Source organism: Chenopodium quinoa, unplaced genomic scaffold, assembly GCF_001683475.1.
Source record: "Chenopodium quinoa cultivar QQ74 unplaced genomic scaffold, ASM168347v1, whole genome shotgun sequence".
In the NCBI taxonomy this organism is placed as follows: domain Eukaryota; kingdom Viridiplantae; phylum Streptophyta; class Magnoliopsida; order Caryophyllales; family Amaranthaceae; genus Chenopodium; species Chenopodium quinoa.
This window is the reverse complement of record NW_018745286.1, coordinates 6,326,826-6,398,914: the sequence shown is the minus strand read 5'-3', so window position 1 is coordinate 6,398,914 and position 72,089 is coordinate 6,326,826. Positions and strand designations below refer to the sequence as shown.

Below are 72,089 nucleotides of genomic sequence, written 5' to 3'. Positions count from 1 at the left end.
CGCAAGGGGACTCGCAGCCCATCAACTCTCAGCATCACCTGCAAGATAAGCCGGAAAAAGTGTTGAGAAATTATAAAGGTTATTACTCTTCCGGTAAATGCAGAACATTGCACAAGCATAGGTCATCCGGTTAAAATTACCTCAGCTAGAAGGGAGTTGATGCGGTCGAGGTTCACTTGGTGCACAACCAGCACCGCCGTCTTCTCAGAACGGGTCAGAGTCTTGATCATTCTCTAAGCATACTGATTGTAATTGGGCCGGCTGGAGGTTTCATCTGCAATTATAGAGTTATCTGTAATATGCTGGGCATACGCTCCGCCTATATTTAGGCGGCATCCAGAAGAATCCCCGGATTGGCTTGCTTGGGTTTTCACTTTCAGAGGCCCAAGCGGCCAGGGGGGATCAAAGGCAGAGGTTTTACCTTTTTCGGGCTGTGGGGTCAAAGCCCCCCCGGCCGCATTTGAGTCTGTACCTGTCTAGGTACGAGCAGCCGGCCTCAATTCCTCCACTACCATTTCGAAGTGAAGAATGACTTGCAGGCTCTTTCCTGCAGTAGTAGGCCTGTCCTTGTTAGGCGTTTTCTTGGTAGCAGCAGCAGCAGCAGCCGGGGCGGGAGCCGCCAGCCTTGGTGTTTTAGAAGCCGGCTGAGGAATGTTTCCAGTCGGTCTTTTGTGCATACTCGCTAAAGAGCGAGGCATGACTTGGCTCCCAGCCTGAAATCAGTCAAACACATTGCATCCGGTTAAATATCATCTACCTCCAAGTATATCGCATCCGGCAAATAAAGAAAATAAATATGGCTAAGTAAAGATAGACTACCCCGGCATTTTTGGCGGCCAGCACCGCTTTCTTTTCTTCAATCTGTTTCTTCCTTAGAAGAAGAGCATAAGTAGCGGGTGTCTTCTTTGGAGGCACCATTTCTTTGGCAACTTCTGCAAAAAGACAAAGAGCAAAGGTTAGAGTTCTGATAGACATACACAAGCGTCAGATACCGGGTGACTCAGTAACCTACCCTTAGTAAACATTGTACTAAGATTACAGAGAGATAGGAAGGCCTCATCCTTAAACCATTCCGGATGGGGAACCCAGAATTGGGGAACAATAATTTCGCTCCCATCATCCAACCGGGAGGTCATCTTAAGAAAAAGACCTTTCTCCATTATCTGATCCCATGCCTCAGCCGGAACTTTTGGGAGAGCGCATTTTTTCCCGAGTAAAGTCGGGTACTTATTATATCTGCGCAGCCGGCGGTTTAGTTGTGGAGTTGGGAAGAAACAACGTAAAATTTGCTCTTCCAATTGCTCCACTTGGACGGCTTGTCCAGGGTCATCATATATTCCGGATGTAGGGTTTCGTAGTGACCCGACACTACGCGGAAGGAAACCCACCAAGACTCGACCCTTAATTAAAGCAATTAACAAGCATAATAAACTTAATTTAACAAGATTAAGAACAAGAATTATACCTTTGACGCGTGCTTCGCTCCCAAAGAGCTTTTACTTCAAAATCTCGAAAAGACGAGATCTACGACGGATCGTACCCTCGACCCGACCCGAGCGTCCTAAGTCTTGAAGGTTAGTCAAGACCCGGACAAAATAACTATGAGTTTTACGAATCAAAGGTTTACTATTTCTTAGAGTTGCCTTTTTAATTCCACTCAAGGTTGTTCATTTCCCAATACCCAAGCTTGGTATTTATAGGGAAATGAACCCTTGAACTTCATTCCCCAACCAATGTGGGAGAATGAATAATTTTGCTAATTAATTTATTTCAAAAATAAATTAATAAATAAATCCAATCACAATGCAACAAGTGTCAAAGGGAGAGAGAAGGTTAGGTGATGACCATGGAGGGGTGGGGGGGACCATTGCCTTGCTCCCCAAGGCTTTCCCAAAGCCTTGGTCCCCACCCTCACAAACCTCCTCACTTAAAAGGGGTGCTGGGCTGCTGCCAATTAGCACGCCAGCTAGCATGTGCCAGCCAGCCCAGCCAGCTATCACCTGCCTGCCCAGAAGCCTCGCATGCTTAGTAATAGGCTGTGCTAGGCACTGGTGCGTGCTAGCGCTGGTGCTTCCCCTGGCATCCCACGCACCACACGCATCCATGCTTCACCCTTCGCACATGCTCGCACACCCAGCATGCGTGCTGATAGCGAGCCACGCATGATGGCCCCTTTCCCTCGCACACCACGCACACACCTTCGCAGCATCTCTCGCACACGCACTAACCACGCACCATGCGCACTAGTCATGCACAGCGTGCATTGGCCCTCGCACCACACGCATGCCCACGCATCACACAGCAGCCTTGGTGCGTGGTGATGCTGGGCTGCTGTGCGTGGCCTAGCACTATGCTGGCGCCTAGGCCCTCGCATATGCATGGTGCGATGCTTGGTGCTGCCATGCGAAGGCTAGCACACAAGCCAGCACAAGCCAGCACACATGCAGCGCCAATTCTAGGCAGGCACCCATGCTAGCACTTGGTGCCTGCGATGGTGCTGCCATGCTAGGCACGCACGCAGCACTCAGTGCCTACGATGGTGTGCTTGGTGCCTGCGATTGGTTTCTAGGTGCGCCTGGTGCGCCTATTGCTTGCGATAGGCTGCCAGGCCACGTCTAGGCTGCGATAGTGCCTAGCACACCATGGTGCGCCTAGGCTTGCGTTGAGCTAGCCTAGCCTAGCTACGGCTACGCTCATACTTGATTGGAAGCGGCCTCCACCTAGGCATTCCGATCACTTGACCTTACTGAAGAATTAGCTCTGTAATAATTCTGAACCCTCTATCGGAAGAATACACTTGTTGGAAGGACACCATTCCTTTCAATCTCCCACTTGTCCTTCCGGACAAGTGTGCATACAGTGTATAGCTCATTTCCTATGTCACTTAATGTTTCTTCGTGAACTATAAGGTAAGATTCTTTGTCATCCGTATTACGTTCAGAAGTGTTTCTCGATCTCCGAGTTCGACTGTCAATAAGCAGATGATTTCTAAAATCCATCTGAGCACGGCCAGTCTCGCTCTTCGAGCGGCCTTGTAAACAAGAAAACATTTTTCCCTATTGTTAGTAGGGGGACAATCCCAGTCTTGTATTGTAAGTTCTTCTTACTAAGAGGACATAGTCTCCTGAGTTTTCCCGTTATGATCCCCAGTTACGGCAGACGTTTGGAAACATCAATGAGTCTAGTACTCAAACAAGAAAACTTCACAATACTCATGGTAAGAGGAAACAAGTTCCGATAGTCATAATGAGAAATTTACTTATGACAAAAATTTAAATTTTCTTAAAGTACTCTCATAGGTCTTATCCAGTACAGTTCCAAACTGTAATTGTGCAAATGATTTATGACTGTCACGTCCTCGCAACACAAGAAACGGTGCTGTAAATCATACTACACACTAATCTATGGCGGTCATCAATCGTCCATCTGTTAGATGACCTCGATTAGGGACAATTTTCGATTTAATATTCAATGTTCACTTAACAGGTGTTTCTTTATCCAAGACATGGTCTTGATACCCTGTTTTGAATATTTTCGTAAATTGAATTGACTCATTATTTAATTCTAAACCACAATTAAATAGTAATGGAGTGAATGATAATTTTGCACATAAATTAATTACTCCATTACTGAATGGTTTTAATACAGTGTCTTACATTAAATATCCTATTTAATTAAAACACATGTACAGGGAATTTCAAACCCAGTCTCCAACATACTTGATTCCCATCGCCTCACTGTGCTTGTTGTGTTTCACTTGAGGCAGCGGTTTAGTCAAAGGATCGGCAACATTATCATCCGTGCCAATCTTACAAATTCTGATTTCACCTTCGGATTTCCATTCCCTTATCATGTGAAATCGCCTTTGCACGTGTTTGACCTTCTGGTGCTCTCTTCTAGCCTGAGCGATAGCTCTATTGTTATCACAATAGAGATCTATCGGCCCCTTGATTGAGGGTACAACACCAAGTTCGCTAATGAACTTGCGAATCCAAACAGCTTCCTTGGCAGCTTCTAAAGCGGCCAAGTACTCGGTTTCAGTTGTAGAGTCTACAGTGGTGCTCTGCTTGGCACTCTTCCAGCTAAACGCTCCTCCATTCAGACAGAACATGTACCCCGACTGTGACTTGAAGTCGTCTCTGTCAGTCTGGAAGCTAGCGTCGGTGTAACCTTCAACAACCAGTTCTCTGTGGCCTCCATACACCAGGAATTTATCCTTGTTCCTTTTCAGGTACTTAAGGATGTTCTTGGCCGCAATCCGATGCGCCTCTCCTGGGTTCGATTGGTATCGACTCGTTGCACTCAGGGCATACGATACATCTGGCCTTGTACATATCATGGCATACATGATCGATCCGATTAGCGAAGCATATGGGATCTGATTCATTCTTTCTCGCTCAACAGGTATCTGTGGACACTGTTTCTTGCTGAGAGTTACGCCATGGGACATGGGCAAATGCCCTCTTTTGGCATTCTCCATGTTGAATCGAGCCAGTACCTTATCAATGTAAGTACTCTAGCTTAATCCAATCATCCTCTTAGATCTATCCCTGTAGATCTTGATGCCTAATATGTACTGTGCCTCTCCTAAGTCCTTCATTGAAAAGCACTTTCCCAACCAGCTCTTTACGGACTCCAACAATTTTGTGCTGTTTCCAATGAGAAGTATGTCATCGCGTACAGGACTAGGAATGCAATATCACTCCCACTGACCTTCTTGTATACACAAGATTCATCTGGATTCTTGAAAAAACCAAACTTGCTAATGGCTTCATCAAATCGCAGATTCCAACTTCTGCTGGCTTGCTTTAGTCCATAAATGGACTTCTTCAGCTTGCAAACCTTTCCAACGTAGCCTGGATCGACAAAACCTTCTGGCTGTGTCATATACACAGTTTCTTCCAAAATTCCATTAAGGAAGACGGTTTTGACATTCATTTGCCATATTTCATAATCGTAATATGCAGCAATCGCTAGGATGATCCGGAAGGATTTTAGCATTGCAACTGGTGAAAAAGTTTCATCATAGTCAATCCCATGACTTGTCTATAACCTTTTGCCACCAGTATAGCTTTGTATATTGATACATTTCCATCCTTGTCTGTCTTCACTTTGAAGATCCATTTGCAACCAATGGGTGTATAACCCTCGGGCAAATTCACCAAGTCCCAGACTTGATTTTCAGACATGGAGTCCATCTTGGATTTCATGGCCTCTTGCCATTTTGCAGATTCGGGGCTCGTCATAGCTTGCTTGTATGTCGCCGGCTCATCACCATCCATGACTAGGATGTCTTGATCATCGGTTAAGACGATACCGAGGTATCTGTCTGGTTGAGATCTTTGTCGTTGCGACCTACGTAGGGTAATCGGTTGAGCATTTACATTGTCTGTTTGATTCTGACCAATCTTCTTAGATGCTTCCAAAGTATCTAGATTGTCAGTTTTGTCAGGTTGACATTGTTGCTCGTCCTCTCGAACATCGTCGAGTTCGACTTTCCTCCCACTTGTCATTTTGGAAAGGTGATCCTTCTCCAAAAAGACACCATCACGAGCAACAAATACTTTGTTCTCGGATTTATTGTAGAAGTAATATCCTTTGGTTTCTTTTGGATATCCCACAAAGAAACACTTATCCGATATGGGGTGAAGTTTGTCTGAAATTAATCGCTTGACATATGCTTCGCATCCCCAAATCTTGAGAAAAGACAACCTAGGAGGTTTCTTAGTCCATAATTCATATGGAGTCTTTTCAACAGCTTTTGACGGAGCTCTATTCAGTGTTAGTGCTGCAGTTTGTAGCGCATGTCCCCAGAAAGAGATAGGGAGTTCACTAAGACCCATCATTGATCGAACCATGTCTAACAAGGTTCGATTCCTCCGTTCGGACACTCCGTTCCGTTGAGGAGTTCCGGGAGGTGTCAACTCTGAAAGAATGTCATTTTCTTTCAAGTGATCGTCGAATTCATGGCTCAAATATTCGCCACCTCGATCCAATCGAAGTGCTTTAATTTTCATGCCAAGCTGATTTTCAACTTCTTTCTGAAATTCTTTGAATTTCTCAAAGGATTCAGATTTATTCGACATTAAGTAGATATAGCCATATCTACTATAATCGTCGGTGAAAGTGATGAAATATCGGTAACCTTGTCTTGCAGGTGTGCTCATTGGTCCACATACATCCGTGTGTATTAGACCTAATAAGTCACTTGCCCTTTCTCCCAACTTGGAGAATGGTTGTTTTATCATCTTGCCTAATAAGCATCCTTCGCAATTTTCAAATGACTCTAAGTCGAATGAGTCAAGAACACCTTCTTGAAGAAGTTTCTTGATGCGTTTGATGTTAATATGGCCAAGACGACAATGCCACAAGTAGGTTTGATTTGACTCGATGGTCTTAGCCCTTTTGGCAGTATTCTCGATGTTATACACCTGTTTGTCTAGTGAAAGCACATAAAGACCATTTTCTGAATGTGCCTTACCATATAAAACATTATCAAAATAAATAAAACAACTATTGTTTTTGATTCGAAATTCGAATCCTTTGGCGTCCAACGCCGATATTGAAATAATGTTTTTGGTCACTCTAGGAACATGATAACAATTTTCAAGTTCTAGAACAAGCCCTGAGGGCAAAGACAAACTGAGAGTTCCAACGGAGACGGCAGACATCCTTGCTCCATTGCCGACCCGAAGCTGGACCTCTCCCTTCTCTAGCCTCCTACTTATCCTTAGTCCCTGAGCATTGGAACAAAGGTGTGAGCCACATCCGGTATCTAATACCCATGATGTTTTGCTAGCGAAGTTTAAGTTTATAACGAAAATACCTGATGAAGAAGCAACGTTGCCGTTCTTCTTATCTTCCTTCAATTTGAGGCAGTCCCGTTTCCAATGTCCCTTCTTCTTGCAGTAGAAACATTCGGAATCAGATTTAGAAAAAGCTTCCTTCTTGTCCTTGCTGCCCTTGGCAGATTTTGACTTAGGCGGGAATTTCTTCTTTTTCCCTTTAAAGCTCTTCTTTTTGCCCGGACGTTTGAATGGCTTGCCCTTCCTCACCATGATCATGTTATGCTTGCCCTCATCCTTAAGGGTTTGCTCGGCTTGCTTCAACATACCATGAAGCTCGGTGAGGGTTTTCTCCATACTATGCATATTATAGTTCATCTTGAACTGATCATAGCCTTTGTGAAGGGAGTGGAGAATAATGTCAATTGCCATTTCGGTTGAATACCCAGCATCAAGCCTTTCCATGTTTTCAAATAATCCAATCATTTTGAGAACATGCGGGCTGACTGGCTCTCCTTTCTTGAGCTTGCTCTCAAGGATCTGCCTGTGGGTTTCGAACCTTTCAGTTCGGGCCTGCTCTTGGAACATATTTTGAAGCTTAGAAATGATATCAAAAGCTGTCTCCTTTTCAAAGAAAGTCTTTTGAAGGTCCGGAGACATGGTGGCCAACATGTATTTTTGTAAATCTAAATACAGTCTGCGAACCGTTAAGTATTTTTGTACTATTAGATTAATCTTAGTCGTTCTAGCTAGCTTCTTTTATTTCATTTTGGCCAAGATATCTCAGGACGGCGTTTTCGACGAAGACAAACTTCAAAGCAACAACAACAAAAACCCCAAATCAATCCAAATCAAATCAAGCAACAAATTAATCCCAACAAACCGTGGAAAATTACAAATGGTTCAAAATTGAACCATTGAATAACACAATCAGGGGGATAACCAAGTTTAAGCCTTTTGCCGAGAAGAGAAAACTCGAAATCGATACCGCCCAAATGGCAGTAGGAAGTAGCAAGAATACCAATAGAATGCATATCAGGTCGAATACCCAAAAATTCAAGGTGCCTGGAAAGAGAGATAATGGTGGAGTGAAAATGAAGGCGTTTCAATTTGGAAATGGCAGTCAAGAGCTGATTGCAAATGATAACATAAGGAAGAGGACGCAAATAAGTCAATTGATGGAAGAGAGATTGTGGAAGTTTAAGATCGGAAAACCCTAAATTGCATTGTTTAACAGAATTAAGAAATTGAAGACGATCATGAATAATAGGAATGGAGAAGAAATGTCTGGAATGTAAAAGGGAGAAAGAAAGAAGGGAAATACCTTGAATGCCATGAAAGAAAGGAAAAGAGCTTAAAATTGGAGCTGTGAATGTCGTCTTCATCACAAATGGGTTCAAAATTGAACCATTGAATAAACAAACTTTTGCAATTTTGTGTGATTGTTTTGTAAAATAAGTATGTAATTGATTTGAATTAGCTAGTTTGAAGCAGAAAATTTTTTGATTCAATGAAGAAGGTAGGAGAGAGAAAAAATCCGGGAGAGAGAGTGAGAAATCCAGATAACGAAACGCAATCCGTATTTGCTATCCTAGTCGGGCCCCACTAGTTGCCATTTTAAAAGAACCTGTTTTGAAAACAATCTTCCATTCACCCATTCACTATTTGTGAATGGCCCATGCAATTTTACGAAATACATAATTAAACACGCAAAACTAGTAACTAACTTAGGTGGTTAATCCAATTAACGCGCCTAATTAAAACTAGTCAAAGTTGTTTAATCCATTATTTCTAAACGCAAAAAGCTAACGCACTTAATTAAGCTCCCACTAAATTCCGCATCCGTACTTAATTAATCCGATTAATTAAGTCGGCATAACCAATAATTTGTCAAAATTTCGCAAAATCGAAAATCGAGGTTTTTAGCCTCGTTAAAATAATTACTTAAAATTATTAAAATGTCAAAATTTTCGCAAAATCATAGCTCAAGCTTAAGAAACAAGGCCTCATCCTATGATGCATGGCGCACCATGGCTGCTAGGCAGTGTGTGCTGGCTGGTTAGGGCTTGCTGCCTCGCTGCCCAGCAGCAGCACAAGCTCGTTAGCAGCTCATGTTTCACACGCGACAGCAGCATTGAATGGTTGGGCTGGAGCTTGGTGCTAGCATGATGCGCCCAGCACAGCACACTACGCTGGCCAGCACCACGCATGCTTGCACGCATGCTGGCGCCTGGCAGCAAGTGGGTGCTGGCTCGTGCTTGCTTCCACGCTGCCCAGCAGCGCCTCTAAGCATCCAGCAGCCAAGGCCACTGCCCAAAACCCAGCCATAGAATCCCTCGCCACACAGTCACGAACCAAACGGTGCACCGCCATATGCGCACCACAGGCAGGCTACATGTGGGCTGCTAGGCAGCCCGGCTAGCCTTGGTGACGCTTGCGGTTTTGCATCGATTTGCGTGCATTTTACTCGGAAATTTTAATTCTGATTTGTGTGTGACAATAATCAATTCTAAATTTCATTTTAGAATTAATTTGAGGGAAAATAAAATAAAATAAAATTTATTTTATTGGTGCATAAGCCTAAATTTATCCAAAATTTCAATTTTGAACAAAATTAGGTTTAACTTTATGCTTAAAATAAAATGAGCTATGTCCAAAATTAATCTTGCCAATATGCAAATTAATAATGGATTTGACAAATGGGAGTTGGAAAAATAAATTAACCATCCAATGATAAAATTTTCCAACTTGCATACTTGTGTAAAATACCAAGATTACATCTTCCAATATGAAGATTAATCAAATTCTAATCACAAGTAATTCAACTTGATGGATATTAATCAACCAACCATGAAAAAATCCAAACTTTGTTCAACATGGAATTTAGGGTTAGGGTTCCAATCATTTAAACCTTTAAAGATTAGAACTTTAACATTATTTGGGAACTTAAAAAACAAAATCACAACAAGTTTTCACACTTTATTGCAATTTATTTGCGAAATTTGTGAAAAACAAGTTTATGTGAAAAATTGGTATATCAACTTAAGCACTAATAAAAACTCCATTATTATGCTCAAGGATATTTTAAAACCAGTAGATTAGTGATGCAAATGTGCATTTAATCTAACCTTGTAATGCTTGCATTAATCAAGGCTTAAAAAGAATTAAAATGTTCGTTGAAATACGAAAAACCCCAGAAAAAATGGGTTTCTGGTTCGAATTTGGCTATTGGACATATCTAAAGGGGTTGAATCTGTTCCAAAATGTCGATTCCACCCAAAAATCACTATTTTTGAGCCAAAATCTGGGTTCGAAAGCCAAATCGAAAATAAAATCGAGTTTTAAAATTAATTAAAACGAGCATCTAATCTAACTAGAAGAAAATAAACCAGAAAATTAAATTCTTTCAAAACACCTTAATTAAGAAATAATTGCAAAAATTAAAAGGAGCGTGGCTCCGATACCGCTGTAGGGTTTCGTAGTGACCCGACACTACGAAGAAGGAAACCCACCAAGACCCGCCCCTTAATTAAAGCAATTAACAAGCATAATAAACTTAATCAAACAAGATTAAGAACAAGAATTATACCTTTGACGCGTGCTTCGCTCCTAAAGAGCTCTACTTCAAAATCCCGAATAGACGAGATCTCCGACGGATCGTACCCTCGACCCGACCCGAGCGTCCTAAGTCTTGAAGGTTAGTCAAGACCCGGACAAAATAACTATGAGTTTTACGAATCAAAGGTTTACTATTTCTTAGAGTTGCCTTTTTAATTACACTCAAGGTTGTTCATTTCCCAATACCCAAGCTTGGTATTTATAGGGAAATGAACCCTTGAACTTCATTCCCCAACCAATGTGGAGAATGAATAATTTTGCTAATTAATTTATTTCTAAAATAAATTAATAAATAAATCCAATCACAATGCAACAAGTGTCAAAGGGAGAGAGAAGGTTAGGTGAGGACAATGGAGGGGTGGGGGGACCATTGCCTTGCTCCCCAAGGCTTTCCCAAAGCCTTGGTCCCTACCCTCACAAACCGCCTCACTTAAAAGGGGTGCTGGGCTGCTGCCAACTAGCACGCCAGCTAGCACCTGCCTGCCCAGCAGCCTCGCATGCTTGGTGCTAGGTTGTGCTAGGCACTGGTGCTGCCCAGTGCTAGGCGCTGGTGCGTGCTTGCGCTGGTGCTGCTCCTGGCATCCCACGCACCACACGCATCCATGCTTCACCCTTCGCACATGCTCGCACACCCAGCATGCGTGCGGCTAGCGAGCCACGCATGCTGGCCCCTTTCCCTCGCACACCACGCACACACCTTCGCAACATCTCTCGCATACGCACTAGCCACGCACCATGCGCACTAGTCATGCACAGCGTGCATTGGCCCTCGCACCACACGCATGCCCACGCATCACACAGCAGCCTTGGTGCGTGGTGATGCTGGGCTGCTGTGCATGACCTAGCAATATGCTGGCGTCCAGGCCCTCGCATATGCATGGTGCGATGCTTGGTGCTGCCATGCAAAGGCTAGCACACAAGCCAGCACACATGCAGCACCAATGCTAGGCAGGCACCCATGCTAACACTTGGTGCCTGCGATGGTGCTGCCATGCCAGGCACGCACGCACGCAGCACCTTGTGCTTGCGATGGTGCGCCTGGTGCCTACGATGGGTTGCTAGGTGCGCCTGGTGCCTGCGATGGGTTGCTAGGTGCGCCTGGTGCGCCTATTGCTTGCGATAGGCTGCCAAGCCGCGCCTAGGCTGCGATAGTGCCTAGCACACCATGGTGCGCCTAGCACACACATGGTGCGCCTAGGCTTGCGATGCGCTAGCCTAGCTACGGCTACGCTCATACTTGATTGGAAGCGGCCTCCACCTAGGCATTCCGATCACTTGACCTTACTGAATAATTAGCTCTGTAATAATTCTGAACCCTCTATCGGAAGAATACACTTGTTGGAAGGACACCATTCCTTTCACCGGAGGGGTCGTTAAAGTATACCATGCATTCCATCCACACGGCGCCCGGCTGAGATAATGCATATGAGCAAATGCTTCCCAGCTGGGCTTAACCTCCTGCAACTCGCAGGCGGCAATGTATCCCAAAATGTTGACCCATGAGTTAGGGGTCAACTGCCATACACCCAAGTCGTATCCCCTTAGTATGGCTTTTATGCAGTGATGAAGGGGGAATTGGAGGCCGGCTTTAAATGCCGCCTCATAACAGCCGAAATAGTTGTCGGCATGCTCAATGTTGTCTTCCCAGACAACAGTTGCATTTACAGGAGGCACTACTACTTCCCAGTGCTTCCCTATCGGCTTCTTCTTCAAAAAAGCAGGGAGTGTTGCGTTAAAAGTAACCACATCCCCGGCGGACATAGTCTTGTCGGTAGGATCACCTGCAGCCGGCCACTTATAGGCTTCCTCGTCAATAGGGGCAGCCGCTTCAGGAGACTCCTCATCAGAGTCGGACCCCTCATCATCTGATCCTTCGCCGGATTTCTCGGCATTAGAACCAGAGCTACCTAAAATACTATCACCCGATGTGCTAGGTACACTCGGGGAATCTTGTGGAAGATCCTCATTGGGAACTGTATCAGACGGTTCCTCAGTCTGCTCTTCGTTTAAAGGGTCAGCCGGATCAACGGCTGCATCATCGGACTTGTAATCAGGGTCTACTGTTGTCCATCTAGTCCGGGCCATTCTGTCCTGCACATGAACAGAAACGGTCGGATTCGAAGTAGGTGAAGGTTGTCCCAAGCACCCCCAGACGGCAGTCCCAGTCCTAGACTTAGCCGTCCTTGGTGACCGGCTGACCACTGTCATAGGCTGTGTCGTGTTTATATTGGTGGAGTCCACATCCTAATTCTATATGCACAACCGGAAATTAAAGGGAAAAGATTTACAAAGGGTACAGACGGTACCTTAGAATGTGAAGCTTGTTGGATACAACCGTCAAAGCTGAAAGTGGCTTGAAGTCACCACAGGCGGATGTGTTTGAAGCTAAAAGACAAATACAAATTAGCCGGTTTTTCATAAACTCATTCAAAGATACCACAGACGGAATCACCCGCCTGTGGTAGTTTAGATGGCTGACTAAACAATGTACGAAGTTCATCCCAAGATACCCTAGACGGTATTCAGTGGGTGGGTTCAGAAATACCCCAGACGGTCTATGACCGGATAAGGGTCAGTTTAGAAAGCTAACTAGACAATGTATGAAATTCATCCCAAGATACCCCAGACGGTATTCAGTGGGTGGGTTAAAAAAGACCCCACGCGGTGCAACACCGGATGGGGTGTTATGATTCAAGATAGGAAATTGCTCTAAAATACCCCACGCGGTGTAAAACCGGATGGGGGGTCATGAAAGAAGACAGCAAGTTGCTCCCAAATACCCCACGCGGTGTAAAACCGGAAGGGGGGTTATGAACAAAGATAGCAAAATTACTTGCAACAGCCCCAGGCGGTGCATAACCGGCTGAGGGTTATGAAAAACACTTCCAAAAAAAAAAAGAAAGAAAGAGAGAAGAGAAAAGTTAAAAGGTATCCCAACTAGTTCTTTACCGGTTGAGTCTGTTTTCTAAAACAGCAATAAGCAGGGCCCTAGGCGGTGTTTCACCGGATGGGGGTGCATTGAATGCATGGTATTTAAAGGTTGAAGTCCCCTCAAACGGAGCTATGCCGGCTGAGGGAGTAAATTCACTACTGGGAAATGGGTTAAAGACCCCCCAGGCGGCATGCAACCCGGATAAGAAATCATTCAAGATCCTTAAAATCAGAAGTAAAAAGTAAAGAGAGAGGGGCAACCGGTACCTTTTTGAAATTGAGCAGAATATACTAAACCGGTAACCGGATGAGATTGATCTACAAATACCGGATGCAAGAATTCTTGAGGAAATTAAGCAGCCGGTGTCAGAGCTCTCAAAGAAAAAATTTTGTAAAGTGTGGAGGAGAGAGGTGATGTCTCCCATTTATAGGAGAGGGGCAGAAGGCGAATCAACACCTTCTGCCCTAAAAATTGAAAAACTCAAAAGGAGGGAAGCAGGCGAACCGTCACTTCCCATCCTTCTGACGCCTGTCACAGGTGACACGTGGCTATGCCACGTGTCAAGCTTGCAACGGTCAGCAAGGGTCCAATCCCTTTGCGACACGTGTCATTGTACCCTAATTGAGGTACAGCTCTCCCCTACTATGAATAGTAAGGGCAAACCTCATTTATGGGGATCGACAATATTTCTAACAACCAACCAAACACAAAACCCATTGCAAAACGCTTTTCAATCGAGAAGAATTTATTGCTCATATTACCTCTTTTAAGAAAGATTCTAACTTAATCTTCGGAGGCAGAACTCCCAACCCCCAGTCGGAATCTCCGTTATTTGTGCAGGTACAGGCGAAGGAAGGAGCATACTAGGAAATTGTAACTCTCCCGTAGGACACATAAAAAACCCCCAAACAGTGTTCCCAAGAGCAACCAGGAGAATATGCTGCCAGCATTTGTACTCAAACTGCAAGACTGTAGGATGGAGTGGGACATCATTTCATAAGTTGTTTTTGATTGCTGCAAATGCATACAATGAGTATGTGTTTGGAAAAGCAATGTGTAAGATAAAAGAGTATGATGCAACAGCATTTGATTATCTGACAAAGGTTGAAGAGCAATGGAGTGTGCACATGTTTGACAGAGCAGTTTGTTAAGATCATAACACAACAAACTTTGTTGAGTCATTCAATGCAATTACCAAGTCCAACAGAGATATGCATGTGTTGACATTACTGGAAGGTAAACTATTTTGCCTAATTTGTTGAATTCAATGCATACAATGTTGTGAAATTAATTTTGCTATGTATGTGTACTTGGTGTTGTATTGTTTTTTTTTTTTTTGGGAATAAATCAGCTGTCAGGAATTGGTGCATGAAAAGGATGGGTTCCAGGTTCGATAAAGCAATTGATATGGAACCTAATGAGCTGACAGAGTATGCTAAAGGGGTGTTGGAGACAAGGACTGATGAGTCTAGGTTCTGCCATGTGACAGCAGCTGGTGGTGGAGAATTTGAAGTCAGGGATGGCCATGTCAAGTTCCCTGTCACACTTGGGAATATGAGCTGTGGGTGTGGGAAATGGCAAGGCTCAGGGATACCATGCAAGCATGGTCTTAGGGTCCTTTACAACCAAATACTTGAACCCAGGGATTTTGTGTCACCATACTTCAAGGGGGCTGCTTATAAACTGACTTATGCAGACCACATCCACCCCATGGCTGATCCAACCCTCTGGCCATCACTTGATGTGCCTGAAATTGCACCACCCCATGGTAAAAGAAGTGTAGGCAAACCAGCTAAGCAGAGAAGAAGAGCCCCTTATGAAGCAAAGAAAGGAAAGAGGCACAAGAACAACAAATGCAGTCTTTGCAAAGAAGTGGGACACAATGCCTTAACCTGTAAGGCAAGAAAGGCAACAGCAAAAAAGGCAGAAAATGCAGCATCCACTTCACAGCAAGGCAACAGAAGGGGGAAGAAGAGAAAGGCTGGTAATTAACATCCTTGAAGATAGGCTTGATGTGTAATTTTTTGGTGAACACTTTTAAATCTTAAGTGTTATGTGTCAGGTTGTATTTGAACACAATGTTAACTACTTGGTTATTTTAGCACTTCTTTTGTTTCTCACAATTCCAAGCTATGTACTACAAGTACTGAACAATTATGTAGGCATAATTTTTGACAAATGAAGTTAGCAATTCAAGTGCACTTTATTTAAGCAATGAATTTTTTTTTTACATTATTCATTTCAAGGCTACAAATACAATAACCATAAACATAATTACTCCTACTTTTATTGCTGCATTTACTATCTTTTGTTGTTTTGCTACTCTTTTCTTGAGCTCCTTTAACTCTTGCTTCAACACGATCTCACTTCCATGCGTGTCTATCCCTCCCCTGCTTTGATTTTCATAACCCCACGGGACATTTTGATCCACATTACCCTTGCACCATCTGAAAATATCACATACATCACACTTATAGTACAACCTTTGCGGATTTTTTGCCGAATCAGAGCTTCTTATTGCAAACTTCCTACCACAACAACAGGCTTTGTTTGGCACCCTTACATACGAAGAACCGAAAGACGACGATGACGATGACGATCTCGAGTGTATGGACATCTTTGCAAATGTTATTAGACGTGTGACTTGGTACGTGAATCCCTTAAGTGCTACATTTATATACACAAACTAGCCGTTATAACTGTTCAACAGCTATTTTTTGAAAAAAAAAAATGGTATTTCATGCAAAAATAATTAAAAGAATGGTATATGGTGATTTAGTAATTTACCCCTAACGGCACACTGACGACAGTTAGAAAATATGGCATTCTGTGTTAATATACATTAACTCAGTGTTATATGGTGAATTAGAAAATTTTGTATGGTATATGGTGAATTTTGCAATAACTCAGTGGTATTTGGTGAAAAATCTGAAAAAAAAAATATTGTTTGGGTGTATTTAATACAAGTGATCAACAAGGATCCGATTCAATGGTCCGGCCCAAAAATTTGCAGATTTGTTCAACTTCGGATACTGGATCCGATCTGATTTGAAAATTTCGGATATCCAAATTTTCGGATCAGAGAAATTGCGATCTGAATTCGATTCGAAATTTCGAATATTCGGATTTTCAGATCGAATAATCAGATTTTCGAATCGGGTAGTTGAAATTTTCGAAAAAATTCTGATCCGTATTTGATCCGAAAATTTAAAGTTTTTTTTTAATATCCGATCCGAGATATCCGAAACCTTAAAATTGTATCAAATATCCGAAATTTCGGGTCGAATCATCAGATTTTCGGATCGAATATTTTTTAACATACCTAATAAATATTAGCATAGTTCCGTTTTTTTAAGTGTAACACTTATTAGATGTGGCCGTTTTTTTTTCTTCAAATGCAATAGCGGAATTTCAGGAACGCTTCCTAAACATGTAAATATGATCTCATGCATATAATCAATATAAATCAGATAATAGGAGTTAGATATACCTTTGATGTGTGTACTCCTTTTTAGCGTTTGATAGCCCTCCTTCAGAGATCAAGAACCTCAATTGTGATTCCTCTACGTGGTTCACAAACTCGAGAAAGATCCCCATGTATGCTAGTACGGAAGAAGGAGGAAGAAACTTTTCACTATCTTGCTTTGTATGGGATACAGCTATGAGAAGTATTTAGGTCGTATGCACTCTTAATTAATCTGTATCTCATACATAATATGAAGCCTAATATATAATAGAAATTAGGTTATAAGATTGCAAACCATACTCCCCTAATTACTTTTCTTGACCGGCTACCTAGTCCTTCATTGAGCTTGGTGTGCTTTGATCCATCTCGTGTTTATATGTGTGACCTTAGAAGATCCGGTTATAATTAGTAGCAAGCCCATTTTATAATAAGCTTACATACCGTTGTTGGTTTCTAGCAAAACACTACGACCCCTTAAACAACAGAATTAATAATCTCCTTAATTAATCCTATTTTATATTTATTAGAAAAATTGGCAAAAATAATCCCAACATTTGCCTGTTCGCTCAAAATAATCCCAGCTTTGGATTATTTTTAAATAATCCGAACTTTGGGGGTCATTCGCTCAAAATGGTCCCACCCGGTCACCCAACCTGTTATAACAAGTTAAGGTGACACGTGTCATCCCGTGATTGGTTGAAAAATTAAAAAAAATTAAAACTTAAAATATTAAAAAAAAATTAAAAGAATTAAAATAAAATAAAACCTTCCCTAGCCCCAGCCGCTGACCACCACTACCACCACCCTCGCTACCACCAATCAACCCTCTCCCCATCCCGCCGCACCCAATGCCCCTCCCTACGCGGGCGACGCCTTTTCCCCTACCCTTGTTAGTCGGTTTTTCCCCAAAAACCACCAATCCCCACCTTAAAATCTAAAAATAAAAAATAAAAACTCCTTAACAAAGAGATTAAGGAGGGCTACTGGAATCGTGGGTGGTTGTTGGGGTTGCGTGGGTGAGGCTGATCTTATATATATGTGTGTGTGCGTGTGTGTGTGTGTGTGTGTGTGTGTGTGTGTGTGTGTATGTATACATGTATAGAAATAAGATCATATGAGACCACCCTCCTTATGTGAGAACCCTATTATATGTGAGGATTCATTATAACCGTTGGATCAATTACATCTAACGGTCATAATACAACCCGGTAAAGCAAAACAAATTTATTTCAAATTTATTTCCTGCGTTTTTTCTCTCTCCTCCTTCAAGTTTTACGGTTTTCTACTCTGTTTCTCTCTGATTTTTCATCACAAGTTCTTCAATCTTCATCAATTCTTCGTTAATGTGAGTTTATTGTTTATACATTTGTTGTTTTTCAATTAATTTTAGGTTACATTCATTGTTTATTTTCGTTTAATTAGTTTAGATTTTAGCTCATTAATTTTAACATGCAATGTGTCGATTAGATTTTAGTTTGTTTTTTTGTTGATTTTAGTTTTATTTTCGTTTTCTTGAGTAATTATCAAGTTATTTTTAGTTTTATTTTGCCTGAATTTAGGTACCAAGTGTTCTTGCTTTGGTTTTGTATTTGCGAAATTATGTTGTGGTTTTGTTGCGATTTTTGCTTGATTTTGATGCGATTATGTTGTTTATTTTCGTTTAATTTGTTCTGATTTTAGCTCATTAATTTTAGGTTACTTTATGTCGATTATGTTTTAGTTTTTTTTGTTGATTTTAGTTTTATTTTCGTTTTTTTAGTAATTATCAAGTTATTTTTAGTTTTATTTTGTCTGAATTTAGGTTTTAACAAGTGTTCTTGCTTTGGTTGTGTATTTGCGAAATTATGTTATGGTTTTGTTGCGATTTTTGCTCAATTTTGTTGCGATTATGTTGCGTTTTTGCGTCACTAGTGAGCATTTTATGCTAGTTAGAATTATGAACTAACTATTATCATAATGAACTAAAATAACATGTCTGCTTATAGATTTATAGTAAAGTAGCATATGGTCACTGTATATCAGATTGATAGAGGAAGTAGTCTCTCCACCATTACAGGGAAAAGGCTGCATTACTTAAACTAAATTACCCTGCCCAGATGGAAGCCTCTTTCTAGGCATTGTGATGTGAAGTGCGTAATTTGGCTTAGCTGATAAAATTCTCTTGGGTTGCCCAAATCCATAGAGAAATAGGTAGGACTCATGATCAACTTGGACTAATTTACAGTCCCCTGTACTTATAAGTATTTGATTCAGCCTCTTCGTTTCTTCAGTATATATCTTACTTGTTTAATTAAAGTTCATTTGTTTAAAAAAAAAGGTGTAAAGTTTCATTAGGAACTGCTCTCATGCAAGGCTAAACTCTGAGCACCACACTGGAAGAACTTGGCAAACCTCCTCTCTCTAATGGGAAATAGATTGAAATCGCTTCTGTTTAGCTACCACCCCCACCTCCCCCCCCCAATGGAAAACAGATTGAAATCGCTTCCGTTTAGGACACAATTTTCTGACATTTAGGATCCTTTGCTTCTTGTTAGAAATGTGGTGACTCCCCCCTTCCCCCTCTTTATTTCTTTTACAAATTTTCTTCTTAATTTGATTTATCCTTTGTTTTAGTTAGCTTACATTTATTTCGTGTTTTTTGTAACAGTGCTATGGATTCTTCGGTTCCTACTGATCCTAACAATGCTAAAGATTATACGGATGTACATTTTGGAAAGGATAAGGTACGTGTTATCTTATTTCCTCATTTTATGTTTTCTTATTAAATGGTTGTTGATTTAATGAATTATCATAGAAGTGTTTGCTCATTTGATAAATGAGTAATTAACTAGATGCTTATTTGGTAAATGAGCAAAAAACTGATTGCTCATTTGACAAATGAGCAAACTAATGTTTGCTCATTTCACAAATGAGCAACTAACTATTTGCTCATTTGACAAATGAGCATCTATGTTTTTGCTCATTTGTATAAAAATAGCAACTAATTATTTACTTTTTTATTATTATTTTGTATGAGTAGGAACTCTATTGAAAAGGAGGTTGCTGCGGATGTTGGTTCATCAGGGGCTGCTGCCGATGTAGGTTCATCAGGGGCTGCTGTCGATGTTGGTTCATCAGGGGTTGTAGTGGCAAAAGAGAAGCTCGAAGAAAAGAAGCAAAAGAGAATCAAATTAGTTACTACTAAGGGTAAAGGCAAAAAGGTTGAAAAAGGAGTGAAAGAAAAAAAGAATGTGAAGTTTGAGGATCCTGATAGTGAAGATGTTGTTGATGAAATGCAAGGATCAAAATCTGTTGTTTATGGGACTTTTTGTAATAGGATGTCGCCTTCATCTGTCGTTAATGTTTTTAAGAAGCTTTCAGAAGATCAGTTGATCGCGATTAGAGCTATAGGATTTGGGTCCTTGCAGTTTTTGAAAGTGTCCCAACTGCCTTTGCAGTTGGGTTTTTGGTTGGTTAAGCACTTTGATGCTCAGAGTTGTTCCTTGAATATTCCTAATTCCGAACCTTTTAAGATTACAGAACAATTGTACATGAGGTCCTAGGGCTACCAGTTGGAGGCATGGAGATGGATGCAAATGTTTTTTCAAAGGATGATAAAGTCATTTCCCAATGAAAAAAACAGTTCAAAAAGAACGCATTATCTATCAACATTGGGGAGCTTTCATTGTATTTGAAGAACCATAAATTAGCTGGGCCAATGTTCAAACGCAACTTTGTAGTTCTTTGTGTTTCCACTTTAATGTCAGGTAGTCTTTTCATTTTCATATTGCTCATTTTACTTTCATTTTGATCATTTTAATTTCATTTTGTTCATTTTACTTTCGTTTTGCTCATTTTTGTTCTTGTTTGATCATTTTAATTTAATTTTGTTATTTTATGTTAGGAGGACAAAACAAGAATGTTAATCATGACATTCTCAGATAGTTGACTAGTGTTGATAAAATCAGGATTTAAATTGGTCGAAGTTTATCCTTGATTCTCTTGTGAAGGCGAAGATGAAATGGGATGAGCTTCCTACTCGATACTTTCCAGGATCTTTATTATTTCTTATGGTATTCCTACTTGATACTTTCCAGGATCTTTGAATTGTTTGCTCATTTTACAAATGAACAAATGAACTATTTGCTCATTTGTCAAATGAGCAACTAAGTTTTTGCTCATTTGTTAAATTAGCAACTAAATAATTGCTTATTTGACAAATGAGCAACCAAAAAATTGATAAATAACTATTTGCTAAAAATATTATATCTTATATGTATATAAAAGTATCATTACACTTTTTAACAAGAAAATACACACATACACATGCACGCACACACACACATACACATGCACGCACACACACACACGCGCGCGCGCGCGCACACACACACACACACACACACACGCACACACACACACATACACATACATACACACACTCACAACCTGTTATAGAATCTGAAATCAGATTTTGAAATTAGATTCAAAAATCAGATTTTGAAATTAGTTTCTGAAATCAGAATTGTGTTCAGCTACTGAATTGAAATGTGTGGGTAGGTGGCAGTAAGGGGTGGGGCTGCTATTTTCTAAGTTTATTTAATCTTTTATGTATTAATTATTATTTATTTGTTTATTTTTAATGTGCTAATTTTTTCTATCTTACTTGTTTGTAGCTTTTATATGCTGATCAATTTGTCATTGAGGAAGTTAGAGCCAAACGAGAAACTCCAGTTCTCAAAGGTTGGACAACCAATATGTTGTCTACTGGTGAGAAATTGGAAATTTTTAAGGGGAGGCTTGGACTTTTTAATAAAAATCTGAAGCTTATTGGTCCTTCTGGCAGCAAACAACCAAAAATGGTATTTCACTTTCAACCAATACTTAGCTATTCTATGTCTTTGGCATTGCTTGTACAATTGAATTGGAACAAATTTTCCTTTAGGAAAATGATGCAATGTGGCGTTTTATATGGCACATCAATAGACCTCTTAAATCAGCAAAAAAGTATTTTTGAACTAATTTTTGCTCATTTCCTAATAAGCAAGCAATTACGTGCTCATTTTTGAAATGAACAAATAATTTTTTGCTCATTTGACAGATAATCAAATTATACAATTGGTTATGTCTTATAAGAAAGCTTTGGTTTATATTTGTTAGGATATTTGCTTTCAACTTGTTCTAACTTTCTTTTTTTTTTTTTTTGTGCTTGGTTCTAGGAACAATCTGATCCAATTCGTACAAAAAACGAAGAAACTGAACAAGATCCAAAGAAGGTATTTTATATGAGTTTTCTGGAAACTTATATTAATTCTTTGCTCATTTTTTAAATTTTTGAGTGTTTGATCACTCATATTGACATTATGACATGCCTGAAGAATTACATGATAGAAGTCAGAAACCTGTATTTAGGTTGTTAGTTGGTTTAATTGGAAACATGGAAGGAACCTGTATCATTTAATCATGAGCCATAAGCATAAGATACTAGTTATAAACCTTTTTGCTAAAAATCTTACCCACAAGACAAGTAGCAGAGGACATCCTAAATGAGCAATTAATTTTTTGCTCATTTGTCAAATGAGCAAAAACTTCAGTGCTCATATGTAGTTTAATTTGCTCATTTTTATATGACTTTGCTCATTTCACATCCACTTTGCTCATTTCATATTCACTTTGCTCATTTAATATTTACTTTTTTCATTTATATTCATCTTATTATGTATTTTTTTTTTACAGAAATGCCTTATGGAGCTTGCAACAGCATCTACAAATCTAGTCTTGGCATACATGGATTTCAGTCAAAAACATGAAGTTGTCGTCAAGTATTTTCCAAACAATGAGAAGATTCAAAAGCTGAAGAAAGATGCAATAAGCATTTGTGATGAGCACAAGATGAGCTCTAAAGCTTTGACTTAAGATATTCCTCTCTCATTTAGCCAAGATGAACAGTATTGGCGATCCAACTGTAATTGAAGCTTGGGATAGGTTTTCAAAGATTTCAGGCAATGACAAGCATGGTGAATCTACAATCAATGTTAGGGTTGGTCATCTGAATGAATCAGAACCAATTGATGTTACTAAGATTGCTGCTGAATGTGTTCACATAGCAAGTGATATATGTGATGTTGAAGCTCCATCTGTTATCATACAGCCTAGGGTTGCTGAACATGTGTTTAAAAAACTTGGAGAGTCAAGTATCAGATGTAGTTTAAGAAGTTCAGTTGCCAAAGGATGTGGAACTCCTTCATTCAGCTTAGGAATCTCTTCTCAAGAAACTGATTCTCAGGATAAGTCCCCTAGCATTGCACCTACTGATGAACCTGTAGTTGCTCCTGTCGGTGCACAAGTTGGTGCTTCTAAATCAGCTGTTGCTGCTATTGCTGATGCTCTGACTGCTCAAGAAGATCCAATTGCGCTTAAGAGAAAAGGAGATGCTGAAAATGAGAGTTGTAAAGAAGAAGCATAAAGTGCAACCATCGTTACAGATAAGATCTCCTTTTAAGTCTCGGATTATCAACATTTATACACCATTAACAACAGTTCAGAAAGGTGTTATGGATTCATTTTTTCATGAGAAGATAAATTGTTTGTAAGTATTTATTCAATTTTTCAGTTCTGGAAATTGGCAACTGACCTTATTTTTCTTTCTTAAAACAAGTCTAGCTCTATATTCTCACTTTACATATCTACGATTGAAATTATTTTACCTTCCCTAAATCTTATATGTAGTGATCCAGGGTTTTTATGCGAGGGTGAGCCTAATAGTGAAGTAATGCTATTTCAACTTGAAATGCTAAAAAATCAGAACAAAATTCATGGCGATATCATTAATGCATGGTCTATTGTTCTGAATTATAATGAGCAATATAGAGATATCAATTCTAGTGGACGTTTCTTTTTCAGTCTTAATGCAATTGTAAGTTCAACTCGTTCATTTTATTTTGTTTTATTTTGTTCATGTTCACTTTGCTCATTTCATATAATTTTTTATATTTGAATGTAGATATTGTTTTGTATTTGCAAAAGCTAATATTAGTTCTTTGCTTATTTGTCAAATGAGCAAACTATTCAATGCTCATTTGTCAAATTATTCTTGCTCATTTGACAAATGAGCAAAAAATAAATACTGAACTAATTTAAGTCTCTTATTGGAAACTAAATAACATAAAATCTTTTGATAACATATTTGAAATACAGAACTAATTTAAGAAATTTGCCTATTATAGTTATCTTCAAGGCATAATCATGTCATGGTTGATTGTTTGCACTTTGTAGTGTATTGTCTTGCGTTTGCTGGATTCTTTTGTTCCCTTTTGAACTAGCTCTGAGTGTGATGTGATGCTTCCTTTTGATTTATTCATGTCTACTTTTTCATGGGATCTGTCTTTGCAAAGTATTGTGGTAGTGGCTGAGATGACTACAGAACCTGGTTCAATGGAAGGGAAAACACCATCAAGTGTTGTGAATGTGAGTATTTTTTAGTAGGATCAGGAGACTAAATCTTTGTCCACAATTTAAAAAATAGGCACAGTTCAGGAGACTAGTGGTGACAAAAGTGTTCGTACTTGGAAGATAATTGCTAGAAAGGGTGTAGGTGGGAGTGATCCTACTTTGGTGAAAGACAAGTTGGGTAAACGCTCTCGGGAATCTGAGTTTGCTGATGATGGGGGTGGGCACATCCCAAAGAAAGTTGTTGTTCCTGTCACTAATTATTTGCTCATTTGACAAATGAGCAATTAAATTTTTGCTCATTTGTCAAATGAGCAATTAATTTCTTGCTCATTTGCCAAATGAGCAGTTAATTTCTTGCTCATTTGTCAAAAAAATTCAATTTACTCATTTTATATGACTTTTCTTATTTCATATTCACTTTGCTCATTTCTTATTTACTCTTTTCATTATATTCATCTTATTTATGTATTTTTCTTTATGTATTTTTTTAGGAATGCCTTTTTCAATACGAAAGTGATTGTGCTCAAGAAAGGAATAAAATGTTTTGTGAGGTTGTGGAATTGGAATTCAGTAAAACAATCATCCCAAAGAAAGATATTGAGCTTTTTTTTTTCCCAGTATTTGAAAACGATCATTATTATTTGGTATGTTTTAACACCACCACAGAGCGTGGTACAATTGAGGTTATTGATTACAGTGAAGGTCCTAGAGAAAACAAGAAATTTCTTAAAAATCTGGTATGGCTCAAGATTTTGTTAGATTATTTTAGAAAAATGATTAGAGTTTAGTTGTTTATCTTGATCTTGTTCTGCTTGTTCTGACTATATTTGTTCTACCTGTTTTTGTTCTTGTTTTAATTTATTTGTTCATTTTCAGAAAAGTGCATTTTCATATTTCATGGATAGTGAAGGAAGTATACAAAGTGTTGTTTTGTCAAAACAGATCAAGTCTATGGAGTCTGTACTGATTGATTTACCCTGGAAGTCTTCAAATGATGATCATTTGCATTGTGGTGTTGCAATGATGAGGCATATGGAAACGTATATGGGTTTGCAAAAGTGGAATTCAGGTTTAAAGAAAAATAATGTAAGTTTTTCACATTTCATGCTTGTTGTTGCAACTTACGGGCTATGTTCCTCTCATATAAGTATTAAATGTGGCTATGATCTAAAAGTAGCCTTGAGCTCTATTGTGATTTTTCTATATGCATCCCAATAAAACATACCAATAGTATTAAATTGCGGGCAGCTATTGCCAGTTTATCAGCCCTGAACGAAACTCCACTACATGTACTCTCCACTGCACTTTTTATCCATTTTTTATTTTAATTGCAATTTAGGTTAAAATTTGTGAGCAGCTTGTTGATATTCATGCATGAATCCATTACTTACCCTATACTTACCCTGAATTATTGCTTCATTTTTTCTCTTTGCAGGTCATAATCATTGAAAAACTTCGTTTGAAGTATAGCTTCTCAATTATTTCAAGTGAAGTAAATACTATTAACCCTGTTAAACAAATTGTCCAAAAGAAAAAAAAGGCTAAGGAAGCAAGTGATACTGAAGAAAGCTAGGGGCAGCAATCCAAGAGCATTCAACGGAGAGAATTGAAGACTGAAGTTGATCAATTGTTATGATGTTCTTAGGATTTGTATAGAACAATAGAAGTGTTAGTTTTATGATGTTCTTAATGGGACAAATGTGACAAATGTTCTTAGTTGATCAAATGTTTTTATGATTTTCTTAATGGGACAAATGTGACAAAATGTTGTTAGTTGATCAAATGTTTTTATGATGTTTTTAGGATTTTCTAAGTATAACTTTTGCTATGTCAATGTAATGGATATCATTTTCTAAAAGTTGATCTTATTAACTAAACTGTTGGTCATTTTTTAAATTAATTAACTATTTGCTCATTTGACAAATGAGTAACTAACTATTTGCTTATTTTTTAAATGAGCAAAAACTTAATTGTTCATTTGCCAAAATGAGCAAAAAGTTAATTGTTCATTTTCCAAATGATAAAATAAATATTTGCTGATTTGACAAATGAGCAACTAACTATTTGCTCATTTGCTAAATGAGCAAAGAAATGTTTCCTTATTTTTCAAATGAGTAACTAATTATTTGCTCATTTGAAAAATGAGCAAACTAATGCTTACTCATTTCACAAATGAGCAAAGAAATGGTTGTTGATTTAATGTATGATTAAAGAAATGTTTGCTCATTTGACAAATGAGTAATTAACTATTTGCTCATTTCAACAAAATTAAAAACACAAAATGCTAAATCTTATATTTATATAAAAATATTAATTTTATATTTGTATAAAAGTATCATTACACTTTGTTTGGACAATTTCTAATATCATGATGACTCAATTCACCACAACCTTTGCATAATCTCTTCTTTTTCTGGTTTTGTTCTACAGCCTTTTCTTTTTCTCCCTTCAGCCTTTTTTCACTTCTACCTCTTGTTTCAACATTTGACACATCAATCTCAGCCCCTTTCTTTTTTGAAGTCTCTTCATTTGATACCTAAACTGCAGTCCCTTTATTCTTTGAAATTTTTGGAGGTTTAACAATTATTTCAGTTGGCACACTAGCGCCAATCAATAGCTCAATGTCTTGTTCTTTTTTGTTTGTACTTCCGGCTGTTGTTCCATTATTTCTTGCAATCCTCTTAGCCTCCAAATCTTTTCTTATTCCTTGAAGATTTATCACAAGGTCTTGAATATCTTCATCTTTGCCTTCTGCCAAACTTACACAAGTGTGTATCTCTGACCATAAATCATGTAACAGTTTTTTCTTGTCTATTATATTATCACATTGCTCCAACAGGTTTCCTCCCAAGTCAAAAATTGGTTTCTTCAATGCCATAGTAGTCCATCTGTGTAGCATATACTGGTCAGGAATGGTTTCAAACCTTTTTGCTTTCCAAACCCAAAAAACAAGCAATTTCAACTTCATATTGAAATTCATAAAAGACAGAGTTAGTATATAAATGCGAAGCATGCTTTTGTATCCCTAGTGGTGTTTTGCACTCAGGATATTTGTGCTTTGAATCATTATCATTTTGACCTTTAGTGTGTCTTTGGGCCATCAATTGCAGCTTCATATCTCAAGTAAAACTCAACAAGTGACACATGAGGATTGATAAAGGAGCAGAAAAAGTTGTTTTCATTTTCAGATCTTGATGTTCTACGCATTATTCCTCCAAGGAACACATCTCTGAAATACGCCGGAATCCACTTTCCCTTATCTTGTACATATAACCTAACCACTCATGTTCTTGTAAGTTGTATTCAACCATCACCTTGTTCCACCTTTCTTCAAACTCAGCTGGTTCAATTTCAAAATGCCAAACACAAGCACATAATTTTTTTAGGAAACCAGTTTCTTCTTGCATGATTGATTTCTCCACCTTATCTGGTAACTTTTTCATTATGTGCCACATACAAAACCGATGTTCAGTCTTCTTAAACACACTTACAACAGTAATTTTCATTGCTGGATCATGATCCGTGATTATACAATTAGGTTCATTCCCCCCCCCCATTGCCTTGACAAATGATCTGAACAGCCACTCAAATGACACAATATCTTCCTTTGCTATGAAACCAGCAACAAAAGTAATGCAGCTCTTATGATGGTCAACCCCTGTAAATGGAGTAAACACCATGTTGTACCTGTTTACACATACTTTTAAATGACCAAATAATTCAATGCTCATTTGACAAATGATCAAATAATTTACTGCTCATTTGTCAAATGAGCAAATAACTCAATCCTCATTTGTGAAATAAGCAAACAATTCTTTGCTCTTTTTTCAAATAAGCAAATAATTTAATGCTCATTTTATCAAATGAGCAAATAACTCATTGGTCATTTGTGAAATAAGCAAACAATTCTTTGCTCATTTGTCAAATGAGCAAATAATTCAGTGCTCATTTGTCAAATGAACATGCAATTCAATGCCCACATACAAACTCTTATTATAGAATATTATACTTAAGGCGATATTCACTTTTCACATTGAAATTAGCAAACAATTTTATAAAGTTATTAAGTTAAGCCATGGTTATAACATAAAAATGAATTGTGATTATTATGTATTACCTGTTGGTTTGGTATGTGGTATCAACGGATACCGTATCACCAAATAGAGCATAACTCTTTTTACAAAGGGAGTCTGCCCACAATGCTCTACAAAGGCAATAATCTTCACCCATCTCAAAATCAAAGAAAAAAACGCTCCACATTAGCTTTTTGTTGGTAAAGTTATCCACAAACATTTGAACATTACTTCCTTGAATGTATGCTTATAAATCTCTATGAAATTTTTTGAAATCTTGCTTAGATGCACCAATGTTATCATAACATCCAACAATTTCCTTCATCATTCGAAAAGTTGTAACGAGACCAATATTCACCTATTTAAAGAACAAAACAGTTTGTCAAATGAACAAATAATTCAATGCTCAAAAATTTAATGCTCCTTTTTAAAATGAGGAAACAATTTAATGGTCATTTTTCAAATGAAAAAACAATATAATGCTCAATTTTCAAATGAGCAAATAATTATTTGCTCATTTGTCAAATGAGCAAACAACTTTTATTAGAACATATAGATTATTCATGAAACATAACAGACTTTAAAAGTGTTACCTTAGAATTATTCACAATTATTTTTTTGTGCAATATGTTCATTTTCCTTCCTTCTTTTTGAAAAAGACTGCAACTAGGTGTAGAAAGTGCATGTGTATGTCCCTCATGAAATTGTGACGCTATGAATTTGTTATCATCACAATGCTTTATGACAACATGTGCCTTACACCCAACACGGGTAACAAGTCTCTTCCTTTTGATTGAAGCTTTTTCTTCATTGCTTTCTCCTTCCTTGTTATTTAAATCTTTTTCAACAATATCCTTTCTTTTCTCTTTGTATCCTTCCTTATTGCATAAGATATATTGTGATTTCATTTCTTTGCTTCTTCTTTGTCTTTTAGTTGTAGACTTTCTTGTGTTGAATCCAGCAGCAAATGCGTAACTTTTATAAAATTCAAGGCCCTCTTCAAGATTATTAAACTTCATCGCTATAGCTGGTTTCAACTCATTGGGGCATATTGGAAGCCATTCTTTTGTTTCTCCAGGAGTGAGCAAAGGTGCTACTTTAGGAGAAACTACTATTGTAGGAGTAGTTGGCACATTTGTAATGGTACTAGAATGACTGTCAAGTTGTTCGTTGTTACTCATCATTTCTGACATTAAATATAATAGAAATAACAAGTCATTAACAATTCCACAAAATAGTAACAAGTGAATATGCACCCCCTTAAACACACTTACACACACATGCACACAAAAAAATTTCATTATGTAAAATTAGAACTGAAATCAGTTTCAGAAATCAGAAGTGCAAGCAGAATAATGAGGGGGCAAAGGGGATAGGTTTGTATAGGGAAGAGGAAGAAGGGAGTGTGGTTGGTGTGCAGGAAACAAACCAAGAAGAAAGTGTTGGAGCTTGTGTGCAAGCAAGCAAACCAAGGAAATCAGAAGTGCATGCAGAAAGATGAGGGGCAGGGGGTATAGGTTTGTATAGGGAAGTGGAAGAAGGGAGTGTGGTTGGTGTTCAGGAAACTGACCAAGAAGAAGGGGGTGGGGCTTGTGTGGAGGCAAGCAAACCAAGGAAATCAATGTTTATTTGTGAAATAAGTAAATAATTCTTTGATAAATGATCAAATAATTCAATGATATGTGCATCAGAGTATTATTGGTTCCACAGTTTCAAGAAGCTCACTAAAAATCTCATATCAGAACACTATATTGCTGAATCATATTTTTAACCATATTAATTACTACTTAGAGCATAAATCTTACACTCACTCACTCACTCACTCACACGCACACACACACACACACACACACAAACACAGAATCTAAAATTAGAACTTAAATCAGTTTCAGAAATCAGTAGTTCAAGCATAAATCAGTTTCACAACCTTGTGATTATATGTCTATGTGATATTTAGAACAACATTGATAATAAAAGGATATTAGTAGGTTTACAACACAAGAACGATTGTACTTTGCTCATTTTATAGTTGCTCTTTTTTTGGTATTTGCTCATTTTAATTCTTTTTGCTCATTTTAATTATATATGTTCAATTTACATACCTTCAATTGAAACACACACACACACAAAATAATTTCAGAATCTTAATTTAGAACTGAAATCAATTTCAGAAATTGTCTAAAAAAAGTAATGATACTCATAATTGAAATCACACTTTTTTTGGACAATTTCTAATATTACGATGACTTCAAATTAAGCTAATTACTCCAAATCCACCAATGTATCTCCTAGGTTGCTGCCTACAAAATCCATACACTCTTACACACACACACACACACACACACACACACTCTAACACATACACTCTGACACTCACTTACACACACACACACACACACACACATAGTAATTTCAGAATCTAAAATTAGAACTGAAACCAGTTTCTGAAATCAGAACACACATAAGTGCTCAATCTAAGAAGCAAAACCACTAACAAAACTAACTATACTAGCAGCAATAACAAGAATGCAACAATGATGCTCAAATTTAAAATAACAACACAAGAACGATTGTACCACAACAACACAGCTTATTTTGCTCATTTTATAGTTACTCATTTTTTTTTTTGTATTTGCTCATTTTAATTTTATATGTTCAATTTACAATCTTCAACTGAAATACTCAAATCGAAAATTGAGCTCATTCAATTGGACATATTAACATTAACAAGCAATTTATCAGTTCTTAAATACTCAATTCGAAAATTTCTCATTGAATTTTAACGAATATAATCGAATTTTTTAACTAAAATTATCAAAAAAATTTAACGAACAATTTGAAATTCTCAAATACGAACAATTTGAAATTCTCAAACACTAAGATTAACATGCAATTGAAAAACTTTTTGTAAATTTTGATGCTAAGATTAAACTAAGATCATTGAATTTACAAAATTTATAAAACTAAAAGAATTACAAACCTCAATAATTTATGCAAATTGATACTCGTGAACAAGAAGAGGAGAGAGAAATTGTCGAGTTTAAAAAGACGCCATTGATAAATTCTTGAAGCTTCGTGGTGGAGAGAGAGCAGAGCAGAGATTGGAGTTTCGTGGTGGAGAGAGAATAGAGCAGAAGCTTAAAAACAGTTAAGTATGGTTGTTAGAGAAGGTTTGTTAGAGAATGTTTATATCATTAATCTAATGGTTGAGATTTGTCCTCACATAAATGATATGTTCTCACATAAAGGGTGGTTCTCACCAAATCCCGACCCTACAAACTTTCAAACTAGCGAAATTAGCTTTATGTGAGATTTGTCCTCACATAAATGATATGTTCTCACATAAATTGCAGAAATTAGCTAAAAACTACTAAAGTTACAAAAACACTCAAATTAAGATCCCTAGAGTGACATTATGTTACTCATCAATATAGTGCATGTATTCTTGTTTAGGTTTCTCACAATATTGTACTTATTTGGAATATTGGTATGGCCAAATTTGGTACAAACCAAAGTAGCATTCCACGCATGACGAAGTCAACCTTGGAGTCTACGATCCTGTTGTCAAAAGAGGTTGGAAAATATTCCTTCATTAAGAAAGAAAATCCTACTTTCGTGTGGCTATCAATAGAATATCAAGGAAAGACTACACCAGTTCCTACAATTAAGGAACTATATTGTTCTAATGACATAGCAAGTTGTCATGACAAATATCTCTGTCATAACCTGCGTCGCGACCGACATTTAATATTGGCGACCAGTATTCCTACTAGCATCGCGACCACTGTGGCAACCATCATCACTAATTTGTGATCAGTGTAATGGCGTTTTTGGTCCATGATGGACGTCATGATCAATGCCATCGTTGACACTGACATTAATAACTGACGACCAATGCCGACAACCAATGACCGGCGTTGATGACCAATGATACTGGACTAACTAGATGATGCCAAAGAGCTTTGGAATAAGTCAAAGTTGTTACTTATGTTTCCTAGAATCATAAATATAATACATGTATGTGTAGTCCAACTTTAAATAATTTTCATTATAAGATATGCTCAATATATATCTCCCACAATGCAAAAAGAGATAATGCATATATTTGTAAGTAAGGTGCATTCAAATATAAGAAAAGAGATTGAAGAAGCAAAGTTTTGTGTGATATTTGATGAATCACCAGATATATCACTTTTAGAACAAATGGCAATTGTTCTAAGATTTGTTGATGAAAATGGTGTATTAAAAGAACGTTTTCTTGATCTTGTTCATGTGAAGAATACATCGTCATTGACCTTGCTACAAGCATTGTATCATGCTTTAGCTTATCATAATTTGAATGTGAAGAACATACGTGGCCAAGGATATAATGGGGCATCAAATATGCGAGGGCAATTCAACGGATTAAAAGCTTTGTTGTTGAAAAAATTTCGTTATGCATACTATATTCACTGTTTTACTTATAGGCTACAATTAACCTTGGTTGCTGCAACTAGAGAAGTGATCCCCATTAAACAATTTGTCACCAAGTTGGCTATCATTATTAATCTTGTGGATGCATCTTCTAAACGCCATGATGAGTTAGAAGCTGCTCAACATGATAAATTAATAAAAAAAAATTGCAAATGATGATGGGTTTGAAACTGGAAGAGGACTTAATCAGCTAGGCAGCCTACAACGTGCGGGTGACACTCGATGGTCATCTCATTTGAACTCTATCATCAGCATGCATAGACTCTATAAAGCTACAGGTAAAGTTCTCCAAAATTATTGAAGAGGGTAATCGAACTCAACGTTCAAAAGCTGATGCAGCTTTTGATACAATTAATGTCTTATGAGTTTGTATCTCTCTTACATCTAATGAAGAAATTATTGACACTAAGTGATAATCTTTATCAAGCATTGCAACGTCGTACTCATGATATTGTGAATGCCGTGGGTCTTGTTTCAACGACAAAGGAATTGATCTAGAATTTCAAAGACAATGGATGGAATGATTTACTTCTTGAAGTTGCATAATTTTGTAAGAAAAATGGTGTGAAATCCCTGATATGACAGCTCCTTACACTGCTGGTAAAGGACGATCTCGTCTTCCGATTAACATAACAATGGAGCATCATTATCAAGTTGATTTATTTATAGCCGCAACTGATTCACAACTACATGAAATTAATAATAGATTTAATAAGCAGATGGTTGATCTTCTTTCGCTAAGTTCAACATTGGATCCTAAAGATACATATAAGTCCTTTGATGTTGATAAGATATGTCTCCTTGTTAGCAAACATTACCCTGAGGACTTCTCTACTCAAGAGAAATGTCGACTTTCTTTCGAGTTGGAACATTTTTACTTGGATGTTCAGAGGAACCCAAAGCTACAAAATGTGTCCACCTTAACACAACTCATCAAGGTATTGGCAAACACAAGAAAAGCTACTACTTCATATCCTCTTGTTGATAGGTTGATCCGTCGTATTTTAACTATCCCAGTCTCAACGACGACATGTGAACGCGCATTTTCAGTAATGAGCATTGTCAAAACTACTCTTTGGAATCAAATGAAGGATGATTTTCTTAGTGACATTTTAGTAGCGTACATTGAAAAGGTGCTTGCAAAAAAAAAAAAAAAAAAAAAAAAGGAGTTAGACTCTTTGATTGATGAATTCGCTAGTTTGAAAGTTCGTAGCGTACAACTAAAATAGAATTATTTTTAATGTTACTTAGTTAGTACTAAGTGGAATCAGAATATTGGATTTTGAAGTACATTTTGGATATATATTTTTGGTTTTAAATTTTTTGTCGGTTGACCCAGTGGATTTAAAATCCTGGCTACGCCCCTAAACATAAGGTAAATACTATTGGCCTAAAAGCCTAAAAAGTTCATACAAGAGTAGAGGTGGCAATGTATTTGGATTTAATGGATCTAGATACGTTTTATATGATCTGAATCCCCAATTTTTGGACCCAACGATCTATTTTGATGGACTGGATCCAAATCTAAATCCTATTTTTGAGATCCGAATCCGACCCGGGGATCCCTTTTTAATTTTATTATTTTATTATGATATTATTTAAGATTTATATATTAATTAATTTAACTTTCTAATATAAATATACCTATAATTATTTCTAGTATTACATTCTCTTTTTTTTTTTTGTAATTTTAATACTTTATTATGTTAAATCTTGAAATTAAACCACAAAGTTCAATACTTTCTAATCACAAAATACCCAAAAAAAATTGTCTAATGAAAATAGATGCCCGAAAACATGAAATTAATACACCTAGTTATTTAAACCCAAAAATTGAAGCTTTAACAATCTAAATTTTATTTAGAATCATAATAATTAATCTTTAACATTATATAAATATAATATAATTAGATAACTTAATTAAACGTTTTAAAACCTGACCTAAAATCATGAAGAATCATGGAATAAACCCTAGTTTTCTTAATTAATAAAAATCTGAAATTTCAACTATAAAGAGTCATGAAATCATAATTTGGCATGCTTTATAATCTTTATAACAAGAACCATGAAGAATAATAATCTCAATTAAGAACATAAAATTTTGAAGCTTTTAAACTAGATTATAAGATTGAAGAAAAAGAGAGAGAAGAGGAAATAATGAAGAAGACCGACAGTGGTGGCAGGTCGGTGGTTTGAGCGGCACCGGGAAGCAAACAAGCGGCGAAAAAGTGGTGGAGTAGCGGCAACTGTAGGGTGTAGTAAGGGTGTTCAAAAATACCTAATCCGATTAACCTGACCCACTGACCTACCGACCCGGTAAATTTCAAGCAGGTATTTGTCATATTTTTTCAAAATTAATGGGTTGGATACCCTACCCACTAATAAATAAGTGTAGCAGGTCGGATCATAGACCGCCCTTTCTGCTAGGCGGGTACCCGTTGACCCGTCAAGCACCTCCTCTATTTTTTTTTTTTTCTAAGTATATAGTACATTGCTATTATTAGAGTTTTATGCTCCCTTTTCAATACTTTGGCAACCACCTTCTCCTCTATCTCTCCTTTCCCTCTCTTTCTCATATCTCCTCTCTTCCCTACAAACGTTGTCCTTTCTCCTTCGTTCTATCTCTCTCCTCGCCAAACACTCTCCTCCTCCCTTCCTTCAATTCGTTCTCTCAAATCTTCTTCGCCTAATTTTCTCCTCGAATCTCTCTATTATTGCCTCGAATTCGTCGCATATGAGCTTTCGATTTTGATGTCAAACTATGGCCGACCGTAAGATTGATATGCTTGACGATCTCCTTCAATTTTGATAGTGATGGGTCCGAGTTCAGATTTAAATTTGAAAGGTGATGTTCATTTTTAATTGTTAATAGTGTTTTTTTTTATTTTGTCGTAATTGTTAGTGGTGTTTTGCCTAGATAAAGTATTGCACGCATCCTTCAATTTTGGATTTTAATTTAGTGTGGTCTTTGATAATTGTGGTTTAAAGTGGAAGATTGTAAATCGTTAATTCAGTTCTTTTTTTTTCTTTTTTTTTTTTTTTTTTTTTTTTGGTTTTGTAATTGATTACATTTTTGTATAATGAGTTTTATACGTAGTTCTCGGTAATAAGTACTAAAACTATGAAATACGGCAATATTTTATTTTGGTAAGTTATAAATTCGGGTACCCAATGACCCCGGGTCGGGTCATGGGCCTAGTAAGATCCGAGTATCCAACCAGATATGAACACCCCTAGCATAAAGACAGCAGCAAGAACTTTTTTTCTTTCTTGGTCGTGAATGTAGAGGAAAGAAGAGGCAAACAATAGTATTTTTTTTTTTCTTTGAGAAAAACCGATTGAACTTCATTAAGATAAGTCCAATTCCGCAAGGCTTATAATACCTTCCGGGAAAGGGGCAAAACATACATGTTCCGGGGATCCGGAGAAACATGATCTAACAAGTAAGTGTGCTACAGTATTACCTCCGCGTTTAACAGGACTACATTTAAAGAAAGAGAAAAAAGAACTCAAAGAAATGATACGGTCAATAACCATATGGAGATAATTGTAGCCTCGCCTGTGTTCATTTACCCGTTGTACAACTCCAAGGGCATCACTCTCAAGCCAGATCTTCTCAAATCCCAACCGAATAGCGAGCTCAACCCCATATTGCATTGCAATAGCCTCTGCTATCTTCACGTCCCACTGACCTCTATATTTTTTCATGCCTGTAAATAGGATCTCACCCCTGCTATCTCTCGCAACAGCGCCTATAAGGCAAACAATAGTATTAATAGTAGTAGTATGCGTGAGTTGAGGGGATGCTTTATGGGTTTTTGTGAGGAATTAAGGAGTGGGTTTAAGGGTTTTTTTATAAGAAGGGATTTTGTTTCCCAATCCAAGTAGAAGTAGGATTTGTGTTGTTTGGGCTTAGTTAGGATCTGAATTTTCTTCTTATTTTGGCTAGGTGAATTGGAAAATATTTAAGATTATTTTAAAGGTTGTTAGAAAAGATCATTGTACACCAACTAAATTTTTTTAATGGAAATATAGTAATTATTGTTAAAAAAATTAATCTAAATCCAATTCCGCCAAAGTTATGATACTTTGGGGAAATGAACCCAAACGAACAAGTTCCGAAGCAACACCCGTGTCCCATTTAGCTACAAGATGAGCAATAGTATTACACGATCTTTTGACATGAGAAAAATACGAACATTACATAACATGCTATCTTTCTTAATATCATCATCATAACCAGATACATTACCAATAATAATCCTTTCGTAACAGTAGTCTAATTATATTTTTCACTTCATACCATAGAAAAGTACTATAAATATGAGAAAAAAGGATAGCATTCCCCACTAAATTCCATTAATACTTAAAGTATATATACAAGCTGTAAAGCATCACATAATACTCTGCCGTACAATTCTAGAGTATTATCCTTAGTTTATTACTTTATTGCAATAAAATAATGTTAGAAAAATTACTTGAAATAAAAAAATTATTACAAATTCAACTTTTACATACTAATTTTATTTTTTTAAATTATTAGACATACAAAAAAGTGAAGATGAATTGAAATATCACACTTTAGCTACAATTGAAAAATTGCTTCAACGTACTACCCATAGCCTTAAACAATTTCCGCCAATGTCATATCCAGATGAAACTTTAATCTCTGATGAGCTTAATAAACTTATTCAAGAACTTTGTTATGCTAGAGATTCCATGGATATAGAATATAAAAGACTACTTTCATGTCTCACACACTAGTGGAAAAAACACTATTAACAACTGGCAAAAAGTGGCTTTTAGCAAATGACGCATGGGGCTGCTATTGCGGGGGCTACTAATGAGAATATTATTTGCAACTCGCGCTTGTTTGTTGCTAATAATCATTATTCGCAACTAGCGTATTTAATGGCCCGTTGCAAATACTCCTCATTTTAGTTGTAAAAACGAATTATTCGCAATTGGTTGTGTTTTAGCCCGTTGCTAATAATTATTATTTGGAACTGGCATTAAACTAGGCCAGTTGCGAATACTGCTTGTTTAAATGTATGTAAAAGAGTTTTATTCGCAACTGGCCTAGTCCTTCGCCCGCTAATGATTATTTTCAGCTGGCATTCAACTAGGCCAGTTGCGAATAATATTTATTTAAAATACATTAACGTGTTATTCGCAACAAGCGTAGTTTAAAGCCCGCTGCTAATAATAATGCTTATTTGCAGGTGGCATTAAACTAGGCCAGTTGCAAATATATTTATATTTTTTTTTAAATTGCAAAAAAATAATTAAACCACACGTGAACCACCATAGATATAATAACAATTAGCTTAGCCATCACAAAACTAATAATTAAGAAACAGTAAATTTTTTTAATAAAATATGACAGAATTTCCTTTGTAATTTGAACTAATCCACCCAATCAATTTGGGGATAATAATCAATCATCAACCTGTCAAATTACAATACGTCTCGCGATAATCATACATCAAACCATTTATCTTCACAATCCCCCAAAAAAATCTCAAATACTAAGAGTTGAGTACACATTTCCATCTAAAAAATCTAAATTAAACTAAGATTAATCTTTCAATAAATATTTAGTTCTAAAGAACCTGGACCATTGCTCCCGAATTTCATTGAGTTCACCATCATTGTATGATGCATCTCTTCCCAAATACACCTTAAAAAAATAATTAGAAATTAGGCTAAATGTTAGTCAAAGTAAATACATAATATACATACTACAGTGTCATGAACTTTTTAGAAATTTAAATTTGATTAATACTTTGTAACACACATTGGGATCACGCAACAACAAGGCATCATCACATGCACGAGCAGCCACATACCTCAGTAGCATGCAACGATCACAAATGCACCAGCCAATGATCAGCCATCACGTGGGCTAATCACATATACCAGACGAGAAAAGGGAGCCTTGAAGGGCAAGGGTGGTGGAGCAGCACAAGGAACAGGGCAGCAGTCATATGCAGTCATACAGCAGCCAAATGGTGCATATCAGACAAATGATTAGGTGGGATCCTTTTTGACAGCCATTGGCTGAGTGTACATATAAACAGGGGGAGAAAGGGGTAGAGCTACGTAGCTGATTATTGTGTAATGAAATCCTAGAGACTCGTGGCCTCAAGTCACCCTTAAGAGAGTAGCAGCCTCAAGCTGCCCTTGTAAGAAACTTGCTTGAATAAATGAAAAATCCCACCTTTCTTCCCTCAAATTCATTTCTTTCTTTCCTTAGTTGATTAATAGTAGCTGTTATTACTAGTGGTTCGTTACATAGCAGACGAACAAGGGTTAGGTGGGAGCTTATGGACAGGTTGTTTTTCTTTCTTTTTTTTTTGAGAAAACCCATCAAAAGGGCTATATTATATTAGATCAGAGCAAGCAAGCTCAACAAAGTAACCTGTAGTGGCCAACATATTACCTAGCTAGTGCAGTCATACCTAAAACAACAGCCAAAAAACTTAATATATTACAAGAGATTCAAATAGCATGGAAGACAAAAGATGGGCAGATCAAGCACAACTTCAGGAACTATAGCAGCAAGGGCTTAAATCGCATTCAGAGCTTCCATTTGGGCATCAAACGAGTCCTTGATGCACTCCGAAACAATTAAGTGATCTTTTTGGCCAACTGCCATCTTGATCCCAACAACACAATGGTATTAAGTTCTGTTCTTTTTCCCCAGGTTAGTTAAATTTCTGCTGATTTTGATGCTACTGTGGTATTATGTCAATATTGTAATCTCTTTAGGTTCGGGTTTGGGTTCAGACTGCTAGCAGCAGTCTGTTATGACAATTACAGAAATGCATAATCACTAGAAAGGGTAGTTGTCAGTCACGAGAATGATGAGGGAAAGCTAGAGAAATTGGAGAAACAACCACACTTAGTAAAACTCCCTTTGAGACACAGAACAGCTGAGGGGAAAGGGAGGAAGAAAGACAATCAACAAAGCAAAGCACTTCAAGCAACAGCCACATTCCACCAAGATGCAAGACAATCAACAAAGTAAAGCAAGTAACAATCGAGAAAGATAACAGCACAACATAGACAAAAACATATGAGATTGTTTGCACCATACTGCCAACATATATTCATTAAAAGGGGCAAGTTAACTGACCTCTTTCAAATTTCCCTTGCATTCACGGTATGTAGAAATGATTTCATACATGTATCTCATCACATAGTATCCGGAATCAATATCTCTTGGTTGTTGTGCGCACTAATACATGGAAATATAACATTAGATACATTAATATATATATAATAATTATACGAAAAATTGCTAGGAAATGGGAAAACACATATGTACCTCCATTCTATACAATCATTATTCAACAACAAACATAAGGATACACAAATATACAACAAACTACAGAGACATTCTACTAAAAAAAATGAATAATTTGTACTGAAAGCCAAAACCCCAAGCTTCAACAATGTGATTTGGTGGTCTCCAAAATTAACCAACCATAATTTTATTCTCATTCTGTATCAAATAAACATCAAAATATATAATTAAATCACCAAACCAATACATGTATCATCATCGAGTGTAATTGACGCCTCAACAAATCAACAAACTTTGAAAAACACCCACATACATTAACATTTAGCTACTTCTTCTGATTAAATAATAATCTAGCGAAAGGATGAAGATCGAAAGTTAACAATTCGATTTTAAATCACAAATACAAGTCATAATCATATATTTCGACTATCAGATCCGAGAATTCAACCGGAAAATTTTGGGCCTAAAATGTTGGACGACGACGATAACTTAACAAAGCTAAGAAATCGAATGACAAAAACATAACGATATGAGAGATAGGAAAAAGAAAATTACCAGTGAAGTCTGGAAATTGGTAAGTATTACTGAGAATTCGTCGGTCTGATTGCAGAGAGAACCTAAAAAGAAATTAAAGTGGTGCTACTGAAATGAAACACTTATGAACTAATTCGTCCGTATAACCCAATGATTGTGAAATTTATAGTCGATGATTACTAACCCAAATTGATACTCGATGATTTTAAAGAAAAAAAACAGAATTTACCTAGATTGTGAAATTGATACTTCAATTCAATGGAGGATTCAGAATAAGACTTCAATGGAGAGGAGAGGAGAGGAGAAAGAGACGACGTCATTTGCATGCATCAATGGTGTGTAGAAGACACTTCAATGGGGGATTCAGAATAAGACTTCGTTTAGGGTTTCGTCCTACAAAATTAGGGTTTCGTACATGGAGAACAGGGCTGGAGGAGAGTTGGAAGCAACGGAGGAGAGGGCTGGAAGAGAGTTAGCAACAATGGAGGAGAGTTAGCAGCTGAAATTCAGCGAAAATGGAGAAGGCGGGTTATTGAAATTTTTATGAGAGAGAAGGCGGGTTATTGGAATTTTTTCTGACAGAGAAGGCGCCTTATAAGAATTGGAAGACCTTGTTTTAGCAGCTGGCCTTCCAGTGTCAGAGCTAGGCCATTAGATGACTAAGATATCTTGGTCATGAAATTATTTAGGATTTTTTAATGTAAACAGACAAATTTTTGACCAGTTCTCCCATATTGAATAAACCTATAAATCTGCCCATATTGGAAAGAAGTTTACCATTTTTCGTCCAAAATGGACTGAGTTTATAGGCAACCGGTTATTCAAGTCAACATTACCCATGTTGACCTCTGGGAAGTTAATAAAATATATAAAAAAAAAATAAATAAATAAATAAATAAATAAAAAATTAAATAAAAACTTCAATGGCAACTCCACCATAATCACAGGATAAGCCGCCAACCTAAGCTACCAAACCACAACGTAGCTGACCCTCACCACCCTCGAAAATACCCACCACTCAAACCACCATACCCACGTTCAAATGAAACCAGCCACCACCACAAAACCAGCATACCCCCTGAAAATTCAACACCCAAAACCAACCACTAGCCCCTGAAAATACACCACCCGAAACAAGCAGTCACCAGCCCCCTAAAAATCCACCACCTGAAACTAGCCACCAGACACCTCAACTACTTCCTCCGTCCCCCAGCCACCTGCCCTGCCCCGCCAACCATGTCTATCCCCTGCTCGCCATCATCACGCAACAATAACCAAACCGAACACCACCAAATACGCACCAAAATAGCAGCCCAAATCGACACCAAAAGTATCAATTTTAGCAGCAATTCACTCAATTTCATCAGCAAATTTCAGGCTACGAAAAAAAGGGTGACGCGAGAGGGGAAACACAACAGGGGGAGGATTTCGTGGGTGACTGGGTTTCGAGTTTAGGGGGTTTCACTGTGGCTGGGTGGTCGGGTTCAAAGGGGTTTCATGGGGTAGTCTAGGGTTTCAAGGTGGTCGATTTTAGGGGTTTAGGGGGTTTCATGTCAGGTGAGATGGGGTATGGTTGGGAGTTTGAGGAGGAGGTATGGTGGGGTTGGGGTTTCGGGTTGAGGTCTGGTGGTGGTGATCATGATGAAGTTGCCATTGAAGGTTGAGGATGGCTGGTTGTGGGCGGGGTGACTGGTCGTAGGTGAGGGTAGCCAGTTCTAGGGGAGGAGATGGTGGTGGAGGGGGTGGCAGCTTGGTCGGAATTAATGGAGGGAGGAAGGAAAGGGAAAGGGAAAAGGGATAAGGAGGAAAGGGAAATTTAAAAAAAAAATATTGACCAATGATTTAATGACAAGTGGACTTTTACTTGGTATAACAGGTAGGGTGACTTGCTTGGTCCATTTTGGGCGAAAAATGGTAAACTTCTGTCCAATATGGGCAGATTTATAGGTTTGTCCAATATGGGAGAACCGGTCAAAGGTTTGTCTGTTTACGTTAAAAAAATCCAATTATTTATTATTACTAGTTGTGGATCCGCGTGCGTTGCGCGCGATTCCCCAAGTTATCGGGATTAGTTATTTAGTATTGATCATTTGGTAATTAGAGAAAGATTATGGAAGAATTAGTTGATGTATTTGTGATTATATATGAGTGATAAGTAATTAGTTTTAGGAAGGACTAATGAATATATATGTATATGTCTGTCAAAAAAACTTTTATTGTAGCTTCATTAGTTATATAGCTGAGGTTTCACATGAAATGATTTTATATTTACAATTGTTGAAAAATGATGTTGAAGAAGAGACAAAGATGAAGATGGATGGTATTCTATAAGCAGTGAAGCTGCAAAGATGCCTTTTTCTGAAAATGAGGTCATAGTAACTCAATCGGATGCAGAAGATTGTAATGAAGGCTATATTGGTGGGGATGTTCAATATGATGATGGCCATCTAGTTGAAGTTGTACCAGAATTAATTTTGTCTCCTAAATATAGAAACAATCAAGATATGTATGAAGGTAATGCTTAGTTTGCTACAGATATTACTGTTGTAGGCTATGTAGTTTGTGATAGAATCTCTGTAGTTTATTTTGCTTATTGAATCTAGTGATTAAGGTGTCCTTAAATTCACTCTGTTGCTAAGATGTAACTTTAGTTCTGCTTTGTATAATGAAAGGTTTTATGACCTATTTATATAGTTGGTCTTTGATTAAGTGTTTTATTTTTGTATAGTGTTTTAAAAACCTGTTTTGATTGATACAATGCTTTATACATAAAGATTATTCAATTTTAGAAGTAAAGATGCTTTGCAAAGTTGAAGCAGCAAAGTAAAGTAGAATGCCTTTTCTATTTTATAAAGATAGATTTAGTACATATAACTTCATCCAAAATATATATGAAATATGTTTTTCATAAGAACATGTACTATCTACGCTACATGTTCATTGAAAAGCATCAAAACATTTACCCTAGGTTTACAGAAACTAATTACTTAGGTAGTTTAATCTGATCTATCTATAGATAAAGTGTAATGTAGGAACACCAATTAGCACTTGTGTTTCTTCACAACCTTTCAAAAGGCCTACAATCTATTAACATCAATTCTTTCTAGTAGGCTATTTAAAGTTTAAGTCTACAAAATAAGCAAAATGCAGCAACGACATACATTGCCCTTAATAGTCTCTAAACCTAGAGTGCTGTAAAATAAGTAAAATGCAGCATTTATATATTGCTATTTCTAAGCTGAATATATATTCTAGCAAAAGGGATTCTCACCCAAGCTTGCAAGAGTTGCATTTCATATTTCATGGTGTGGAACTGGTGCTTCAAATTTTCCTGTTTCTTGGCTATGTTCTTCTTCTTCTGTTGTAGCATCAGCAACTGCTATGGTGTTCTCTTGTTCAGGAGAAGAGATGTTGTTTAACATAGTGTTAGTTTCATTGAGCATCTGCTGCTGCTTTCTCTTCTGTGATGTTCGCATTTGTTTATGCGTCGACCAATTAGGGAATGGTGTTTTGTTAGAGATTATGTCTTCGTGGTTATTGATATCTGTAATGGCAACTGATTCTAGTGACCATTTGACTGTGTTGCTAGCAGTCAAGGCCGGTGTCGGTCCAACTTTGAAATGGAACAGTTTTGAATTGATCTTCATTTGTTGAATGGTAAAAGACATTAAGTCTTGCTGTGATAATATTAGTATTACTGTGAGTATTTGGAATGAAACAGGGTACAAAACCTTTTTGCAGTAAATGTATTTCTCATTTAATCTACATATTGATTAATTGAAACAAAAAACTTACATTTTTCTTCATAGCACAGAGCTGATCTGCCTTCATTCCAAAGATTTTCTTTGTTTCATTGTTCAATGTTGTGAAGGAGATGCTGTCAGTAGTGTCAACAGCGTCAAAAGTAAACGCAACTCTGCATCAAATGTTTGAATACACAGAAAAAAAAAAAAGAAAGAGTAATTATAATTAACAAAATTATATGCAATTAGTTGTAGTAAGAGTTAAATTTGCCTAAAACAAGACAATGTCTCTCGTGTGTAGCATTTTCTGCATGCAAGTGTCTTCCTTCTGGATAATTTGTGGGTTTTCCACATTGGAAGCAGCATAAGTATATAACCTGCTGGTCTAATGTTGTAGATTGTATAGTTGCAGGTATCCAATACCTTTTATATTGTAATGCATTTTGTGGCTGTGATAAATTACCACAGTCAATTTGGTTAGATGATTAGACTGAAGTTTGATCTATAAAAGAAAAGGAACTGCATGTATGTAATGTATGGATGTATAGTTTAATCAATAAACCTTCTATTCCTTCAAGTATTGAATTGTGACAGTTCCTTGGTGCTTTTGAGGATAACGAACTTGTAAAATTCTGTCCTGCCGATCTAATAACAACTGTGTAAGCTTTGCCCTGTGGTATTGATATTGTGTTAGAATAGGTTACATAAAGTGGAATATATTTCAGAAGTTACTTAGTGTAGCCTAAATATCATTCACGCAGAACATTGGCTCTATCACCCTCTGGATTGTAGATAATTTTAGTGCACATTCCAGTAGATAAAGAAAACCCTATAAGGAAAAAATGGTAATTAGCTATTTGCAATGCTATACAGTGTACTCATTGTTTAATAGGCAATACTAACCTTGTAAGCTGCTGGGTTTAACTTATGTGAATCCAACTACTATGAACTTTTCAGCCCACACGTTCAAAGTGTCGCATGTACTCCCAGCAAGATGATTCCACATATTAACAATTATAGGTTGTGTATTTCTATCAAAACAGAATAGAGATTAGATCGCTTCTACCTAGGCTATTGAATTGTATAATGATGTTAATGTGAAAGATAATGAAAATAGCCTTACGTTTGGTCTGTTATAATGACCTCTCTAACATAGTCCTGCTGACCATAAAATGAGTCAACCAGCCGAGCTTCTTCTTCTACAAATAACACTATGCCTAACACGTCTAGAAATAGGATGCAAATGTTATTGGTTATCTTATTAGTATTTTCTTAGGCTTTATAAGTGTATTAGTTTGATAAACCATATGTAGAATCGTCACAAATATCTTCTGTAAAGGTGGCTACTAGTTTCAGTTCTGCAATAAATTGATGTTAAATCACACATAGGGTATCAACAAAGCTCTATGAAAAGAATAATTTACCATACCACATATTTCATCTAGAAAATGAGCTGTAGCAATTGAAGATATTTTAGCAAAATCAGGTTGAGCATGACTACTTATTGGACATATTGGATGAATCAAAGCTGGTGCTCCAATAGTTAGTTCGTATGAAATTTTTGTAATAGCAATCTCCAAATGTTTTGGCATCAGTTTCACGGGAGTATTGCTAATTTCATAGAGCCTATTCATTGAAAATTTTGGTCCAATAGTTTGTATTTCATCTTCAATCAAACGACCATGTATCAAAGCTCCCTATTTAACAAAAATGATGAGTCTATGTGTTAGAAAAATGTATATGCTATATGAATATAAATTAGACATGTTTGATAAAAATAGCAATGTTGAAATAGAGCATTATCTTACATTTTGCATAAATAATTATATAAAACTAAGCATTTTCTTATATAGAGATCATATTGATTTTTCACTTATATAACAGTATGTATATGGAAATACTTTGAATTTTCACTTTAATTTATTATTTTGTGTTACAGTAGATAAGTCATTTTTATAATCATTATGTACATAATTATAAGGTTTCTTTTCTCTTGATATTTAAAATAGTATGGTTAAAAATTTAAATTAAATTGAAGGATACACATCATATAAGTTAGTATGGTATACAATCAGGACCTGATTTTTTTTTTTTTTTTTTTTTTGCCAAAGTAACATATATGCTGGTATATAAGTGGATGGGATAGCATTTATGTGTCTATATTCATAAGGAAAGGGAAAGCTATATATTAAATTGATGAGCAAAAAACTATATTTATGAGTATAGATTGTGGATAGGCCTAATAAGTACAAAATATACCTTTTCATCAGCAAATAGGAGTGTCTGGTAGAGAGTAACATCACTGAAAGATAGATGTCGGTTTTCAATGGCTACTACTTTGACTTGGATTATGTACTCTTTAGTTTTAGGATTTAGTTTTGCAATATACATCAATTCTAGCTTCATTTTTAACCCTAGATTCAATTGTCAAAGTTTTTGTTAGATAGTGGATTATTAGCATTAAAAATTGCTAACTAATTGAAGACACAAATCAAGAAACAACAACAATATTTATCTCAAAAAAACAAAGAAAAACTACAATATTCAAGTAGCATCTATTATATTGAAACAGATTGTAGAGTGTAGCAAATTACCTAGATTTGTAGAGTGTGTAAATAGTAGGTTTCGCTTTGCTTTGAGTATAATAATATTGAATCAAAAAGAAATGACTTTTGCAAAGGAACACATTTGACAGTGAAGTATGTATATCAGTTGAGAATGAAGGTGAATGGATGGTCTATATTTATAGATACTATTCTTTATTTACTTTTACACTCTAGCTATAATTGTTATAAACAAAGATGTGGTGGACCTTTCTTGAACGTACTTTTCTTTGTTGCTAATTATAGTTGATTTTTATAGGAGAGTGTTTTGCAGAAAGAAATTTAATTTCTTTTATTGGTTAACTTTTAGAACAAGCATAATTGTACCACAGCCCATACTTTATACTGTTTGAGTCTGTGATTTTGTGAAATGTTGAAAAAAAGAAAGATTAAGTTTGCTTAGCTATAGTATTGCTTTTTTGTTAATATAAATTAATGACCTTCCATTTTTGTAGTAAAGCTTGCAATTATACGGGAATTGGTTTTGTTAGATATAGCTTTGGGGTTAAAATATTTATATATAACTTGTACCTGTCATTATGTACTCTATTAAGTTCTCTTAGGTGGATATATTACTGATACAAGTTTAGAAGTGACACAACGAATATATAATTATTTGCTTTGTTTATACTCCATTGGGGAAAACCGTAAATTTAACTTGTACACGGCATAAATTGTTTTCTACATACATTATATGACCTTAAATAAATTCAAATGTATTCCTGTATGACTTCAAGTATATATACATATTTGTAGTACTTTTGCTTTATATGACAAGAAGTTCAAGCTTGCTGTTTGGTTCTTTGTTAACATCTATAGTTCACCTTGGCAATTTTCTAAATTGTATAATCTTTTGAATTTGCCTTTAAAATCTATAGTTACCTTTCAACATCTTGAATGAAGGTAAAATGGTTTTGTACTGGAATTTTATCAGAAGCATAAGATTCTCTACAAATATGTTTTATTATATAAAAAATACTCGAAGATAGTTATGTGTGTGAATTAGGTAAATTGTGTATACAACTGATCAGCAATCGCAAACTATAACAAGCAGTATTAATATAAGCTAATATCATTTCATTAAGAGATAAGCAATACAATTTTTCTTTTGCTTTAAACCATAGAAGCAGATGTATTATCTTAACCACTTCTAGGTAGATAAACAAAATATATTAGTTACTTATATATTTTTAGGTACACAAAAGCAAAAATATCAATGTGTCTAGTGTAGCTTAAAGGTCCATCAACCCTTACTTAGCTAAGATAGTAACATGTATGAATAGGCAGCACTCTTATAGTTTTTTCATTTTAAAAATCATGCATGACAAAATGGGTTTGAGACTAATATTGTTCGCATGAAAAAGGGTCAAGGAGTTCTTTCTTAAAGTACTAATTCTACTTTCATATGTCTTTCTAAGCTTAAAGAACCCGTGGTGTTACTTAATTAGTTGATGCTGTAGGAGAGGTTATGTGAGCAATATGTTCTTTAAGTGTGGAGGAATCAATAGCTTCTTCAATGTTAGGTTGGTTTTTGATCTATGAGTCACTTGTCTGTGCTGGATCTATAGCTTCTGTCGTTGCAAACAGAGCAGTCAAAGAGCGTTTTTTTGGTGTTGCTATTGTGGAAATAACTTCAGCAAATTTTTTTATTGTTCGTTCTTATTTCATAGAAACAATGAATGTTTCAACAGGACTAGAACTTGCAGCAACTTGTTGATTTATAACAGGAGTTGGTTTATCAAAGCTCAAACCAACCTGCTTGCTCACATCTAAAGCTAAGTGACCACGCACTGTAAAATCTGTCTGAGCAAAGTTACCAGAGATTATAGGATTCCAATCTTTTGCACCATCTTTGATTTTGGTTAAATGTGCTTCAGTACAACTTCTCTTAGGTGGTTGTTGTGGTAACTCCAGCAATGATTTAACTGTGGCTATTTCATCAGCTGTTTGATAATCTGTTGCCTTAACCATTCCAGAACCTGTAGTGTGTACTTCAGGTTCTGATCTTAACACTTTCTGACCAAAAGAAAAGTTACTTGCATATATTTTATCAGCACCATGATCTTGTGAATGTGATTCTGTATTTCTAAGCTCTGAAGATGTTGCCATGGAACTGCTATCACTAGTTTTGTGTTGCTCGCTTCTACTTTTATGCCTTTCAAACACCATTGAAGAATATTGTTTCTTGAGAGGGTTGTTATTGGACCTACTTGTACCAGAACATGGCTGTTATAAATCTGCTGCTGAATTGAATCGAACATTTGAACATTTTCCTGTGTAACCATTATTAATGTTGAAACTGTATCATTAAACAGAAGTAGATGGGAACTTGCTAAATTTTAAAGGCATGGAAGTCACTATGAACATATAAAAAATGCTTACAGAGTTTTTGATCAAATGAATTTCTTGGGCAGATAATCCAAATAATTTTTTTGTATCAGCCGTAAAAGTTGTGAAAGTCATTGTTCATGAGTGATCTGTGGCATCAAATTTGAATGTAACTCTGCAACATGAAGAGTAATTGACCATATTAGTGATATATAGTTGTGCTGCTACATTGAAAAGTTTTAATTCCAAACTTTTACCGATATGTAGAAATGCTATCCTTTTTCTTGTAGTTGGCACAATTGAATTATGTGCCGACAGGAATATCTATGCGTTTCCCACAAGCTAAACACCCAATATAAGTAACAACATCTTTTAAATCAGGTTGCGATATTGTTACTCGTAACAATGGCGCTCTTCTTGAAGTACATTACATGGCTGCATTATAAGTAGATTTACATGTTAATAAGTGTGTTTAATAGGAAAAAGTGAAGTGATAATCTGAACCTAATGGTAGAGTAGACTTTACTTTTTTTTGTTCCGACACTATAAATGTCTATAGGTGTTTCATCTGTAGGTGCAAAATGCACCTGCAGTACCTTTGCTTGTCGGTGTAAGAGCTGTTGAGTATGAAACCTTGCCCTATGTAGAAATCTCGTTAATATTTATCATATTTTGTTTGTAAGAGATATCAAATCATATAATGTTTTTGTATACATGCCATTCACGGAGAATTTCGGCTTTATCTCCTTTAGGATCATATATGATTTCAGTAGACATACCAGTAGATAAAGAGAATCCTTGTAAAGCATATATAGAAGTTAGTTTTTGTAGATAAATATTTAATGTTGTTGAGGAATTTTGAAATTGATATTAATACTTTTAGTTATGCATACCTTTATGCACAGATGGTCTTAAAGTAGTGAAGCTAATCACATCAAAGGTTTTAGCATATAAACTAATAGCGTCACAGGCATTATCAGCTAAATCATTCCAAGTATTATAATAAGAGGTTGGTCCATGCTGGAAATACAAACACAATTTGAAATCTAGCTTCAAATGAGCTCCTATGAATAGAGATCTATAAAGTTAAGGTTATGTATACACTTACGTTTGATCAGTTATAACAATTTCTCTAACATGGAATTCTCGGCCTTGATTAGCATTGATAATACGAACTTTATCTTCTACAAAAAGAATAATGCCTAGAACATCTACAATATACATATATTATTTTTAGTGCTAATGATGGATCACTAAATAAATTTTTAATGTGGAATATAAAGAAGAAGGTAAGATACTGGTTACCATATTTAGTTCCTGGCATTAAAATGCGAGAAAAAGATTGTATAGACTGAAACATTGGTCCATCTATTGTTCCTTCAGAATTCACTCTCTGGACCACAGTCTGTCCTCCAAAAGTCACTTGGAAAGGAAGCTCATCTGAATTGTTTCTCCACCGTTCTTCTATGAGCTTGATTAGAGCATTTGAAATGATATATTGTCCATTATAGACTATCGCTTCATTGAAACTGTCAACTTGTTCCCCAAACAATGCAGCCTTCATATTGTTTCCCTGCAATTTTCAGCTAATCAAATATTGCAAACTTTCCTGAGATGTAACTCTGGTAACTAACTTTAGCATATTAGTATAGGAAGCATATAGTCAATTGTGAAGAGAAAAGTACCTTTTCATCAGTGAGTAGAAAATTCTAAAACGGTACTACTTTCTTGGAAGAAGTTTTTGGCCTTGATTTTTCTACAACTCTAACTTTCACATTGTAATTCTTGCTGTTGCTGTTCAACTCATTCAGATATACATACCCTTGTTCCATGATTGTGAGCCTACAGAATTTACACATGTATATATATGAGAATAGATTTTGCATTTATACTTCATAATAACTTGATAATTATTATGAATTCTAGCAAAACAGAGAACATTCAAATGAATCTACATATTTTATTATATAAATAACATAATATATGAGAACATAGCTTTATTATGTAAATCATTTTTGTGATTTATAAGCAGAAATTAGTAAATAGTATATACACTTCTAAACCTATTGTAATATGTAAACAAGCAAAAGATTTAAAGCACAATTATGAGAAGAATATAATTTAAATTATATCACTAAAAGGAAGAGTAAAAGTTGTACCTTCAATATGTAGCAGTAGTTGATGGTTTGAGAGGTTTTTTTTTGTCTTGGATGATAAGGATGGATAGTGAGGTTTAGTATATATAAGCTGTATACATGAGGAAAAGGACAAGGAAATGCACATGTGAGATGAACAGTGGATTACAAGTATCTAGAGCATAGAGTTTTATCTTTTTCCATTTCTTAAGATTGAAGGTATATATCACATACTTGTGGAGCTCATTAGATCATACTTGTACTTTCAGAAGATTTTATGCCTTTATTTACTACTTATAGCAGGCTTAAAGTTGACTTAGGTTATAGACTCTATGTATCCTAATTTCCTTATATAGAAAGCCATATATTTGATATTGCATAATATTATTTTCTATCTTGTGTAAATTGAATATCATAAATGTGATATTATTTTTGTTTTTTTGATCGAGCTTTTATCAACTTATTCTTCATATGATTTCTACTTTAATTGTAGTGGGTTGAACTAAACTAATGGTATATATTTGTAAAGTTGATATCAAGCAGCTATTTATGTAATATTTAAATGTTATATGTGATAAAGTACTATGTTTCTATTGCTTTTGAATCTTTATTAACTACACAATTCAAAATCAGAATATGAATATATCAGGCTTTCTTGTAGGAGCACATTAAATTATATATAAAAGATGTGTATCACTGCAAATACTAATTAAGCCCAAAAGAACATGAACAGTAATAACATCACCACCTATAATAAGGCAAAATACAAAACACAAGTGCTTTCAATGACATTTCTAACAGATCCCATCTAATCTTAAAACTTCATAACAAATAACATTCTTAATAGAAGATGGAGGGAATTCTTGTGGAGGCATAGTAGAAAAGACAGTGACATCAATTTGTTTCTTTGCTCGTGAGAGAGCAACATATAGCTGTCCATGTGAAAAGCAAGGGCGAGGTAGATAAACAGAAACTCAATTTAGGGTTTGTCATGGCAAAGCTCAACTTTAGATGGAACTGTTTCCTTTCAAATTGAAAAGGATATCTAGATGAAACACAAGGACGAAGGTTAATCCGTGGAATAAAGATTTCATTACCTTTGTATTGTCCTACAACAATGACACACTGGATAGTATTTGGGAAGAAATTCTTGCATATGAGGCGCGCTCCATTCCAAAGATCGATAGTCTGGTCGATTTCACAGCCGGTCATGCCTTGATGAGCTTCATGGACGCCTACTCAGGCTTCCATCAGATACCCTTGTGGAAAAAAGATCAAGAGAAGACGACATTCGTCACTGATCAAGGGTTATTCTGTTATACGGCGATGTCGTTTGGGCTGAAGAATGCGCCTGCTACTTTCCAACGAATGATTAATACAGTCTTCATTAATCAAATTGGGAGGAATGTAGAAGCGTACATTAATGACATGATAGTAAAATCTAAGCTACAAACGGATCACCTTGCTGACCTCCGAGAGACCTTCACCACCCTCAGGCGGCATAAGGTCATTCTTAATCCCAAGAAGTGTGTCTTTGGTGTTGAGTCTGGGAAGTTTCTCGGATTTTTGATTGATCAAAGGGGGATAGAGGCCAACCCAAAAAAGGTACAGGCGGTAATTGACATGAAGTCAACCCGCACTGTCAAGGAAGTTTAAAAACTTACCGGTTGTCTAGCGGCATTGGGGAGATTCCTCAGTCGGTCAGGTGACAAGTGCCTCTACTTTTTCTAGGCAAAAAAAAAAGACTAGATTCGAATGGGGGGGAAATGCTGAGGCGGCATTCCAGAAATTGAAAGAGCACCTCCACTCATTGCCACGGCTGGTTAGTCCTCTAGCAGGAGAGGTTCTTTATATGTATTTGGCCGTTTCAGATCATGCCCTCAACGCCGTTCTCCTAGCTGAAAGAGACGGCATTCAGCTCCCGGTATATTTCATTAGCCATGTACTTCGGAATGCTGAGCTACGGTACCCCTTGGTTGAAAATTTTGGCCTTGCTCTTTTCATGGCAATTAAGAAGTTAAAACCTTACTTCTTGGCACATCCGGTGGTGGTCTACACAGACCAACCCCTCAAGCGGCCAATGACAACTTTGGAGTCATCCGGCTGAATGCTCAAATGGGCCATTGAAATGAAAAGTCTAGAAATAACTTTTGAACCAAAAAAGGCAGTGAAGGGTCAGGCGTTCGCCGACTTCACTGTCGAAATGACAAGGCCGACTCAGCCGGAAAATGTTGATCAAGTTTGGAAGTTATACGCAGACGGGAGCTCTACTATGAACGGTTGTGGTGCAGCCGTAATTTGCAAGTCACCGGAAGAGGAAAAATATGAATATAATGGAGATCCATAATGGAGAACTCTTTAGGAAGGGTTACCTCCAGCCGCTGCTGAAATGTGTTATCCCTGAAAGGGGGAAAGAAGTAGAGGATCTGCACTCAGGCTTTTGTGCATCACATATAGGCGGCAGAACTCTAGCAAAAAGGGCTAGGCGGCAGGGCTATTTTTGGCCCACGTACTCTTGATGCAGACGCCATAGAAATGGTGAATAAGTGTGACAAGTGTCAAAAATTTGGCAAACTCATACACCGCCCGACCACTGATTTGACGGCCATTGACAGCCCGGTTCCATTTACAAAATAGGGCATGGACATCCTTGGTCCATATACGCCTGCTACAGGCGGACGGAGGTACATCCTGGTTGCTGTAGATTATTTCACCAAATGGGTTGAGGCAGAGGCGGTCAAGGGCAATAAGACAAAGGATGTCATCTCCTTCATTTGGAGAAACATCATCACCCGGTTTGGGGTACCTATGTCTATGGTCTTTGACAATGGCCCTCAGTTTGAAACGCCTACCCTCAAGAGCTGGTTGGGAGATCAAGGGATCTTACATTTTTTTGCATCAGTCGGTCGTCCCCAAGCAAACGGCCAAGTTGAAGCCTTCAACAAGCTCATCTCAGACGGCATTAAAAAGAAAATTGAAAGAGCTGGCGGTCTATGGGCAGATGAGTTGCCTCATGTCCTATGGGCCATCAGAACAACTGAAAAAAGGGCAATTGGTGAAACCCCATTTCTCATGACATACGGCACTGAAGTCGTTCTGCCTATTGACATTACGAGCCAACACTTTGAATCATGCTCTATGATGAAGAGGCCAATTGGGAGGCCATGTGTCTAGCATTGGATTCAATCCCGGAGCGCAGGGGCAATGCCGCCTTACGTCATGAGATATACCGTTTGAGAATGACGAGAGCCTACAACAGAAGAGTGCACAAATGGCCTTTGAAAGTGGGGGACTTTGTGTTACGGAAAATGGAGGCCATCGGAAGGGCCAATGAGCAAGGAAAGCTAACCCCCAATTAGGAAGGCCCGTACCGGATTTTTGAAGAAGTTAGAGGCGGCACCTACCGCCTGGAAACTCCAGACGGCAGGCAGCTAGCCAGAACTTGAATTGTAGATAACTTAAAAAAGTACTACTTCTAAACACTTGTAAATATTTGTAAATAGAGTATGTTAATAAAAGATGTTTTATTGATGTTTTCTTGTACAAAATCCCATTTGTGCAATGCATAATGATAACTTGCTATTTGTTATGATATTAGGGTGTTTTTGAACCTAGTTTACTTGATAAATTTGTGTTTTGGTTCACTTTTACTCTATTATTATGCAATTTTTATGTATCCTATGCTTCACGGGTTGTTGGTGTTTTTGTTGAGATTCTAGGTTAAAAAAAAAACCGACCAAATGGAGCCCATGGATACAAAGCCGAGGTTAGAAGTAAGAAGATGGTTGAAAGAAGCCAAGGAAAGGAGCAATATAGAAGAAAAAATGGGGAAAAGGGCTTAGAAGACCCTGCGCGGACGTGCCAGACCTTGCACGACCATGCAGGAGGTCCCAGAAAGTTTCAATATTCTGCCAAGGCTTGCACGACCGTGCTTAATTTGGCACGTCCGTGCAGAAGAGGCTGCACGGTCGTGCCAGACCTTGCACGTCCGTGCAGGAGTGCTCCAGAAACTTAGAACATTGTGCCAAGGCCTGCACGGCCGTGCTTAATTTGGCACGTCCGTGCAGATGTATCTGCACGTCCGTGCCAATATCTGCACGACCGTGCGGACCTGCTCGATTCTAGGCAGTAAGTTCTGCCTCATTTCTGACCCCTCTGCACGTCCGTGCCAAATCTGGCACGACCGTGCTTATCTTTGCACGTCTGTGCCGAATCTGGCACGTCCGTGCAGACCTGCAGTCAAGCCCGATTCTTGTTTTCTCCGTCCTTTTTATTTGGGGGTCTTATAAATACCCCCTTTGAGCTCATTTGTACGAACTAGGCAGTTTTTTAGAGCTTTCCTCTTAGTTTGTAGTCTTAGAACATTAAATTCTCAAATCATCAGTTAGTTCTTAATTATTAGCTTGAAAATATTCAAATTCAATCATTGTAGAAGACAAAGTCCGCCATTGTTGCTCACTTTGAAGCTTCATAGTAACAATTTCTTACTCATCTTTTCTACTTCTCTTTACTTTGTTGTCAATTATTTGTTAATTCTTGCATGCTTAGATTGTTAATTAGCTTAATCCTTAGTTTGAACTTGTTCATGAATTGCTTGAAACCTCTAATTGCTTTAACCTCCATGGATTGTGAGTAGTCTAAATTCTAGGGTTTGGGTAAAACCCTCAATGTAGTCACTAATTACTTGTTGCATGTGCTAATTGGTTGTTGTGGGATGTTAATTAGTTGAGCTTAAGTGGTTTAATTGCTTAGTTCTTGTATTTGGCCATTGCTTGAACTATTTATCCAAGCTTTCTCAACGAAGGATCGAGAGATGAACTTGAGTTAGCTCCCTTATGCTTGATTGACCCGAAATGCCATGAGAATAGGAATTACCGGTCAAGGAAATGTTTATGTCATCGTGATTATGCTTTAACACTTGTTTTATGCTATGTGACCACGAGAGTAGGTTGTCTTCATGATTCAAGTAATCCCTCTATCTTGAGAGAGTAGTTGGGTGCCTTAGATGACTTCCCCTAATTTATCCCATTAATTACCTTGATTGTTGCATGCTAATTGTGATTTGTGATGAAGTTGAGTGGTATAACCCGAGCCCTAGATTCCTCTTAATATTGTTAATCTCCTCTAAGATTTAGTTGAATTGAATTAGAAGAAGTTACTTAAAACCAACCCAATTTAGAATTCATTTAGCTTATTTAAACGGTAGTACTCAGTGGTTGATTCAACGCCTCTCTTGGGTTCGACCCTTTCTTACCCTTACTATTGTTAGTGAGACCAAGATAGGAATTATTATCTTTGGTAGGCTCGACGACGGCCTATCACATAACCGGGCATACGTCTGCTCTAAATTGAGTAGATATAAGCTAAGTCTCAAACTTAGCAGCTATTTATAAGGCCAATGGCCGGATAGCCTTTAAACCGCCTGCTCCAATATGAGCAGGCAACCGGCGACGCCCATTTGGGTGAATTCGTTGAAGAGAGCATCTCCCATTTGGGTGGTACATTGTTCTATAAATAATAACTCAAGCGGCTTTAACTGACTGTCTAGGTTAAAGATAACTCACGGCTATTTGAATAATCAATTGAAACCTAAATACAACCGGTCGTTGCTTCAAAGCAACACGAACGGTAACTGATATCTTGGTCAAATATAACCGGTCTTTGCCCGAAGGCACTACAGCCTGTTAAAAACCCAAATTAAGCAAGGTCAGAACCTTAGCAGTTAATTCATAACCTGGTTATGATGCTTACGCCCGGCCAATGGCTGCCTGCATTCTAACACACGGCGATGACATATACCCAAAAGGTAACTCGCAGCGGTTAAACGAATATTCTAGGTTGGCCCTAGCCGACACCGTCTTCTAATCCAACTTGAAGAATAATTCTACTTCTTTAGATACGGTCAATGACCGTCTGTCTATGCGTCTGGATGCTTGATTGGACGGCTACCTGCTTAGGGGTGGGCAATATAAAGCAAACAACCATCCAGGGGCAGGTAAAACCAATGCATCTGGCATACCACATGTGCCGAGTCACTTGGCAAAAAGAAAAAGATTTGTACGAGCATACTAGAAAAATAGCAAAAATTGAAGCAAATTACATCAAAGGCAAATATGGGCAAAACCGACTCAGTCGACAAATTCTATTAATAAAAAATAATTGTCAGCCGGAACTACGTCCGGGGAAAAGAAGAATACATGAAATACTCGGCTCGCAGGCCGGAGATAGAAAAAGAAAAAACAATCAAGGTTCACTGCTTCTGGGGAGGCTGAGGCATCTGGCCTTGACCGGATGGAGGAGCACCTTGAGTTTGCTGAGGTTAGGATTCATTAGCCTCACCCGGCGCTCGTTCTTCCGCATGCTCCTCCTTATCTTCCTCGACAATGCTAGCCCATTCCTCGAAAGGAGCCGACTTCTCAAGCCCAAGAGTTTGAGCGTCGTACACCTCGGGCGTACTTGTACCTCAGCTCGAAAAACTCCCATTCGGTGTCCGGGTGGATGAGGGACCAAGCCATTTTCAAGCGAGCCTCGCATTCCCGCTCATTTTCAGCAACCAGCCGGTCTTGCTCGGCTTCCAGCTTGGCCTTGTGATCAGCCTACGTCTGGGCCAGCTCGTTCTTCAGCCGGGAGACGTCTGCCCTCAGTTGGGTGTCCTCCTTGTCAGCATCCCCAAGCGCTTTGACATCAGCCTGGAGGTTTTTAACTTGCAGCTTAAAGTCATCCGCCTTCTTGTTGGCCATGTCAGCAGCCGCAGTGAGCTCCTTGACAAGCTCCTCCTGTTTCATCTCCCGGCTTTTAGTTTGTATTTTATACATTAAAGTGTTGTATTGAGTAACGTTAATAAGGTCGGTCGCCCGCCTATTTGCGTCTCTTACCTCCTCTTGTTTCTTCCTCAAGGGAACCTTGAGGCCGTCTACTCTTAGCATCACCTACAAAATCAGCCGGAAAAGGGTTAGCCTCTCAATTATGGTACAACCAGCAAAAGAGTAAATTGTACAAAAGCACCCCAACCGGCCAATTACCTCAGCAAGCAGCGAGTTGATGCGGTCAATGTTGACCTGGTGCACACCCGCCACCACCTCTTTTTCGGACCGGGTGAGGGTCCTCAGCATCCTTTTGGCATAATGTTGGAGGTCAGGCCAACGGGAAGAGGCATCTGCACCAACAGATTCATTCGTTAAGTATTGAGCATAGGCGGCACCTATATTCTGTCGGCTGCCCGAAGAATCCCCTTATTGGGTAATTTAGGACTTGACTCGCATAGGCCTAAGCGGCCAGGGGGGATCAAAGGTGAGAGCCATACCTTCATTTTCAGGCTGAGGGGTCATCCCATCAGCCGCATTGGAACCGGTCGCTACAGCAAACTGCCGGCTCGAGGGAGTTTCAGGCTCCCTCATCTCAACCTCAGCCGGCCTTGTGTTTAGGCCAAGGTCTTTCAGGCTCTTGCCTCCTGAGGTGGTCCTATCAGGCATAGGCGGCCTTCCAGAAGAGGGAGGGGCAACAGGAACCCTCTTGGACTTGGAAGGAGGCTGGGAGGGCTCCTCGCCCAGTCTCTTTAACATCTTTGTTAGAGAACGAGGAACGTTCTTACTCCATGTCTGAAAAAGAAAACAAAACAATCGATTAATATCAGAATTGACATCAAACTATACAGACGGTAAAAGAGCTCAGTCGGAGCTTACCCCATCATCCTTGGCCGCCAGTTGGGCCCTCTTCTTCTCCAATTGATCCGTCCGGATCTAAGCAGCATATTTAGCAGGCGTCTTCTCTAAAGGCACCATCTCTAATCCTCTCTCTACAAAGAAAATCAAAGTCAAAATCCATTCAAGCATGATACAAACGGCATAAAGTGCCGGTTATCAGTCAACATACGTCTGCTAAACATTGTGCTAAGGCCACAGGCGGAAAGGAACGCCTCGTCCTTTAGCTAGTCCGGATGAGGGACCTAGTTCTTGGGGACAATGATTTCAATCCCATCATTCAAAGGCATTGAGGTTCTCTTGAAGAGTCCTGTCTCCATTATTTGCATCCAAGCCTCTTTCGGTAATCTAGGAAGGGCGCATTTCTTTCCAAGGAGAGCCGGGTGCTTATTGTAGTGACGCAGCCGGTGGTTCAGACGCAACGATGGAGAAGAAACCAAGTAAAACTTGCTCTTCCAGCTGCTCCACTTTGACGGCTTGTCAAGCGTCATCATGTATTCCGGATGCGTGGTCAATGTATACCACGCATTCTAGCCGCCTGGGGCACGACTAAGGTAGTGCTTATGTGCAAACGCCTCTGAGCTAGGCGTTAAGTCCTACATCTCGCAGGCGGCTATGTATCCTAATATATTCACCCAGGAATTGGGTGTTAACAGCCAAACGCCAAAGTCGTAGCCCCTTAGAATGGCTTTTATTGTATTATGGAGGGGGAACCAGATGCCGGATTTAAATGCCGCCTCATAGCAGCCGAAGTAGTCGTCGGCATGGTCAAGGTCATCATCCCAGACAACGGTTGCCTCCACAGGCGGCACTACAATTTCCCATCCTTCCCCAACGGGCACTTCTTTAAAAATCCGGGTAAGGTAGCGTTCAGAGTGACCACATCCCTGGCGGTCATGTGCACCTCTATTGGATTATTAATGGAGGGCCATTTATATGCCTCCTCATCCCCTTGGGGGCCATCCGGTTCCAAGGTAGACTTTGAAGAGTCTGATTGTTGGACGGTCTCTTCACCGCCTATATCCTCGGACTCTTCTAAAATATCATCATTGGGCGTGCTAGGTACACCCGGATGGTCATAATGTACAGGGTCAGCTGGAGCTTCGGCTGAACTGTCTGATTTATAGTTGGGGTATACAGATGTCCGTCTTGTCCGAGTCATTCTGTCCTGCACATGAACAAAGACGGTCAGGTTCGCAGAAGAGTAAGGGTGGTCTAAACACCCCCAGACGGAATCCCCAGTCCTAGACTCAGCCGTATCCGGTGACCGGCTGACAACTGTCCTAGGCTGTGCCGTGTGTGTGTTGAGTGAGTCCATTATTCTTTACAAGCTATACAACTGGAAAAACTCAAGAAAGTTGCAAGGGGTAGAGACGGTATCTCGAAGAAGTTTTAAGTTTGGGGGAGGCTGACTATCTAGATCAGCAGCCAGAACTCTCTTTGTTGCTTGCTAGATACCCAGACGGTTGCCCGGATGTACCCACTTGAAGAGCAACTAAAAATTGTAGAAAAACCCAGCCGTTCCTCTAAAGTTTTGCTTGAAGATACCCCAGACGGTTCACCGGCTGTGGGTGTATTGAAAGCTAGGAGGATGTCAAAAGAACCTCAGGCGTTTTTAATATGTTTTTAATGAAGAAGCACTCAGACGGTAACCGATTGAGTAAAGAAAAGGAAGATGGTTGTGCAAGAACTAGCAGTCGGTATCAGAGCTCTTTTTCTCTCAGAAAAATTTCTCAAAAATTGCAAAGTGTGAAAATGAAGGGAGGGGATCTCTACTTATAGAGAACCCCAGAAGGTAAACCGTCACCTTCCAAATTCAAAAAAAAAAAAAGAAAGAGAGAGAAGGAGACGAAACGTCACCTTCTCAGATTATGACACCTGTCACAGGTGCCACATGGCAAGCCACGTCACATATGTAAGGGGCAAATGTTTAGGGTAAAACTACCCTGTCCACGTGGACCAATCGTGTCCTAACACGTGTCAACATTAGAGAGGTTCTAAGAGAATCAATCCTCTGGTGACACGTGGCACTCCAACCCATGAAGGGGGAACTGATCCCCTTACACTAAAAATAGAGGAAAATCCTCATTTATTAGACATCCATAAAGATACACACTAAACCCGAGTAATATTAATTGCAGAATTCTCTCGGAATCCGAGAGAAAAACCTTTACATTCCGCACTTTTATACATCCGGATACGTTCTAACTTGATCGTCGGAGGCGGAACTCCACCCAACCGGAGTTTTCCGTGGTTTTGCAGGTGCAGACGGTCGACGTGCATTCTTGGAACTGTAACTCTCCCGAGGGACTCCAAAAACCCTGAAAAAAACATATATATATACACACACACATACACACACACACACACACACACATTCAAAAGCCACATAGAATAAGATAGTTGAAATACAAACATGTAACATAGGATTCCTTTTGGTAACAAATTCTAGACTTATACAAATCTAACTCTTTTTGCTACTACAAATGGAGTGCTAGTTCTAGGTCTAGGTGTACGTGGAGTCTCTGGAGTCCCTGATGGTCTTTTGCAAACTAAAGGAGCAGGAGTGCTTGGACCAGGAACAATCACAGTAGTTTGGGGATTATGCTTAGGCGGAGTTGATGGGCTTTCTTCAATCAACAAAGGCATCAGTTGTGCATTACCCTTATGCCTTTTTTTTCGCTCTTCCACTACTAAACAACTTTCCATTTCTAGAGAGCATAGAACTCCTTTTAAATTTGAAGAACCATAATTTTCATCCATAATATCTAAATTATATAGCTGCATAATATAATGAACTGTTTTCTTAGCAACCATTTGTCTGGACGCATTGCTATCTAAACACAATTCACTGAATTTACACTCCATCCCACACTTGGCACGAGTAAAAGTGACTGTAAGCCAAGATACATAGCCATGCCCTTCTGAATGAACTGTTTCTAAGCCAGTTATAAGCACACTAATGTGCCTAATGACCTTAGGCAGAAAGGCCACATAATCAATCGGAAAATGTATAACATCACCTACAATCTTCTTACTACAATTCTTTGCTCTATCACGCAATTCTAAAGAGTTGCATTTTAGCCTATACAACTTTCCACACAAGTCATACATTCGCATTCTATCCATAGTGAAGTCACCAACACACACATCATATTTTTTAATTAAAAAATGCATAGCTCTCTCAGCTGCATTTTCTTGAGAGTCCTCAATAGTAGCTGCTTTTCCTCCATTAAACCAGAAAATGCCACGATGACCCTCAGTTCTTATATATACACATGAACTACACTTAACTCGATCATCCACAGAATAAGTAGGCCTAGGGAAGTCAAGACATTATGTGATCTAATCCAATAGTGGCTGGAAAGGGATACCAATTTTTTCGCGAGATGAAGATAAAGAAGCCATAACCTAAAATGGCCACATTGCTATAATTTAGGAAGCTGATTTTATGAATACAAGCAATCCTCATGATAGGAACATATGCACATATAATAAGGCAGTTAGTTCTTAACTTGAATAATACCACATACCAAGCCTAATCTAAGCATACAATGTGTGAATCTATTTGTGTCATCTTAAGTCCAAATGCATTAGATTTGGCTACTTAGCCTATATAACTATTTAAAACAAGCGGTGTATTGTCTCACTTACATAAAAAATAATAAAAATATTATCCATCAAAAAGTTGAAATCACCAAAGGAACTGCTATTTCGCATAATTCATTACACAAGTAACATAAATACAGGGGAAATAAAATGCATCCAATGCAATCAGTAACAAATTCAGAAGTTCAGATACACCTTATTAAATCAAACCAAAGCAACTGCTATTTCTCATAATTCATTACAAGTAACATAAATACAGGGGAAATAAAAATGCATCAAGTGCAATCAGTAATAAATTCAGAAGTTCAGATACACCTTATTTGACGTATCAATCTTGTGACAAGAATCGAAATTGTAAAAGTACAAACACTGTTCTAGCACAACAAATATAGCATCACAACATATAGGATGAACACTAACCCAGAAAAAGCACTTCAGCATCAGCCGTAATCCCAATAACTCCCAAACGTAAAGATACCTATTAACACCGAAACGCAAAAACAAGGAAAGCTAGGTCAACGAGGAAGATGACCATGCCACATGCCAGTTCATTTGAAAGGGGAAAATTTATTATAACCTGAATTATAACCTCTTTAGAATACATGCAAAGAAATTGCTTTACAAAAATGGCAGCATATCTTGTAAAATAGAGGAAACACTAAAGCTACGTTCATCTACAGCAATTAAAGAATTATAACACTCACCTTATGCAAGGAAACTTGAATCACCAGAGTAATCACTTGAATGCTTCCCTTGCTTTCTTCGCAGCAATGTATATGTGTGAAAAGTTCTGACCTTGAAACTTTTGTATTGCTTTGTGTGTTGTATGTAGAAAGACTCATGCAAATGATTTCACTATAAATCAAACCACACAAGCAATAGGAAGTACAAAGTTACTGTAGAGCCTTTCTAATTTGTGAACTCTAAAAAGTAATATTTTAATAGTAATATATATATATATATATATATTCACCGACTCAACCTTACTACCATACCCTACCCTACGAAACACTACAAGAAAACAGCTTGATTCCGACGGAACAAAGCTGTCGGAATCATCGGAAATTCCGTCGGAAACAAGCCTTCCGACGGAATTCCGTCGGAATAGGTCTGTCGGAGTGGCCCTTGTCAGAAATTCGACCTTTTCCGATGGAATTTCCGTCGGAAGGCTTGTTTCCAACGGAATCCCGACGGATTTATTTCTGTCGGCCCTTTTTTGACTTTAATTGAAAATCCGTCGCAACGTTCCGACGGAAATTTCCGTCAGAGATGGAGAGGTTTCCGTCGGAAAAGTTTTTTAAAAAAAAAAACAGCCCACCCCTGTCCAGAAAAACCCCCACCCCCACCCACACCCACCCTGACCACCCCCACCCCCACCCACACCCACCTGCCCAGAAAACCCCCCCACCTTTCCCAGAACCCCTACCCACACCCACCCCCACCCCACACCCACCCCACCCTGCCCAGAACAACCACCACCCCCACCCACCCCCACCCTTCCCAGAATAACCCCCACCCCCACCCACACCCACCCCACCCTGCCCAGAAAAGCCCCCCACCCACAACTACCTACACCCACCCCACCTGCCCAGAAAAACCCCCACCCACACCCTACCCTGACCACCCCCACACCCACCTGCCCAGAAAAACCCACACCCACCCAGACCACCCCCACCCACACCACCCCAACCTACCCAGAAAAACCCCCACCCACATCCACCTCACCTGCCCAAAACAACCACCACCCACAACCACCGAAATCGCAAAGAAAAATCGAAAAAACTCATAAAAATCCACAACACCGAAATCGCAAAAAAAAAAATCTAAAAAACGCAAATGAATTCAATGATCCGAAAAAAAATAAACAAAAACAATTGAAATCGAACAAAATAAATAAAATATATAACTAATCTGAAATTAATAAAAAAATAACATTACAATTATATCAAAAAACAATTATAATCAGAATTGTTTAAAAAAAAAAAACTAGATCTACAATGTTGTTGCTGTTGTCGTTGCCGCGTGTTGTCGTTGTTGTCGTTGCTGCTGGTGTGGTTGTTGTTGTTGTCGTTGCGCGGTTTGGTTACTTATATTGTGGTCAGAAAAGGGGAAAGAAGAGAAGAGAAGGAGGAGATCTACAAGAAGATAGAGAAGGAGAATGAGAAAAATAGAAGGGGAAAGAACGAAGAAAGGTGAAATAGAAGAAGAGAGTAGAGAGAAAGAGAAGCAGAGAGGCGGAGAGAGAGGAGGAGAGGAAAGAGAATTGAATAGGGTTGGGGGAGGGGAACCAATTTTTAGGGTTTAGTTTTTTTTTTTTTTTTTTTTTTTTTTTATTCCGCAAATATGTAAGGGTTTTTTTTTTCTTTTTTTTTTTCAAAATAAGATTCCGACGGAATATTCCGTCGGAAACTTAATTTTCCGACGAAATATTCCGTCAGAAATTTCCGACAGATTTTAATTCTGTCGGAAATTCAATGTAAAGACGGAAAAATCCGTCGGACACTTTCGACGGAAATAAAATCCGTCGGAATATTAATTTTCCGACGAAATATTCCGTCGGAAAGCCCATAAATTCCGAGGGATTTTTATTCCGTAGGAAATTCGTCGGAACTTTCCGACGGAATAAAAATCCGCCGGAATATACAGGATTTTCGACGGAATTTTGTGTCCGTCGGAAGATGTCCGTCGGAATCTGGCCTTTTTCTTGTAGTGAACCCTATGCACTAAAGTACTCAATACCTCTATGCTAGAGCTCATTGAATTGATTGATGTACATGTACTTTGCATAGCGTGGTTAATCACTAAAAATAAAGGAGCATGTAAATTCAGACTAATCACTTGTAAGCAACATCTAATTACAAGGAGAACATGCAATTAATTACCTAAGTAATTGTTTAGAGGCTTAGAAGGCACGTTTGATTATTGGTTTTAACAAAATTAAAGCATGCCAATATCTAAATACACCGCATTTGTTGATCACCTTTACTTAACGACACACAAATGGAATTTTACTCTTATAAGCAACAATGTAGGCACGCTTTTTAATTCCGTAGTTTCGGTTTTGTGTTTTTGTTGCTTTTTTTTTTGGGTGATTAGTTTGTATGTTTTTTTCCCCTAACAGTTAATTACAAGTAGAAAACGCAATTAATCACTCACATTTCGTGTTTTTTAAAAGTCAATACAAGTAGAAAATGCACTTAATTACTCACGTGATTATATGAAGGTTTCAAAGACAAGCGGGATTTTTTGTGTTTTTTTTGGTTAACTAATTTGTGGTTGTTTCGAATGAAGTTAAAACCTAGAAGATTAAGTAGGCCTAGTTATTAATTGCACTTATGTGTTAGAAATAACCAATTAAAACCACGACATTATCTCATTTTATTTTGTTTTTTTTAATTACATTATTATTAAATTATTATTAATTAGTGTTTGTTTGTAAACGTTACTAAAACCTAGAAGATTAAGTAGGCCTACTTAGTAATTGAATTTATGTGTTAGAAAGGATCAATGAAAAGCACACAACACAATCTAAACTAATCACATTAATAAATCCATCCACAAGCAATAACCAACCCCAAGAAATGCAACGAAGGCCATTTGATGAAAATTGGGCCTTACACTTTCCCTTCTCTAAACAATTAAATTTTAAACAAAAGGAAAAAAAAAAAAAAAGCCTAATACCAAAAAAGGGGCCTACAGCTAGCAACTAAGTGGAAGGCCAAAAAAACCAACAGAACAAGACAAAAGAGCCATATAGCAAGAACGAAATGGGAGGGCAGAAAAGGCATTCCACTATTCATTTTCAACAGTAACAGCAGCTACTGCTCCTAAGCTACAGTAGTAAGTTCCTCATGTTTTAAGAAAGGCAGGATTCTATATTCCACCTCACCAATGACCAAATATTATGACCAAAACCATTTTAATACACCCAATGGTTGCCCTATAAAGTTTGATCATGATTTTTTTCTCCTACTTTTACCATAATAAAGTTTGAAATAATTTGGTAGAACTATTATAATTAATGAAATAAATAATCATTAATTAAATAATTAATTTCTTAAATAATATATTGTTAATATGGAATTCATTATGACATTTATTACTAGGAACTAGACAATAGTTATACTTTGTGATATGATTACTAATATGGAATCAAGAAAGATTGACTTAAATAAGAACCTTAATATATAATAATTATAATACGTAATAATACAAGAACACTTCTCCAAAACAGCCAATTTAAAAAATCTTAAATATTATATAAAAAAACATTATTTATAATATAAATTGAGTACACTTAACCAAAGGAAAAAAAAAAACTCTTAAACTGATGATAAAACATTTGTTACTGCCTAGGAACCCCATACTTACTCCATAGATGCTCTACTAAATCTAACTTGAGGGTCGTATGCATAAGTTCATCATGAACACGAGCTCTATTAGACATGTAAGTCCTTCAACTTGCTGATCGGTCGCGACTTTTGCTGAATTGAAAAGGTTCTTCAATATTTCTTCTGCTTGAAGACGAAGGAGCAGCTTGGTCATATTCATATGGATCTTAATATGTTAAATATGTATCCCGCTCATCTTCGACGATCATGTTATGTATGATAATGCAAGCAATTATAATTTTTCCCAACATAGTAACATCCCGAGCTAGAGCAGGATAACGAACTATTGCAAAAGAGCTTGTAGAACTCCAAAAGCACTTTCCACATCCTTCCGCTGTCTCTCTAGCTTTTTGGCAAAAAGACCTTATTTTTCATTTTGGGGAAGAGATATTGTGGGAATGAATGTCGCCCAAAAGGGTAAATACCATCATTGAAATAATAGCCCATATCATACTGTGGCCATTAACAACATACGTAACAGGAGGTGCTCGACCTTCAAAAACATCGTTAAATAATGGAGATCTAACTAGAACATTTATATCATTACATCTTCCAGGGGTCCCAAAAAAAGCATGCGAAATCCAAAGGTCTTGTGAAGCCACTTCTTCCAAAATCAAAGTGGGCTTATTAGCTCTTCCAGAAAACATGCCCTTCAATCTGAGAGGACAATTCTTCCATCGCTAGTGCATGCAATCAATGGATCCCATCATGCTTGGAAAACCTCGACATTCACCATCTCGTAGCAATCTAACCAAATCCTCTTCATTGGTCTTCTCAAGTATTCGTCACTGAAGTAAGAGACAACTCCTTCAACAAAATGTTGTAAACAGTCTCTAGCAAGAGAAGCACTAATACGTAGGTAGTCGTCAACAGAATCAGCCGCACCACCATATGCAAGCAACCTCATAGCAGCGGTACATTTTTGTAGAGCTGATGCCCCTAATCTACCAGTAGCATTTGGTCTTTGTTGAAAAATTGATGACGTTCTTCTAAAGTTTTCATTATACGAAGAAAGACATGTTTTCTCATGTGAAATCTACGAAGGAACAAGTTTGGAGGGTAAACCGGTTGGTCAAAAAAGTAGTCGTTCCATAGACGGCTATGTCCATCTTCACGATCCCTTTCGACCCCTTGGTGCCCTCGAAACTTGATGGATCATTCGAAAGAATTCGATTGGGTTGGACGTTATGAATTCATCTATCATTCTATCAACCAAACGATTTTCTTATCTGCGTCTCTCATAACGATGGTCGGAGTCATCATCCGAATTTCGGAGGTTGTGGTTGGTAGATGAATTGGAAGCATTAGAAGATGAGTTGGAAGAGTTAGAACTTTCATCAGACATATTTTAAGAAAACAAATTTTTTTTGTAAGAGCTAAGAAATGGGTTGTGTGAAGTGAAACTAATACGTACACCAATATATAGAATGATAATTGAAAAATATCAGTAATTTACATCAATATAGCTGTCACACATTATAACAATAATGTTTGATACTTTTTTCTGAAAAATTGCAATGACACTTTATTATTAGTGTTACATCTCATCACTCTGAAAACTTGCAGTTGGCTTATGTGATCAGTGTTACATCTCATCAATGTCATTATTGTATCACTTTTCTTGACGAGTAATTTCATTTATGACAGTGAGAAATCACATCATATATATAATGACAATACATTCATTAATATTAAAAACTTCATATATTACAATAATCATTCATTGAAATTTAAAGCTACAACAACTTAAACAATATGAGTGCTGAAAAAAAAATAAAGTAGGATCTAAACAAATAACTGACACTAGGACATTAAGTGAATACTTAATTAATTTGATGGGAATAAAATTTTCACTAAATTGTTCCTTCTTTCTTGATCTTCTTCTGTTAAGTATGGTTTTGCTTCAAGTATCTTGAACAATTCGAGATTGATTTTTCGTTGCTTTCGTGCTTCCCTATCCCTTTCTAGTTGAGCATGTTCAGCGTCTTTCACTCTACGGTACTACATCTTTTTCATTTCCACCTCAGCTTCAGTTTGCCTTGCTAGGTTCATGTTTTTAAGAGTATCTAACCACTGTGGAAATAATTCAGAGGGAACATTATTAATGACTTTGCTCTTCCCTTTTTGTTAGAGTCATCACTGTAGGGGAATTTGGAACAACCTATGTCACCGCTAGTTGGTGTTTCTGGGTTTGTCGAAGATGAATAGTTACCAGCTTCATTAATCCGTGATCTTTTGGAGACACTTGATTGTGTTGAAGTCTTCTGCTTACATGTCTCAACAAAATTTTCATTTTTGGCCCATGGTTCTTCGTTTTTTAAAATATCCCAAGCATGCTTGTCAAGAAAGACTGTACTGGTATTCTTTCTTGATTTGTTGTCCGTATAAATTTTACGCGCAAACTTAATAACATCATCGTCTGATTGCCCACTTCCTCTTTTATCCTCAGCTTGTGCGTAAGCACCAGCAAATTTTGAGCAATTGGCATTCAACCTTCTCCAACGACATCTAAGCTGTTCCAAACCCCTCGATCTTAATAAATCACCCTTCGTGATATTTTCAGTACCTTGTTCAAAACACCTCTCCCTATATACTCTTAACATTATTAAAAATTTCTGTAATTTCCCCCCAAAATGCAGCCCCTTTTTGGTTAGTGTTAGTTTTTTTGTTTTTACTGACCTCTAGCCAAGCTCTTACAAGGACCTCATCTTCAGGGTGTGACCAAAAATTCCTTTTGTCTTGATTATCTCCACCACCTGTATTGCTTGCCATCTCCATTATTTTCTTCAATTTCTTCAACCTCATCATTATTATCATCATCTGAAGCAACGGTTGATCTATAAGTACAATTAAAATTCGAAAATGCACCTTCACCTGTACCCATTGGAAAGTGTCGTGACATAGGAAATGTTGTTTCATGTTCAGCAAACTGATAATTATGAACAGATACAAGTCCTTCAGATGGAAAAACATGTTGAGAATGAGAGGTATTTGGATTTTATGGTTGCCATTAGGGGATTTCTGGGTTGGAAACTGAATTTGCAAAATTCATATTATACATTCCATAATTTGAAAATTGTGGGAAAATTTGGGAGTTTGGTGGTAGTTGACAATTGGGATTAGTTTGATTATTAGAAAATGAAGGTTGGCTATTTGGATTATTAACTTGTTGTGAAGGATTTCTTGATTTGGACATTTTTTTTTTCCTTTTAGATTTATCCATATCCAATTTTTTTTTTTTTTTTGAGTTTAGTAGATAGGAAGATGTTTCTATTTGAAAGTGAGTAATTTAGAGAGATGAATAACTGTATGAAAATACTTCAATATTAGACTCATTTTATAGAGAAAAAAAATATATAGTTGTTGGTATATATATATATATATATATATATATATTATTAAACTTTAGATATTTAATATTATTACCATTATAAAAATTATTACCATTGGACTCACAAACAAATTACATACACTGATTTCTTCCCATGCATTTTTACCGTTGTTTTGTCTTTTGTGATGACAATTTTGGGATGTCTTTTACACGTGGCATTGTAGGATGCTTTGCCAAGCATTTTTGTTTTGGTCATTGCCAAGCCTTGGTCATCTCCAAACATTACTATTTTTTATTTTTTTTTAATATATTAATGCAACTATGCCTTTCTCTCTCCTCATGACCATGACATTGGTCATCTGCTGGACATACTCTTAGCTACAATTAAATTGGTCAAATTTTTTGTTGACCTAGTATTTATAGAGAGCATTTAATAGGCCAGCTGCGAAAAATATTATATTTTTAATTAATTATTATTAGCAGCCTTCATTTGAGTGTAAGTTGCAAATAGTATAGTACTAGATGTAAGCCCGTGGAATACACGGTTTTTTATACATAAACCCTATAATTTTTTTGTTATTTTGCTTGTTAGAAAATGGATAATTTGTTTTATTTTTATGCAACTTATAATGCGACTTTAATTTACTAATATAAGTTATACTAAAAGTGAACTGCTAAACATCGCCCACAAATCTCTACATAAAGCCCACAAATTTTGAGTGAAGTGACACTTTTGCCCTTATATGTTAAAAAAATAAAAAAAAACTCTCACACTCTCATCTTCTCCCTACTCTCATCACCTCTCTCTAAAAAAAAATTCAAACTACAATGTCGAGGTGGCAAGGCAAGGAATTGGTGGCAGCGGAGGCGGAGGGAAGTCGGTCACACGGTCGCAAGGTATTTTATAAAAAAAAAAGTTAAAAAAATTTTTAAAAAAAAACCTCGAAGAGGCGGGGAGGCTGGGCAAGACGCCGTGGCCATGGTGGCGGCGCCTAAGCCAGACGCCAACCCCACGGCAGCGGCGGCTGGGCGGAACGTCAGGGCCACGGTAGTGGCGTCTTGCGTGGGCGCCGCCGCCGTGGCCTTGGCGTCCTGCCCAGCCGTCGCCGCCGTGGGGCTGGCGTCTGGCTGGGACGCTGCCTACCTTTTTTTTCAGAATTTTTTTTTTGTTTATGTTTATATTTTTTTTTCAATTTTTTGTATATTTTTTTGTTTATTTTTATATATTTTTTTTCTAATTCTGTTGTATTTTATTTACTTAATTTTTTTAATTTTCTTTATGTTTACATTTATTTTGTCTGTTTTGGTATTTTTATTCTTTTTGTGTGTATTTTTTTTGTTTATATTTTTTTTTCTGTGTTTTGTAATTTTTTTTTATGTCAATTTGTTAGTATTATTTTTGTTTATTTGATATTTTTTTTTGATTAGTTATTTCTAATTTTTGTTGTTGGTACTTAAAAAAATAGATTATTAATATAAATAATAATAATAACAATTGCTATTATTTTTCGTTATTTAAATGGAGTTAGGCATCGCATTTTCGACCTGGTGAGGGGAAGAGTATGGAAGTTATTAGAAGTAGAAACTACTCAATGGAGAGCTCAGGGCCTAGACACGTTAGATCCCGT

General features: G+C 37.5%; 5 protein-coding genes across 16 annotated transcripts; 1 reads left to right on the top strand and 4 right to left on the bottom strand.

The window, feature by feature from the left end:
- Positions 1-26,768: 26,768 nt before the first annotated feature.
- LOC110712104 lies at positions 26,769-27,200 on the bottom strand. Its single transcript, XM_021890522.1, has one exon. It carries the CDS (start codon positions 27,198-27,200, stop codon positions 26,769-26,771), a length of 432 nt encoding a protein of 143 aa, XP_021746214.1.
- A 6,156-nt stretch (positions 27,201-33,356) lies between these two features.
- Positions 33,357-34,126, top strand: LOC110712102. The gene is made up of 2 exons (XM_021890521.1): positions 33,357-33,911; positions 34,118-34,126. Exons 1-2 carry the CDS (start codon positions 33,357-33,359, stop codon positions 34,124-34,126), a joined length of 564 nt encoding a protein of 187 aa, XP_021746213.1.
- Positions 34,127-38,121: 3,995 nt separating this feature from the next.
- LOC110711836 lies at positions 38,122-43,323 on the bottom strand. Its single transcript, XM_021890270.1, has 4 exons — positions 40,851-43,323; positions 40,643-40,704; positions 39,917-40,018; positions 38,122-38,458 (listed from the first exon to the last, which is right to left on the bottom strand). The coding sequence occupies exons 1-4, from the start codon at positions 40,945-40,947 to the stop codon at positions 38,357-38,359; spliced, it is 363 nt and encodes a 120-aa protein (XP_021745962.1). The 5' UTR covers positions 40,948-43,323; the 3' UTR covers positions 38,122-38,356.
- A 339-nt stretch (positions 43,324-43,662) lies between these two features.
- LOC110712031 lies at positions 43,663-45,186 on the bottom strand. The gene is made up of 2 exons (XM_021890457.1): positions 44,417-45,186; positions 43,663-44,298 (listed from the first exon to the last, which is right to left on the bottom strand). The coding sequence occupies exons 1-2, from the start codon at positions 44,450-44,452 to the stop codon at positions 43,915-43,917; spliced, it is 420 nt and encodes a 139-aa protein (XP_021746149.1). The 5' UTR covers positions 44,453-45,186; the 3' UTR covers positions 43,663-43,914.
- A 2,985-nt stretch (positions 45,187-48,171) lies between these two features.
- LOC110711841 lies at positions 48,172-65,095 on the bottom strand. Of its 12 annotated transcripts, XR_002509439.1 has the most exons (10): positions 63,444-64,051; positions 63,160-63,217; positions 51,455-51,542; positions 50,981-51,137; positions 50,601-50,868; positions 50,404-50,506; positions 49,822-49,934; positions 49,553-49,730; positions 49,350-49,470; positions 48,175-49,240 (listed from the first exon to the last, which is right to left on the bottom strand). XR_002509439.1 is itself a non-coding variant. In XM_021890276.1 (6 exons), exons 4-6 carry the CDS (start codon positions 58,990-58,992, stop codon positions 58,027-58,029), a joined length of 726 nt encoding a protein of 241 aa, XP_021745968.1. In that variant the 5' UTR covers positions 58,993-59,225; positions 63,160-63,217; positions 63,444-63,594; positions 64,736-65,095; the 3' UTR covers positions 56,691-58,026. The 12 variants fall into 12 exon arrangements, 3 of the variants coding, with proteins under 3 accessions (XP_021745968.1, XP_021745970.1, XP_021745967.1); XR_002509437.1 differs by having other exon boundaries at positions 48,173-49,240; positions 49,822-50,506; positions 63,444-64,052; XR_002509436.1 differs by having other exon boundaries at positions 48,176-49,240; positions 50,404-50,868; positions 63,444-64,052.
- Between the last annotated feature and the right edge of the window lie 6,994 nt (positions 65,096-72,089).

What these genes read in the sequence shown, in the direction of transcription:
- LOC110712104 (XM_021890522.1), bottom strand. Translation starts at nt 27,200, where the DNA reads ATGAAGTTGAAATTGCTTGTTTTTTGGGTTTGGAAAGCAAAAAGGTTT.
- LOC110712102 (XM_021890521.1), top strand. Translation starts at nt 33,357, where the DNA reads ATGACAGCTCCTTACACTGCTGGTAAAGGACGATCTCGTCTTCCGATT.
- LOC110711836 (XM_021890270.1), bottom strand. Translation starts at nt 40,947, where the DNA reads ATGCAAATGACGTCGTCTCTTTCTCCTCTCCTCTCCTCTCCATTGAAG. An exon ending in GTATCAATTTCACAATCTAG is followed by an intron (nt 40,705 to 40,850) that starts GTAAATTCTGTT and finishes ATTTCTTTTTAG; the next exon opens with GTTCTCTCTGCAATCAGACC. An exon ending in GCAAGGGAAATTTGAAAGAG is followed by an intron (nt 38,459 to 39,916) that starts GTCAGTTAACTT and finishes TATTTTTTTAAG; the next exon opens with GTGTATTTGGGAAGAGATGC.
- LOC110712031 (XM_021890457.1), bottom strand. Translation starts at nt 44,452, where the DNA reads ATGAAGGCAGATCAGCTCTGTGCTATGAAGAAAAAT. An exon ending in TCTGTGCTATGAAGAAAAAT is followed by an intron (nt 44,299 to 44,416) that starts GTAAGTTTTTTG and finishes ATATTATCACAG; the next exon opens with CAAGACTTAATGTCTTTTAC.
- LOC110711841 (XM_021890276.1), bottom strand. Translation starts at nt 58,992, where the DNA reads ATGTTAAAGAGACTGGGCGAGGAGCCCTCCCAGCCTCCTTCCAAGTCC. An exon ending in CCCTCAGCCTGAAAATGAAG is followed by an intron (nt 58,587 to 58,733) that starts GTATGGCTCTCA and finishes CTGTTGGTGCAG; the next exon opens with ATGCCTCTTCCCGTTGGCCT. An exon ending in TCAACTCGCTGCTTGCTGAG is followed by an intron (nt 58,360 to 58,452) that starts GTAATTGGCCGG and finishes CTGATTTTGTAG; the next exon opens with GTGATGCTAAGAGTAGACGG.